The sequence below is a fragment of the Carcharodon carcharias genome, chromosome 2 (assembly GCF_017639515.1).
Source record: "Carcharodon carcharias isolate sCarCar2 chromosome 2, sCarCar2.pri, whole genome shotgun sequence".
NCBI lineage: Eukaryota > Metazoa > Chordata > Chondrichthyes > Lamniformes > Lamnidae > Carcharodon > Carcharodon carcharias.
In genome coordinates, this window is record NC_054468.1 from 58,402,831 (window position 1) to 58,474,919 (window position 72,089).

Here is a 72,089-nt window from a genome sequence, read left to right on the forward strand (position 1 = left end):
TGTTCCCATGGAGTTGGCCATCACTTTAACACTGGAGAGGATGGACACTGACCTCTACACAAAGCCCTGTGCCAAGTTGGTGCTAGACTCCTCCATGCTACTTGACAATGACCACAGCCTTCTTAGCAGGTCTAATAATGCACCAAGCATTTCTGTGCTATTTCCTGATCAGCCTTCTCCTGTAGACTGTCCCATTGAACTTCTTATCTGAGCCCTCTGCAGAACTCATATGATTCTTTCCCTCCAACAAAATGGCACCTGTGTTACCTTTGTCCCTTGCTCTACATTTAAGCCATTTGTGCCCAGTGCCTCACCACATGCATATCCTTTTTCTAAGCTACTCTCTAAAGTTGCCTCAGTGTCAGTATCTGAGTTGGTGGCTGAGAACACAAGGTCGAGTGATGGTATTTCTTCTTCTTCATTGTTTTTCTGTTCTTCCATCTCTTGCTTTTACAACATAGCTTGATCAGATGGCAATCTTGGCTATCGGAAAGGGGAAAGACACAAGGATATGGATGTGGTGATAGGGGGAGGAGACATTAAGAGGTGCATGCTTACCATCTGCAGCTTGTAGATCAGAAAAGATTGTGGGGCGTGAGAAGGAAGATTAGGTAGGATGATACCATCATTGTTGATGGCTTCGCTCATGACGCTGGCCATGGCATCAGTTTTGGCCCCTCCAGTGATGGAAAATATTGTCTCTTGATAGGCTTGAGTACATGAAGTGGTGCCTGCCCCCTGTGGTTAGTTCTTGCAGCCTCTGGCTGTACACCACCTTGTCCTGCAAATGAGAGGGAAGTGTGTCATTAAGGATGTTACAATTTTCTTGACTAATGTGACTGTTATCTTTGAATAGCTGGCAGTGAGTGCAAACTGTGAGATAGTGTGTAAGGCTTGCAGCAGTGCTAAGTGTGTGAAGGTGAGGTGAAGCTATGAATGTTAGGTATGAAGCTGATTGATAGGCATTGTTGATAGGTGTATAAAGTGGGATGGTGAATTGAACATATTCTGAGACTAATGATGCAGTTGGTTGAATGTGGCATTTGAAGATATAGTCAATGACCTTGATTGACCACTTGTATGGGATCATTAAATGTCTTGCACCACTGAATTCAGGTCCTCAGGCTTGTAGTGCTTTTATTGTCTGCAATGACTATCCGTTCTCCCATTGTCTTCTCAGAATTTGTCTGGAGGTTGTCCTGGCTCCCTGTGGATAGAAGGCATCCCTCTCCCTGTCCATTCCCTGTATCAAGCTCTTCAGTGCTGCATTTGTGAACCTTGGGTATGGTCTCTGCCTTGCTGTGCCATTAGTCTGTCTTCTTGAAGGTCAGTCTCTCTTTCCAGCCACATCCAACATCTGCTGCTGCCAGAAAGCAGTTCCCCTTTAAGTAGTGCAGAAGTGGTGTTAGCCTCCCAAACTTGGCACCTTGCTGAGGCATGACTTCAGGGATATATAGCATTAAATGTTATTGCTGCTAAATCATACGATTTAGTTTCAAATGCTTTTATTCATTTATTTTTGTCATTTGGTGCTAAAAATTAAAGTGATATGTATTTGCTTATTTTTAGCCATAGTTAAAGCCATAAGTCATTGCACTTAGCCATGAAATCAATGTCAATCAAATGCTGAAACAAAGAGATTGGCTTAGATCTTCAGGTCAGCAGCAAAGCATAGTGATTATTGCTAACCAAGATTATAAGCCTGGCCATACCATGTTTTGTCCTTCAAGCTGAGCCTTCCTGTCCCAACATGAGGAGTGAGGCATTGCCACAGAGATTCACCAAGTGGAGGAGGAGGGGTCAGGAGGCTACAGTCAGAAGAGAGGATAGCTTAGTCAGCTATCAACATGAGTTACAGGACAGTTTGACCATCTAATCTTGTCTGTCTCTCAAGAAACCAAGCAACCGCATTTTGAAAATATATTAGCAGATATTTATATCAGTATTTTTACATTGATATCGATTTATATGCTAAAGGATTTAGGTTAATAAAAGTTTTGCTTGTAACACAAGTAAAGCATACATTAAGTCATTGATATCCAGAGTAGATCTCCGAACCACAAGGGTTAAGTAATTGATCCAGGGAAGGGGATAGCCTACATTAACAATGGCGAATGTCTCAACATTCACTGCTGCTGCCATCAGAAGGTCCGGGCCATCATTTTGGAACTGATTGAATTACTGAATGTCTTTTTTAACACGTTGCTTTTTTTTTTCTTGTCTGACCTAACATTCTCAGTCCTAATTGCAGCATGGGATATTTGATTTCCAGATTTAGAAAAAGGAATCTGTGCTCTAATGTTACCTTTGTACTCAGATGATTTTATTTGTTGTGGACTATGAAATTGATCTTTTAAGATATAGCCTGATGATGCTTGTGTATTATTAGTTGCAAACAACAGTAAAAGGATTAATTTTCAAAGCTTCTATTGATTCCCTTCACTGTGTGAGGTTTAAGTGCAAAGAGAACTGAAGATGCAATACAAAAAAAGTGCATATACACTAATAATCTTTACCAGTTGTGTTAAAAAAAGGATATTAAACTGAGCTTGATGATCATTCCCTTTAATAATATAATACAACAAAGATGTCAAAAATATCTGATTGGTAATTCATCTGTTCCTGCAAATGGGAAAATTGATAGATCAACTCCGATGCATGTTTGAATATAATGGGGTAGATTTTCAACTTGTTGTCCAGATGTCAAACTAGCACTGAGGTTCGGCTGCCCTTTATAGAAAGCTGTTGATTTTGCTTTCTATTGATTTCAGCAGAATTGAAAATGAATTGGATTACATTAGATGGCCAGTCTGCAACACTGGGTTCTTTGGAAAGGAAATGAAGATCGTTGATGGGTCTAGTAGTTTGCAAGGAATGGTGGTGTTAAGGGTCCTTTTTTTTTAGGAGAGTTGCACTGACGGCAGATGTGAAGGAGAGGAAAGCAGCAGCTGGGGAAAGAAAACTGTTAAAAATATTGGCTAACATGGGAATTAAAAAGCCAAGTAGGGTGACAGTCTGTTATTAGGATTCAACCTTCTCGAGAAGAGATGTTGCTGGAGGCAATGGTCTTCTGTTCTAAACCATTTATTAAAATGCTAACTACTTACTAAGGTTAGAGGAGAGCAAGACATAGCTGGAGCTACTGGCTGAAATGCTTCATACAACACCTCTCAGTGGGTGACATCACTGTGACATAGCTGCCTATGCATATGCTCAGTATCTATCATTAGAGTTAACCTTTTACTTTACATCTGCCTCCAAATATTTATTCCCATACTATTATTTACACATCCCCTTCCACCTCCCCCCAAATTCTCTTGCACCAGTGGTGTCAATCTCCGACTGTGTTCTCAGCTCTCTTTCACGATGTGTAGAAGGTACTGCATATTCCTCTTCTTGGAAGACACTAGCCTCCTCAGACAGAGAGTTCTGCTTCTGGTCCACAGTATAAAGGTGATGAACAGAGATTTCCCTTTTATTCTCTTTTTTTCTTTCCCTTCTTGGCACTTTGCGGAGAGGTTGGACTGCTGGCTGCTTTTGCTTGAAAGGATGAAGCTTGTCAGCTTCTGTGAACATTTGTACATTGCAGAGTCTACAAACTTCTATTCCTGCAACAAACAAGGTATTACGTAATGCTTCATCCAAGAATGAATCAGATGGACAAATAGAAGGATAAAGAATATTCTGAAGAAAAAATGACAATTGTCCTGCTAATACTATAGGTTTTTTTTATGTGTAGGCAGTGGTTCAGCTTGCACACTCTCTTTGGTGTGAGCTTACTCCTCAGTGGGCCTGAATATCTCTGGAACTTCATCAGGATGTATGCTGTCATCAAAAAGTAAAGCAAAGTTTGACAAATCATCAACAACAATGACATCTTGGTTATCATCCTCTTCCACTCTTTTCCAAAAGAGCAAATTAAGGTCTATCTCCTGCTTTATTTAGCCTCACCTCGAAGAGACATGAAAGATTTACCATGTCCTCCTGTGCTCGCAGGGGTGGAGTTTTGTCTATGAAGACTGGTTCTTGAATGGGGGTTCCTTTAACAGATTTCGACTTTGAAATAATCTAACTCGCCACACCCATGGCACTGTGCAATTCTGGTGAGGCATTCTTCCCGCCTGTGGAAGTTCTTCCTGCTGCAGTGGGGATGTTGGAAAGTGGCCGTTGGCACCCTTTCAGGGTGTTTCCCTGGTTGCTGCCTTGCTATGCTTTTGTTTTTACAACCCACAAGTTGAACAACTTCATCAGGCTGTTCTTGGGAAATTTCTTTCGTAATTGCTGAGAAAAGAATTATTCTGTCTCCGCTCCTCGGCCTATCTGGTCAGTTGTACAGCTTTGCTTAAATTTAAATCTTCCCGAGATTGTAAGAAGTCAGAGAGATTCTCATCTAAAATGCCAAAGACCATTTTATCTCTGGCCTTTTAATATCCCATACTCGCAATTTTCAGCTAGACGGTACAATTTGTTAATGATGGAGTCAATCTCTTCAACTTGTTTTTGACTGGGCTGATTAAATGTCACCTCTATGATGATATTTTTACAAATACTGAAGTATGGTCAGGTTCTGATGAGATTCTTGTAGGAGGCTGTCTCTTTGTTCACTCCCTGTCTGGCCAGTACACCATCTGCTATGTACCCAAAAAAGTACTAATTTGAACTTTGGCCTGTTTACTTGCAAGACTTGAGGTGTTGCGTTATCTGGTAAAACACCTCCGCCAATTTAACCATTGCTCAGCCTTTTGCAAATCCGTGCTGCCTCTCCTTGATTAATTCAAACCTTTCCAAATGCTCAAATGCTTGTTGATTTCTTTCCCCTGATTATCGCTTCTAAAGCTTTACCCACCACTGATGTTAAATTGACTGGCCTGTACTAGCAAGGTCCTTTCTTGAACAATGGTGCCACATTTGCCACCGTCCAGTCCTCTGGCACTTCCTACATATCTGGGGAAGAACCAGGTGCGTTAATCCACTCCATGCATAGCCGGCCTTTCCAGTACACTCTGCCTATCAGTTTTCACTACATTCATTATGTCTACCATCTCTGTTTCTAAGAATATTTTGTCAGCATGCTCTTCCTTAGTAAACACACTTACAAATAATTCATTCTGTGTTACAGTCTTGCCATGTACTTTGAAGCATATATCATCTCCTTTGTCCCAACTAATATTCGCCCCATCTCTTACTACCTGTTTACTATTTACATGCCAGAAAATTATTAGGTTCCCTTTTATGTTTACTGCCATTCTATTCTCATATTATCTTATTTCCAGTTTTATTTTCCTCTTCACTTCCCTTCTCAACTTATTGTATTTGGCCTGGTTCTCGCTTGAAGAATTCACTTGACATGCATCATACATTTTTTTTGTTTCATCATGTTCTCTATCTCCCTTGTCATCTAAGGAGCTCTGGATTGTTTCACCTACATTCACGCTTGTTGGAATATACATAGCCTGAACTTGAAACATTTCCTCCTTAAAGATTAGCCACCGCTCCATCACAGTTTCTCCTGTCAGTCTTTGATTCCATTTTACTAGATCCTTTCTCATCCAATTGAAGTTAGCCATCTTCCAATTTAGAAGTTCTATTTTAGATTGTTACTCGCTTTTCTCTCTTTCTAATCTGAAGCTTATGATACAATGATCACTCTTACCCAAGTGGTTCAACTATAGACATTTGGTCCACTTGGCCCGGATCATTCCCACAGCACAAGATTCAGCAATGCTTCCTTCCAAGCTGGACCAAGAACATACTGGTCAAGTAAGTTTCCCTGAACACGTTTCAGAAACTCCTCCCCCTTCTTCCACTTTAATATTATTTTGATCGATATTTGGTGAATTAAGGTCCCCCAATAATACCATTCTATAGTTCTTACACATCTCTCTGATTTCCCTGAAGATTTGCACCTCTACCCTTCTCTCCCAACATGGAGACTTATAAAATACCTCCAGTAGCATTAACATAACAAACTTTAAATTCACTCTTGGAATGTCATCATCACAATGATTGAAATACCTTTGGCTTGCAAATGTAGTTGAATTTGTATTTACCAAAGTCCATCAGCTTGAAACCATAATTCAATGTAAAAATACTACCTATTGCTATAGTGATAGCAACAGAAAACATTTCTATAGTGCTCATTATATACAAAAAAGTGTGTCAAAGGCCTTTATGGGACAACAGATAATGGGAGGTCACCTAGTAGATGGAAAAAAGAGAGTCAGGAGAAATGAAGATTAATCAAATTTGGAAGGAGAATTTTCGAGACAGTGCTGGTGGCATTGAAGGAAGGAATTCTATAATGCTGGCAATAATGATTGATGGAAGCTGATGTTGAAGGAGTGGAAAAGCCACAAATCCTAAAAATGAACTTATCCATCCAGGAGTTCATTAAATTTTGAATCCACCTTTAAATTTAGTATTGTAAGGCTAAAATCTTTGATTTGACATGAGCTGTTCAGCTTGTTGTAGGCTGGCTGTATGTTGATGCCTATCCACTATCACCATAATGAATGTTCAATCAAAAATGGGTACTGCTGTACCCCTTGAATAATGATGCTGTTTCATGAATCATCTATTAGAATCATTATGTAGAAGTAGACCATTCGGCCCATCATGCCAGCTCTTTGAAAGAGGTATGCAAATGGACCCAATTCCCATCTTCTTTCTCAATAACCCTGTTAGATGTACTCTGTTTAGTTTCAGTCATAACTCTCCTGATTGGGGGACAGGGTAGAGTTGGGCAAAGAACTAGATGGGTGTTGTCACTGAGCCAGCAGCTGAATGCATCATAACAACTCGCTCAAGAATTATTGAAGCATGTGCATAAATTGATACAAACCTTTTAAAGTAAGAGCAGAATAACTCATCATGAAGCAGATAATTTACAATGGTAGACTTTTCCAGAAAAAAAGAAAATCTATGAATATAGAATACTGCAAAGTCTGTTGGTATGCAACATCAATTTGCCAAAAACAAAATTATAAGCAAGCAGTCTTACTATCAAAGAATTATTTTTAAAAAATTCTACTGGTGATTGTTTATGTTCTTTATAAATTTACACAGTAATGTCACATACGTTTTAACTTGTTTTTTATTTTCAGTGTCTACTTTCACACAATTTTCTGCCTACTATAAAGAATATGGATAATCATTGCTGTCATTTTGACTAGTGTATGTTACTGATGCCAGAAAGACAAAACCGAAGATAAGAAATGAAGACCAAAACTCCCTGCTAAGCAAGTTTAAAGATACATTGCTTGTGAATAACTTGAGTTACACACAAATGATCATTTTATGCTTAGAGTTATGTAATGAGCAAGTGCAAGAAAAAAAATACTTAAATGAAACAAAAATTTACATACACTCATTAAGCATGCTGTCAGATAGTGATGCCATCCTCAAGCTCATCCAATCCCTATCAGTCCCTAAAATCTATGTTGCAAAGAATAGGAATCCATGCCATTATTGCTATTAAATTCTATCTATTCCATGTTTGTTGTCTTGCGTGTTTATAAAAAAAATGCTGGAACATGGTTTGGCTTGCTAAATGATAATTATGCAGTCATAATTGTGGGGCTGTTTGCTGATGATTACACAGTGTACAGCTCCATTCGCAATTCCTCAGAAAATGAAGCAGTCTATGCCTGCATGCAGCAAGACCTGGGCGGCATCCAGGTTTGTGTTGATAAGAGCCAAGTAACATTTGGGCTATACAAGACCATCTCACTAACAAAAGAGAACATAACTGCTTCTACTTAACATTCAATAGCATTACCATCACCGAATCTTCCACCAACAACACTTGAGAGTTCACCGGAAACCAAACAGGATCAGCCACATATATCATGACTACTAGAACAAGTCAGAGACAGATTAATCTACAGCAATTGCTCGCCTCCTGACTCCCAAAGACTTTCTGCCATCTTCAAGGCACAAGTCAAGATCTTGTTGGAATACTCTCTAAGAGGCTGGATGAGAGTGTAACTGCATTTACACTCAAGAGGCTCAATGTCATCCACCAGATTAAACACCCTCTTACACTACCATTGGCGTAATGTGGCTGCAGTGTCTAATATCTCCAGGGTGCATGCAGCAATTCACAAAGGTTTCTTGGCAATGCATTCCAAACCTGCAATATCCAGCACCCTAGGAGGGGGAAAACAGCAGGCGCGTAGGGACATGACCGTCTTTAAATTCTCCTCCAAGTCACACACTGTCCCAACATGAACACATTGCCATGTCTTCATTGTCACTGCATAAAAATGCTAGAACTCCCTATATAACAGCATAGTGGAAGTACCTTCATCATATGGGCTACAGCAAATCAAGAAACAAAATCCAACACAGCTAAGGATGGATAATAAATGTTGATCTTTCCCACATGATGAGAACATAATAATCATATGGTCACAAGAATAATATCTGCATTCAGAATGTTATAGATGCTATTCAGCTCTCAAACTAATTCAGTTCCTGTTTTGGCAAGGTAGATTATTTCTGACCTTTGTTAATAGATAGTTATTATTACTAGAGGCCGGGTTTTCAAGGGGCCATGGAGTGAGAACTCATTACGGCCAGGATTTGAAAATCATAGTCCCAGAGGTCATCTTGGGATCTTGATGTCTCCGGAATAGTTTACAATTTTCAAAGGGCTGGCAGTGGGGAGGGAATGGGAAATCTACTCGGATCACCAATTAATGATCCCGTGAGTTCCTTAAGATTGTTAAGGGGTCAGGTGTTTGGAAAAACAATTTTGGAGTCTGATTTCAGTGATTCCAAACAGTTTGGTGCATGTTAGTGCAAAGCTGTTAGGGAGCAAAAGAATATTCATTTCCATTTGTATTTAAATGAGATTGAGAGTCAACTAGCATCCGATTGAATGCTGTACCTCAATATGGCCGTCTTAATCTTCCTAGTTCTTTCAAGGGCCAACTACTCAAGGGCAATTAGGGATGGGCAATAAATGCTGGCCAAGCCAGCGACACCCACATCCCATAACTGAAGAAGTGAGCTGCCTGATGTCCCCCGACATGGCTTCTGCATTCCTTTGCTGCTGGCTTAAGGCAGGCAGACAGCTCCCATCTTCTGGAGGCCCTCGGCACCTCCAATTGGACGTTGAGCTCGCCTCATGCTGAATTAGGGCATTAGCATTTATAGTGTCATGAGAGCAACACAGTTCAGACATTGGGGCAGGTCCTGAAATTCATTCGGTTGTCATGTTCCCAACACTGCATTGAAAATCTGGCCTCAGATCTCTAAGAATAGTAAAAATAGGCCGTAACTTCCGACGTCCATCAGTAAGTGCTTGCCTGCTGGAATTAGAAGAAATAATTACCTAATTACCTGGTCTTGAAAAGTACGTTGCCACTTCCACTCGCTAGATCTGCTTGGGGCCTGCATTGAAAAACTCCTCGCAGACACCAGAGACATGTAGCTCCAATGGATTCAAGGCAGCCATGCTCCCTTTTCCCCTTTTTTTAACGGCACTTGATGGGATTGGGGGGGATTGTGGGATGTCTGGGGGTGGTCCAGGGAGTGGGCCGGATGTCTTGGGGGGGGGGGGGGGGTTGGGGGGGGGGGGGGGGCGACGGGTATCAGTCAGAGGTATGGGGGGCATCCAAGCTATGACAGGGGCTGGTCAGGGGCGGAGGTCAGTTGGAGGTTTGGGGGGTTGTTGGGGAAGATGCAGGTCAGAAGTCTGGAGGGGTCGTTGGGTGGGGAGGTGTCCAAGGTATGGAGAGGTTGATGTTGGGAGGTGGGGGGGTAGGGGCAATCCAAGGCCCAGGGATGTGGGTGGGAGTTGGACCTCCAGAGGGGGTTCGTGAGGGGGTCTGATGTTGGGATTGGAGGTAAGTTCAAGGTCCAGGGGAGGGGGTTGTGGTGTGGGGGATCCGAGGTCTGCAGGAGTCATGGGGCGGGGGTCCGAGGTCTGGGCGTAGGGGTGGGTGGGAGTCTGAGGTCCATGGGGGAGTTTGGGGAGAGTCCGAGGTTGGGGGAGGAGGTCAGTCCAAAATCAGGGGTGGGAGGAGGGGTGACAAGGGGCTAAAGATCTGTGGGAAGGGGGCTCTGAGATCCGGGGGCAGTGGGGGGTGTCAGAGGTCGAGGGGTGTTGGGGGTGTCCGAGGTCGGGGGTTGTGGATTTGAGGGGTGGAGTGTGTCAAATGTTGTGGGTGTGGGGGTGTCAGGGAGGGGGGATGGGGGGAGTTACATGTGGGGGGGTTGGGAGCGTGGAGTAAGTCCTGTGGGGTCAGTCTGGGTCTTTATAATAGTTACTCAGAAGTTAGAAGAGGTTTTAATACTTCAAACTTTTCCTGAGTAGCTGTTGGTGTAACCCCAGTGGAACCATCCCGAAGTTTGCGATCTAAGCCATATTTCTGGATGGTTCCCAGTGCAGCACAATTATGCAGAGGAAGTTTGCACTTCTGGGCAATTGCCATGCAAACCCTTAACCGGGAACTTCCCAGAGGAATTCCCCCGCGCATTTTTGGGTTACCCCCCCCCAAATCCGATGATGGGGAGTTCGGAAATAATGGGCCAATATCTGCTATTGTTCAAATTATCGTCTCTTATATGTATTCTGCTAGTGGTAAATTTGTGTACATTTTAACAGTGGCAAGATATGTTATGCATTAGCATGTGATTTGTACTGGTGATTAATTGAAACTAGGTATATTCTGCAGGCCCATTCATACAAGTCATAACAGTGAAGTGTGGCTGAATGATCTGACAATGGTCTGGTTCTCCAGAGCCCTTAACTGATCATTCATTTTTAACAAATTGCTAAATGACAGCAAATATAGCACTTCCCTAACTCACTTTAAATTCAGATATGACTTCCTAGGAACCAATCTTTACTCCACAACAATTGAGATTCTGCTTTTGCAGCATCTTTGAAGCTCTTTCATTGACCGTCAGAGTGGAATTTTTCTTCTTTCAGCTCTGAGTACAGAGCAGTCTTAAAGAGTCTATCATCTGACGTGATTTTTATGCTCAACTATCCTCATTGTGTATTCACCATCAAAGCCTCAAATCTAATTATTCCTGCTTTGAGGGTTTTGCCCAGCCATTTGATGTTAGGAACTCCGTGAAGGCCTCTCAAATGAAACTTCTCTAACTCCTTGATACACCACAATAAAATATGAATATCATCACCGTAGCACACTGGACTTTAATTTGAGTTTCCAATCTGATGTCATGTTATTTTAGGAGCACATCTGACCTTCTAGCAAATAGCAATTAATTGTTTTTTCTTTTGAAAGTAAGAAGAGAAATCCATTCCTGCCTGACGCATTCTGACACTTCTTCCATTTTAACTCTAAATAAAGGACAGCACCCAAAACCATAACTAAGGAGGATGAAAAGGATTTGCCAGGCTTCAGGCCATGCAGGAAAGCCAATATCCATGTGGTCATTCACCCTCCCTACCAAGCACTAGTTCATGTGGCTCATAACCTCATACACTCTGCTTTCATAAGAAGGATGCCTATAGAGCATGTTGTTAAGGTTGCAGCTGATGTTACTACTAGACAAGTCAGATTCCAGGATGGAACCCAACTTGATAGATCCTAACTTTTATTTTTTGTTTAGAGCATGGAGGGTGTCTACTGAACAGAGTCACAGAAGTCAGCTGACGAACTTTTAACAAAAGAAAAAACTATTTATTAAACAAAAAAAATGAACTATATTTCAATACTCCTTCATTCACAACTATACTGTTACAGATTTATACAGATTTGTAAGGATAACAAGTTACACATACTGCCTGTTCACAGTAAGTACACAGTCCCTATAAACCAATAGGTGACCTCTGGTCAGACACACCTCACTCTGAAACCAAGTGACAGATGCCACCCCAAACAGATGCTATGGATCCCTCATCAACTTCCCCCAGATGCTTATCACACTGTGAGCCAGTCAGTCTTACTAAACTCCATCTTTCTACTCTTGAAGAACTCATTTTGGAATCTTCTCCCAAATGACGTTTTCTCTTGGATACCTTCCACAAGGGTCCACCTCCAGGGTTTCGATCTCTCCTTCTGATGTTCCTCTCCCCTGGATCACCATGTGAATTCGAACTTTGCTTTCCACATACTCGCTCTCAGATACTCAGCTGTACCCATAGAACACCACTGCTTCACATGCCCATAACAAAGAGTCACCAACCTTTGGATGTCTCCTCGGAACTTCTGGCTTCACACAAGCCCATTTTGCCTTGATTCTGCTCCCCAAAGGTTTCTCTCTTTAATTCACAGCCTTTTCCTCTGCTACTTACTTTAACTTCACTGAATAGGGTCTGTTCCAGATTCTCTGACCCTGTTCCTTGATTTAGCTAACATCTTGGGACCTTTTTCTGTCCCTACTTCCTGGTTTTGGGACTTTCTGCTTTTCTTTTGGGACCAGCTCCATGCGGCTTGCTTCCTGCCTGCTCTGATAATTTCTGTGAACTGGTCCTACCAACTGAGCTCAAACTGCTTTTCTGTTTCTCTCTGTCTGTGGGCCCCTGTTGCTAGGCAACAGCACAGTGTTCCCTACTTTGTCTTAACTTCCCTGAACCACATCAAGGGTCGTAAAACCTCACTAAAATGTAGGTATTCAAACAAACCCATAGATTTGCATTCTCAACAATTCTCAAAAATAAAACTAGATCCCAGGCTTTTAAACTCACAAATAGAACATATCAATTAAATTAAAACTTAAAGCTAAAATATAAATTTAAAGCTATAGCTTATTCCTAACACCCACCAATATAAATATAACTTACTTAAACTATCTCTAGTTGCTAACAATTGTCGGAATTATCTGTGCCCCCGGCATCAGATGTGTTTGGTGGTGTGAGAAGGCCAAAAATTGATTTCACGACATCTGCTTAGCCCATCAATGGCAGGCTGCGTTTCCGCCATCACACCTCAGGAATCTCATTGTAATACATCAGCATATCATCATAAGCCTAGCCCACTACACTCAACCCCCAAGCTTGATCATCCGCCCACATCAGCGTGATTGCTCACCAATGAGTTTTACTGCAGCATATTAGAGGCATGCATTTGACGGACTGCAATTTGAGGGGAACTCGGAGGTGAGTGTACAGTAATGTTGCGGACCACTCATGAGGATGCAAGTTGGACTTTAAGGTGCATTTGGGGGGTGGGGGCAAAAGCTACCCTGCAGTTCAGGTGACTTTTGGGGGTGGGGGGAGGCAAAGGCTGCCCTGTAGTTGAAGGTAGCCAGCAAGTAAACACATGGCAGTGGGGGGTGCGTGTGGTGGGCAAGGGAAGTGGCCATGCATTAGGGACACCTTGTATAAAGTGACCGTTCATTTGCAGCTGAGACAGTTCATATGCAGTCACATTGGTATGATTGGAGTTGGGCATCTAGCATATCTGCCCACTCAAGCAATGAAGAGACATCAAAGTGCCACCAAGTACATCTTGGGCACAGACTGCAAAGTAATGAGCATTTTAGTGGACTGCAGATCAGTTGGACGATAGGGCAAGTTGTACAATCTCCTTGCTAAAGCTGGCCAGGAAGCAGTCACTGGTGAATGTGCTCACAGCCACTTGAAATGTCATCATCATGGTTGGACCAGTCTCCCCCATAGTTCAAGTGAACAGTGCAGCCATGCAGTGTGGGTTAGGAGAGTGCCTGCACCTGAGCTGAGGGCATAGCATGCAGTCCAGTGGGCAAATCTGCCACCAATTGGCCGGGTGGAGTCAGGCGGAGGTGGATGGGGTCTTGGGCAGCCATGCAGCGCACTAATCTCTGACCATCCAAATGGTGGCCAGCATTCTTCGGGAATTGTTAAGTGGCCTTCAGACTTAACCAAGAAAGGTTCTTAGTATACCCAAGCTAGCCCACATGTCTCTGTCTTTCATCCTGCAGGAGGAGTACATCAGGATCATGGAGCCTGGTGAACTAGCTGTATGCCTTATGGCGTACAGAGAGCGAAGACGACTGAGAAGAGGGTGACTGAGATGCCTGGCTGCACAGGGAGAGGAGCAGCATCCTCTGGAAGAAGGGATGGCTGGGGCTCCCCCACACACTGCCGAAGACAGCGAGCCATCACTGGTTGGTGTCTGGGTAGACACAGGGTCTATAGATGCTACCTTTGATTCCTGCAAATGACCGAGAACTAGAGTCGCTGAAGACTGTGCATGCCTAGGGAACTGTTCAGTCACATCTGCCAGCTACTGCAGGATTTGGCACTATGAAGACATGGAGGGCATCCACTGCCAGTGGAAGTGACAGTGACAGCGGCGTTCAATTTCAATGACAGTGGCTCCTTTCAGGGAACCACAGGTGGCCTCTGTGGGATATCACAAGCCTCCAACCTCAAATGCATCCATGAGGTCATGGATGCCATCTTCACGAGGGCACACAGCTTTGTGCATTTTGCCCAGGGCCAGGATGCAAGAGTGATTGTACTTACTGAGATCTTGGGTTTCCCACAGCTGCAGGGTGTGATCAGCTACACTTACATGCTCTCAGATCTCCATCGCAACATGCGGTCTATGAAGTCAACTGCAAGGGCTTCCATTTGCTGAATGTGCAGTTGGTGTGCAACCATTACAAACACATCCTGCAAGTCTGCACATGGTTTCCAGGGAGTGTGCATGACTCGTGCATTTTCAGTTAGTCCCATATCTATGACACTTTCTAGGGTCCACAGAGGCTGCACGGGTGGTTCCTCGGGGGCAAGGGCTACCTGCAGGAGACGTGGCTGATGACACTCATGCGGTGACCTCAGACTGCAGCAGAGTGAAGGTATAACAATGCTCATGCTGCAACTTGGTACTTGGTGGAACAGACCATCGGAATGTTGGAATTGAGGTTCTGGTGCCTGGACCAGTCTAATGGAGCCCTGCAATACAGTCCACATAGGGTGTCACGCATCATTGTTGCCTGCTGCGCCCTTTACAACCTAGCACTGCAATGGGGAGAGGAGATGGCTAAGGAGGAGATGCAGGAGCTTGAGATCTTCTCTGATGAGGAGAACGTCAACTGTGATGAGAGTGAGGAGGTCCTTGAAGGCGCTGATGATGACGGTGAGGCCCTCATACTGGCCATGAGTGCCTGGGAGGCCCTCATGGCTTCTAGACTTGTGGAGGATGGTGATGACATACAGTGAGGAGACACCATAAGATCCTCACATTGCATCTATGAATGTTTGACTCCAAAACAAAAACAGAATTACCTGGAAAAACTCAGCAGGTCTGGCAGCATTGGCGGAGAAGAAAAGAGTTGACGTTTTGAGTCCTCATGACCCTTCAACAGAACAGAAGTTCTGTTGAAGGGTCATGAGGACTCGAAACATCAACTCTTTTCTTCTGCTCCGATGCTGCCAGACCTGCTGAGTTTTTCCAAGTAATTCTGTTTTTGTTTTGGATTTCCAGCATCCGCAGTTTTTTGTTTTTATCTCAATGTTTGACTCCAGTCTGGCTTGTGGCAGCATGCATATCCTCTGTAATGCTCCTGTCGTGGAGACGCAGTGCAGGTCCTAACAGTCGCTCAATTGTAAGAAGGTGACTACAATATGCAGTGAGGAAACTCCATAGATCTTCACATAGCCTCTGGGAATGTTTGACTCATGTCTGGCTGAGGGCAGCTCACTTGTGCTCTGTGAGTAGGGTCATATCATAGAGACATGGCCATGAAAGTTTAGAAACATCTGATCTTTTGTCAGCCTTTAGCACCTGACCCTTTCAGGGGCACAGCATCCCTGGTCACAGAAGCTGAAGAGATGGGGGCCAATCTCACCTTCAAGGTGCTGAGAGCACACAAAGAGAATGAAAGAAGTCTGTGACACCTTCCCACTACATTCTGGCAGCAGTGACAAGCACCATCGAGGTGCAGGCATCAGTAATGTGTCCATGGAATGTGAGGCTGGACAATCACTTTAGTCTGAAGGCTGCACAGAGCACAGGGAAGAGGCCCTGGGCTGAGACATCTGCCTATATCTTGTGCAGAAAGGTTTCACATCTTAGTGACATGAACACTGCTCATCAGAACAGGGAGCCATAGGCAAGGAGACATTCTTGGGAGATTATAGACAACAGCGAATAATGTGTACAAGTGATTAACACCCGTGACCAGGCTGTGCAACTACATCTTCTAAACATTCCTAAAGCTGCTGCTATGTCTTGATGCTCCCCGGATACTCACAGTGGAGGTGGAGGTAGCCTGCTGACTGTGACGCCCTGTCTGTGATGACCTTGGCGGGCGTGCTCTGGAGGGCCAAAACTTGGAGAGCCTCAGCCTGCTTTCAGGGTCCTGCTGTGTGGCAATGGCATCCTCCACAGCCTGTGGAGCTGGAGCTGCTGAGGTTACAGGATGAGGGGATTGATTTGGGCTGGACACTCCCGGAGTCACCTGGATGGATGGCCCTGGGGCGGGTACACCTGTTGGTCCTCCTCCCTGTGGGTGCCCAAGGGCCCCTGGCTGACTTCATGAGGGAAGAGGTAACTGGAGAGAGATCGGGCAGCTCCACACCCCTCTCCTGTACACACTGTTGAAGGCTAACTATGGCACCAGTGATGGAGTTCAACCCACACAGCAGTGCAGGAGCGAGGTCCTGGACTGAGGTCTCCATGGCGGCCGCCAGTCTACCAGTGCTGACCTCGGTATGTTGGCACGCCGGTGCTATCACCTCAGATTGAAGCCAGATGGGCTCTTCCATTGTGCCTTGTAATCTGAGGAGTGCAGCAGACATCCCTTCCTGATGTTCCAGTAATTGCGACAGGTCTGAGTACAGAAGCTTGTCATCTGACATGGATTCAGCAAATTTCTGGACTCCAGCAGTCCTCTGAGTGCTGGACACCTGAAAAGTCTCTTCCACTGTATGGTGTAGATCAGAAAGTGCAATGTGCTTACCAGATTGTGATCCCGAGGCTGGGTCATAAGCTCCATCGGTTGTTTCGCAGATGTGCCTGTGAAAGCAAGGGGAGATAATTAGTGCATGGCAGTAGCCTGTGAAACAGGACACATCAGTCACAGCATGGTTGTCTGATGGATGTTGCACTGCTGGGTCCTCACTTGGTAGAGCAGCACTGACCTCACCATCAGCACATGGCCGCCCTGGCACTCACCAGTCTGCTGGATGGCTCTGTTTGCAAAGTCCGTGTGGACATTGACTTCAGGCATTCCTCCACCAGCCTGTGACCGCTCCCTGTTGTCGTGTGCCAGCTTGTCCTGCATGAATAGAGATACAGAGAGTGTAAGCAGGACGCCTGTCAGGCCAGATGATATGTATGCCTGGCATATGTGGGTGGTGAGTGTTCCCATGGTTGGATTGAGGACAATGAAGGTGTATGTGAGAGAATGAATGATGATGTCTCTTGAACAGGCAGTGAGTGAGGGCCCTGTGGATATGTGATGGATTTGTGGGTGTGTGAGTTGAGATTGATGAGAAGAGTAACTTACCCTTGTGGAATGGAGGAGATCATTCATCTCTTTTCTGCATTGGGTGCCTGTCCTCTTTTGCAGGGATTTGGCACTGACCACTGCTGCCACCGCCTCCCAAGTCAGATTGGTGATGTTGCTGCCCAACCAGCAGCTTAGAGGACATCGAGGTGAGCCTTCACTCTGTTCAAAGGGCGCTTGAGGGATGTGTCATTAAACTGGGGGGGCTGCAGTCTTCTTGCCTTTTGGGGCCATGCCTTCTTTGCAGTAGTCGTGGGCTGGAAGCACTGAGAGATGTGCGTGCGGCTGCACTTTAAATATGGTGCCCCATGTGATGAAGCAGCGAGATGATGGCGAGGCGGGCAAATGAGAGCCTGCCGGCCATAGAAACAGCATATTTCCTGGGAATGCATAATTGATGCAGCGGGTTTGGGACGATACGGCACAAAAAGCTGCCATTGCAGCCAGCGGGTAAAATGTCACTTTACTCGCCCGCTACCACACAGTGCAAATCTGGGGTGATTCCTTCCCCTGTGTGCAGGCATTGGGAACAGTCCACTAGCATACGCAGCACCTACGTAACCAGCTGGATGAGGCCATAAGCTGCAGGTGCAGTGCCATGAGCTTTACAGCATGATAGCCCACCCAGGGGCATGTGGTAATCCTATCACTATGCATGGAGTTGTGTGCAGCCCAGCTGACCAACTGAGGCATTTGATATATATCTTCAACATTCTAGTGACATGGTCTAGTGATACATTACTGTTCTGCTTTGTAATTCTGGTAATGTGCATAGATGCCATCAGCCAAGGTTCCTTAATATAGCCTTTATCTACTAGGACACTTGTCTTTTGGCTTAAAAGAAGGGTAGCACTATGCTTTTCCTCACTATAAAAGAATTACAGCAGCTGCCAGGAAAATAAGTATTCACATACTTGATGCGATGTTGGCAGACACAGAATTTACACAGGGAATTTATACAGCATTTTCAGAAGAAGAAAATGGTCCCAAGGCCACTTCTCAATAGCATGTGGAAAACATGGCACTGCACTAAAGAAGGAAAGATTGGGAGGGATGACTAAAGATTTACACAAACAGGTGGATTTTAAGCTCAGCATCAATGAGGGCTGCAGCAGATGAACAGTCTCCACCATTTTAGCCATCATACATTGTGGGGTTCATTGCACAAAGGACCATGAGTGCTCAGAAAGCAATCTTTTTATTCTAAGCAAGTTCTGGATGATACCAATCCCTGATTTCAACACCTGAGAGCTAGTCTGCTGCTACTCCTCAAGCTAACTTCTTCCTGATTTTCTGCTAACACTTGTTTTTGCTTAATTGTATATGTTTCACCTCGTGACCATTGCTCGAACACTGAGTCTTCTCCCTGCTGGCTATTTCTGGAACCCAGTGCAGTGAGTTTTCTTTTCTTCTTTGAATGTGGGAAATAGCAGAAAGGCAGTGTTTTATTGTCCATCCCTAGCTGAGCTGGAGGCAGTGAGACCCCTATTTTAAAAATGGGTACAGATACAGTTTAAATGAACCCTGAAGGCGGCAGTGCACCAAGAGAGTCCAGGATGTGGAATTTCAATCAACCTTAACATCAAGTCTCATTTGATTACATTTTCTCTGACATGCTATGAACCCAGCCCAGAATTGGAAAGAGAGATTTCCAGGAAATGTAAAGGGTTTAATATGCATGAATGTAGTTCTACCTGCGCTAATTTTAAGAGAGGAAAAAAGATCTGTGAAGAGGAAGATTCATACTTATGGGGCAGAATCTTGCTGAGGCCTCAGGGGTCTGGCCTGCCATCTGGAAGGCTGGCGAGAGGCCATGACGCCTGTTTTTGGGAAGGTCGTCCAACCACAAGTCAATCAGGCAGTGGTGAGGCCAGCAGCAGGCCTTCCCTGGAATCAAGTCACAATATTGACCCACTCTCCCACCTCTTTCCACAAAATTTCTGACAAATCTCTTTGAAGAAAAGTGCTCCTTGCTGCAAAAAAAATGGCACCTCTCCTTTCATCACCTATTTAATAATAACATTTGGTTCTCTGCCCAGAGAGAGTCCCCATGTTCGCTCCTTGGGTATCTGCAAACTCCTCTCTCATCCTTCAACATATGCATTACAAACATAGTGACCAAACAAATGCTCTGACAGGAATTTAAAAATATTCATTCACAGGATATAGGCTTCGCTCGCCAGGCCAGCATTTGTTGCCCAGCCCTAGTTGCCTTTGAGAAGGAGGTGGTGAGCTGCCTTCTTGGATCGCTGCAGTCTATGTGGTATAGGTACACCCACAGTGCTGTTAGGGAGCCAGTTCCAGGATCTTGACCCAGTGACAGTGAAGGAATGGTGATATATTTCCAAGTCAGGATGGTGAATGACTTGGAGAGGAAATTCCAGGTGGCGGTGTTCCTATCTATCTGCTGCCCTTGTCTTTCCAGATGATAGTGGTTTTGGGTTTAGAAGGTACTATCTAAGAAACCTTGGTGAATTCCTGAAGTGCATATTGTAGATGGTACACACTGCCGCTACTGTGCGTCGATGGTGGAGGGGGTGAATGTTTGTTGATGTGGTGCCAATCAAGCGGGCTGCTTTGTCCTGGATGATGTCAAGCTTCTTGAGTGTTGTGGGAACTGCACTCATCCAGACAAGTGGGGAATATTCCATTACACTCCTGACATGTGCCTTGTAGATGGCGGACAGGCTTTGGGGAGTCAGGAGGTGAGTTACTTGTAGCACAATTCCTAGCCTCTGACCTGCATTTGTAGCCACAGTATTTATATGGCTAACCCAGTTCAGTTTTTGGTCAATAGTAACCCCCAGGATGTTGATAATGGGGGATTCAGTGATGGTAATGCCATTGAACATCAAGGGGCCAATGATTAGTTTCTCTCTTGTTGGGGATGGTCAAAGCCTGGCACTTGTGTGGTGTGAATGTCACTTGCCACTTGTCAGCTCAAGCTTGGATATTGTCCAGGTCTTGTTGCATTTGGACAGGGACTGCTTCAGTACCTGAGGAGTCGCAAATGGTGTTGAACATTGTGCAATCATCAGTGAACATCCCCACTTCTGATCTTATGATGGAAGGAAGGCCATTGAAGAAGTAGCTGAAGATTGTTGGGCTAAGGACACTACCTGATGAACTCCTGGATTTTCCTGGAGCTGAGATGCCTGACCCCAAACAACCACAATCATCTTCCTTTGTGCTAGGTATGAGCAACTAGTGGAGAGCTTTCCCTCCTGATTCCCATTGGCTCCAGTTTTGCAAGGGCTCCTTGATGCCACACTCAATCAATTGCAGCCTTGATGTTAAGGGCAGTCACTCTCACCTCACCTCAGGATTCAGCACCTTTGTGCATGTTTGAACCAAGGCTGTGATAAGTTTAGGAGCTGAGTGGTCCTAGCGGAACCCAAAGTGGGCATCAGTGAGCAGGTTATTGCTAAGCAAGTGCTGCTTGGTAGCACTGTTGATGACCCCTTCCATTACTTTATTCATGATCGAGAGTAGATTGATGGGGTGGTAATTGCCTGGGTTGAATTTACACTGCTTTTTGTGTACAAAACATACCTGGGCAATTGAATTCCCCCAACCAGAGTACATTCTGCGCCTTTGCCACCCTCAGTGCTTCCTCCAAGTGATGGTCAACATGGAGGAGCACTGATTCATTAGCTGAGGGAGGGCGGTACGTGTTAATCAGCAGGAGGTTTTCTGGCCCATGTTTGACCTGCTCCATGAGATTTTAAGGGGTCCAGAGTTGATGTTGAGGACTCCCAGGGCTACATCCTCCCCTATATACCACCATGCCGCCACCGTTGCTGGGTCTGTCCTGCCAATGGGACAGGACATACCCAGGGATGGTGATGGTGGTGTTGGGGACGTTATCTGTAAGGTATGATTCCATGCGATGGCTATGTCAGAGTGTTGCTTGACTAGCCTGTGAGACAGCTCTCCCAATTTTGTCACTAGCCCCCAGATGTTAATAAGGTTATTAAGGAGGACTTTGCAGGTTCGACGGGGCTGAGTTTACCATTGTTGTTTCCGATGCCTAGGCCGATGCCAGGTGGTCCGTCTGGTTTAATTCGTTTTTTGAGGCCTTGTAGCAGTTTGATACAACTGAGTGGTTTGCTAGGCCATTTCAGGGGACATTTAAGAGTCAACCGCATTACCAAGTGGCTGGAGTCTCTTGTAGGTCAGAGTAGGTATGAACAATAGATTTCCTTCCCTAAAGGGCATTCGTGAACCAGATGGGTTTTTACAACAATCGACATTGGTTTCATGATCATCATTAGAGTTTTAATTGTAGATTTTTATTGAATTCAAGTTCTGCCATCTGCCATGGCCGCATTACTCTGGGTCTCTAGATTACTAGTCCAGTGAGAATACCAGTATGCCATTGCCTCCCTAAATGCAAGTATCTCTTTAAAGATCAGCAGCCGTGCAAGTTTTAGTTCCAGCCGTCGAATTCTTGGCCACTTCCCTTCATGCTTCAACCACTTGATCCAATCCCTGATGGGTCCATAAATGGGGAAACCACACGGAAGTTAGTCCTTCCTCTGTGCCCTTAAAAATGGGTGCACCTGCTTGATCTTAGTTGTGCATTAATGCTGTACTGAGTAGAATTCCAGCCCAAGTAATTTTACTGAAATCCAAACATTCAGGTGGAACAGAACAAAATGAAGTTTGAACAGATTGAAATGCATTTCAATTTGCTCAGATTTCCTGCTCATTGATTTGTAAATGCCTAAGATTACCCACTTATTTTATCATTTATAATTTAGAAGGTCTGTACCTTATTGTAAATTAGAACATCTTATTAATTATATATGTGAGCTAGAAGCATAATAATTTCAAGGGACTATAAATGTACAAAGTATCCACACAGTATAATGACCATTCAAGATAAGAAAAATATTCTTATTTAAATAGAGAACCTATTTATTGCACATATTTCTCTACTTCTTCTCCACATCTACTTTATATCAAGAAACCAACCATTAAAGCCAAACATATTACAAGTTGAAAAAGGGAAGCTGTCAAATGTTTAATAATTAATTGGCCACATTTTTTTAAAGATTTCGTTTATGCTTCATGCCTAAGGCAGACATGGGCAGGGGTAGCACAAGTACTCTTCCACCTCTTCCAAAGATGTTGCTGGGTTTAGTCGTGCTTCTATACATCTAGGACCAATGGTTATCTGTGTTGTCATTGGCATCAAAATGGCCTCCCGATTGCACTCAAAATGGTTGGATTCAGCAGTGGGGTCATAGGCGTGACCCTTTATGCCCACAACCTCTCCAGCAATCATCTGTCAGATTGGGGCAGCATCTCTGAAGTTTCTGTGAGGTGTGATGCATTTGGTATATAAAGTTGAATTGACGCTCATGTAATCTATTGTCGTGGTGATTGTGAGATAACATTACTTTCTGCAGTGACATAGTAGAAGTTAGACTGAAGTTGGTCATCAAAAGAATGGAGAGAGAACAATTTAAAAAGTATGCTACTATATATCCGTGAAGAAACAGGAGAATTAAGAACGGTGCAAAGTGATGTATTAGAGAAGGTCAATAAAAATAAATACTTCATACAATTTTGCACACTAAACACTGCAGCAGAGCCAACTTTAACTCATACACCAAATGTACTCCCCTCAACATCAAAGCCCTTATTGGTCAACTATTGTAGGAACTCTGATGATGACAGTCATCCGAGCCACATATTTATGTAAATGTGTGAGGTTGGGCGGGGGGGGGGGTCCTCAGAAAGCCAGTCCTTTCTCTGTGGTCATTAAAATAACTGACAAGGATTTAGGGCTGGATTTTCCCTCAGAGGCAAGGTTCGAGACTGATTCTGGATCCTGAATCTATCCCTGGGGAAAACAATCACTCTCGTGCAATTTTCCCAGGTGTGGCCAATTAATGGCCAGAGGGTAGGATTATCATCCTATTAACAACGCTGGGCAGAGCTCTCAAAGCTGGAGAGCCAAGCAGAGGCCTTTCAGCTTGAAAGGAGCAGTAGACTGCATTGTAATGTAAGTAAGGGAAAGGGTACTTTAAGATGGGTGTGCCCTCTTGCCAGTTTTTTAAAATCTTTAATTAAAACATACCTTCAGCAGTCAGGTCACCATATGAGACTCCCCTGGATGCCCACAAGCAAACTCAACAGGGTTTGCTTTTCAGACTGAGGTGGGTGGGGGGGACCCTTCGCCAGGTCAACCTGTAGCTGCTGCTGCACTCAGAAAGGAAGGGTGGGCCTCTAGGCCTGCCTGCAGCATAGGCCCCTTGGCCTACCACAGGTTACCTACCACCAGGCACCTAAACTGTACCCTATTGCCTTTGGAGATCTGGAGGCTGACTGGAATTTTCCAGCCAGCCTCCTTTAATTTACTCAGTTAGACTCTTACTGAGGCTGATCAATTACCTCCCTTGCATGGGCAGGCATCCCTGCTGGCCCCCAATCCTGCTGTCACAAAAATCACCCAGAGGCACAATGGAGTTGGGGAACTGACATGCCAGCTGATAGAATTATTGTTATCTCCTGCTTGCCTCTTATCCCAGTCCTGGTGGGGGCCAAAAATCCAGCCGATTAATTCCAAAATAAGAGAGACTTTGTTAGCTTACAACGCAATGAATAGAGTCTAGAAGTGAAAAATGCTGGGCAGGAAAGATAAGATCAAGATACTCAGAAGCACTGTGGAGCCAGTGTTGATGTATGGTGCTGACTCTTTGACATTTATTGAGATACTGCAAGAAAAAATTTGGTGGCACCTGCACAAAGCTATTGAGAAAGCCTTAGATGTCAGCTGGAAAGTTCATATGCCCAATGAATTACTGTGCAGGGACTTTGAAAAACAACAGTAATAAAGCACAGAAGGATGAAATTTGTTGGCTATTCCTTCAGAGCAAAAGAGGGACTAGTTTAAAAACTATTATTCTGGAAATAAATTCAACTAGTATAGGATGCCAAAATTGCCACAGAAGAATTATCATCATGCATGACGAATAAAGGTTTCAATAATAGTCAGCCAATGATGATAATGTGGTAGATTTACTATATGAATTTCAATTGACCCTAATTTGTTCCTGAATGTATATTCTTACTGACTTAACTCTATCATGAGACCAATTGTTGGATAAGATTTACTAGCTTCAACAATCATCTTATTACTAAGTCTACAAGATGTCAACAGCTAGATCTTCAAGGATAATGGTCTTGAAGGCTTATCGTTAATAATATATCAACGTTCTGTGAAGACAGTGTCATGAATCACATTGGTTTTCATGACAAACTGCCTTGGAATTCATTCACAAACTGCTTTAACTGTTAGTGATATTATTCATGTGCAGTGTGTTTCCAATTGGTGAGTTATGAAAAATACTTGCATTTATATAGTGCCTTTCACGTTGACCAGGCTTTACAGCCAACAAAGAATTTTTTGAAGTGTAATCATTGTTGTAATGTAGGAAATGCAGCAGCTAGTTTACACACAGAATACTTCCATAAGCAGCAACATAATAATGACCAACTAATCAGTTTTTCTGATGTTGACTAAGCGATAAATATTGGCAAGGACACTGGGGAAAACTCATCTGCTCTCCTTCATAATAGTGCCATATGTCCACCTGAGAAGGTAGGTGAGGTTTCAGTTTTGATGTCTCATCCTGAAGATAACACTTGCAACAGTGCAGCACTCCCTCAGTATGTCAACCTATATTTTTGTGCTTAGGTAGGCTATTAACTGAGCCAGAGCTAACACTGATTAAGAGCTCACACTGCTGCAGCTCACTTTAGTTGCTGACTATTGCAATGCACTAATAGTAATTTCAAATTAGCCCTTAAAAAGAACATTTTTTTACAATTAAATTCCTCCCAAATGCATTTTTTTACATTCAAGACTTATTACAGCCGCAATGGGTGCAAGAACAAAAAAATCCATCAATGTGACAGACTTTATTGTCCTTGTAAATCACATGCAATGTATTTATTATGAGTACAGCCAGAGAAGATTCTAAGAAATGCATATCATTTGTTAAATCATTTCTGCATTAATATTGAAGACAAGATGCTTTTAATTTGATTTTCTAAGTAGACAATGATAGCAAAAAGCCTTCCTTTTGATGAGTCTGTTATTATTCATTCCTGCTTTGTGAGTTTTCCTAAAAATGTGACCAATATCTTCTCTTTAAAAGGTTGATGAGGTTGCTGCAGTTGTTTTTATGTGTATGGATTTTCAACAGGCAGTTAAGAAAGTACCATATAATAGATTAGTTAGCCAAATTGAAGCCACTGGGATCCACAGAGTTAACATTTCAAGTCTGCATGACTCTTCTTCAGAGCCAAAGAACTCTGAAGAAAACTCATACAGACTCAAAATGTTAACTCTCTTTCTCACTCCACAGATGCTGTCAAATTTGCTGAGCTTTTCCAGCATTTTCTATGCTTTCTATCATGTCAAGTCTGACTTTACTGAAGCAATAATTACAACCCATACTAATGGTAACCTAAAAGATGAAGATGCGCAAGACAATCTACTTGGCAGTGATATTTATTAGATAAATGGTTAGGACCAGACAATATGTGAGCAAAACAAATGATGATGATGAAATCCAACTTACAGAAAAACTGTTTTCAATGGGAATCCTATGTTTAGAATTATATTTTATAGTCTCTGTTTTTAAATTTTGAATTTTGAAAGGTCACTTAAGCATTGGGCCCTAACTTCCAAGCTCCCCAGTGTCATATTGGGGGCGTACCCTTCAGAGATTCCCAGTAAGGTTTGCACGGCAATCGCCTGGGAGTGCAAACTTCCCCTGGGCAATTGCCCTGCACTGGGAACCATTTGAAAATGTGAATTAAATCGCAAACTTCGGATGGTTCTGACTAGGTTACACTGATATTTAAACAGAATAAGTTAGAAGAATTAAAATCACTTCTAGCTTCTGGGTAACTATTGCACTGATCCACACCGACCACCCACAAGACTTTCCCACACCCACAAACCCCCAGGGGCCTCCCTCACCCCCTTATGGTACTCTTCCGCCCCTCCATGCCCCCCCGATTAAACTCGACATCGCCCCCCAACCCCCCCTCAACCAAGGTGCAACACACTTCCCCTGAGGTCCGACCCCACCCACCCCCTGAGGCCCTGATCCCTGCTAGCTGCATCCCCTGGAGGCCTCAGAGAGGCTCAACATCCCCTTCAAGGCCCAACACCACCACCCCCCCCGAGGCCCCACCCCTCCCTGCCCCCTCCCTTAGGCCCAATTCCCCCATGCCCCCGAAGCCCGATCAGCCACACCCGAGGCCCGTTCCCCATCAGTGCCTAGGCCCCATGCCATCCCCAACTGAGGTCCAATCACCCACCCCACTAGGCAGCAGGCCCGATTCCCCACACCGTCCCCGAGGTCCAACTACCCCTTCCAACTCCCTGAGGCCCAACCCACTGAGGCCCGAAACCCCCCTCCCCCAACCCCCGAGGCCCAGCAGCCTCCCCGGAGCCCTGAGCCCCTACCCCCCGAAAACCCAACCTCGCCCCCCCCGTCTTCTCCCCCACCCGGAGGCCTGACCCCTCCCACCCCCCTTAGGCACAATTCCCCCAGCCCCCCACTAAGGCCTGATCAGCTACTCCCTGAGGCCAGCCCCCAACACTGCCAAGGCCCAATAACACATCCCACCAGGCTCAATCCCCCACACACCCTGAGGCCCATCTACCCCACCCCAAACCCCTGAGACCCAACCTGCTGAGGCCTCCCGGAGTCCGGAGTCCCCCACCGCCCTAAGGCTCAACTGCCTTGAACCCCCAAAGGCCCCCCACACCCCTAATTCTACACCTTTATCTTGTACACGATTAGCTTCTCCTTGGCCTGTCATGGACCTTTAAGCTTCACTGGACCTTCAAACTAATCTGCTTTACAGCAGTTAGTGTCATAAAAAGGGGATGTAGTTTCCTTCAGTTCGACAGAGCTGCACTTGATGCTGGGCCCTGGGCATGCGCTGCACTACCCGGATCTTGCCTGGCCTGAGTCAGAAGGTCAGGTGAGACAGGACTTCAGGTTAGTTACTGGGATCGGAGTGGCAATCTGACATTGATTGCCACTTCGAGCAAGTTCAGGCCCATTATATAGTGGTAAGGGTGCAGAGGTTGCAAGTCCAGTAGGGGCAGTGATTTTCAGTGACTGGGCTGGGATTTTCTAGTCCTGCCTCCCACGGGCATTGTTGTGGGTGGGATGGCAAAATTTGAAGAGCCCTTGACTTTTAATGGCTCTCCAAATTTTACTGTCCTGCCTGTAATGATACCTGCCAGTGTCAGGGCTGGAAAATCCTGCCCATGGTTGTGGAGGAACAGTTCAGCACCATGGAGAGGACTCAGCTTTACAGATAGGCAGCAACAGTGATGACAGAATATTATGGCTTGGTTTTTATGGCCTAGTCATGGGAGGACTGACAGTGCTTGCCATTGATATCAAAGAAAACTGCCCACAAAGATCTAGTGATTTCTGGAGCAATAATATCCCCCTTTCTTCATCATTCTTTAACTCTGGAACCAAATCAAGAGGATGTCGAGGCATCCAGCAGCAATGATTTCATCAATGTAAGTAACCAATCATGCTGAGGTATTCTCACAGACCACAAACCTAGAAGTAAAATGCACTGATTATCCTTCACTTTTTAAATATCATTTTATAGACAGCAAAATAACTTATTTGGAATAGACATGGTAGAAGCTGAAATATCATAACTTAAAAAATTAAAAATGGCAGCTTTTTATTATAATGGAGAAATTTGACATTCTGCAGATAGAAAATCATGTTTTCAGGGCCAGAAGAGATTTTTCCAAGCAGAAATTATCAACTTAGTATGCCATTAAAAACCCAGTTTCATTTCATTCAACAAGATGCGACTTTTTCAAGGATTTTTAAAGTAAGACTAATTGCATAACAGTGCAAGTTTTCATCAGTTCAGTGATTTCTATTTGATCACAGTCTGGGAAGACTTCAACAACACACACTATGGAGAAGTGTAGCATCACTGACAGCAACTTCAGAATGTTAATTGCACCTGTATGGACTCCAGAAGTTGCTGTCAGTTTCAGAGGAGTCATGGCGTGAATATGAACAGTTTTGCAGTCATTGGCACTCCTTAATCTCAGCCATTATTAAGGAGCAAAAGTTGCCGCTATTGTTGCTGTTGAGCATAGAGCTCATTTTGCATAGGAAAAGAAGATGTTACTGGCTGAAAATAATCAGCTTAGGGATGTTTCTGCAGTGATGGACTTGACAAGAAACACTTGTGCATGTAAGCGTCAGGAGATGAATGATGGAGAAGGGAAGAAGAAGGAGGAAGAAGAAGAAGGCCTAGGACCTGATGGAAAAATGCAATGGTGAGAGACTTAAATGCAGCTGGATTGGATGAGGAATGGGTGACCCCAAGTTATTGGCATTGTGGCGACCCCAAGTAAAATGATAGAAGTTGAAAGAGGAAGAAGAGTGACCTATGTCTTGAGAGAACATTTTTTGAATTTTTAATTATTTAATTCTGTTTTAAGCCTGTTTTGTATTTCTGCTTTATATCTTGAATAGTTGTAGAAGAAGCTTCAGTTTTTTCAGAATTACCAAAAAGCCTGTGCTCTTGGGTAACTGAAGTATCACCTATTAGTCATATTTATCATATAGTCGATGATTCCAATATTTCAAAGTTGAATGTTATCTTCACACCAGCAGAGTTGCCAAGAGTAGAATGGAGGTATTAAATGTATACTTTGCATCAGCAGTTGCCAGGGAAGAAGACTTTGCCGAATGAGGAGGTTGATGGGATACTGTCTAAGGTAAAAATAGATAGAGGAGATACAAGAAAAGTTGTTAGTAGTTAACATGGATATATCACCTGATCTGAATGGGATGTACCTTAGTTGCTGAGGGAAGTAAGGGTAGAAATTATGTAGATGCTGGCCAAAATCTTTAAATCTTCTTTAAGTATAGGGGTGGTACCAAAGGTTTGGATGATTGCAAATGTCACAGCCTTGTTCAGAAAAGGAGAGAATGATAAACTAAAAGAGGAGACAAGGACAGAGTATAAATCAAAAAATATTTTGGGCTTGTAAGACAGGTACTGTAATAACTATGGGTGAATTTAATGTTCTTATTGATTGGACATACCAAATTGACAAAGGGAACTTTGAGGGTAAGTTCACAGAATTCATGAAACTGGTAGAACAATACATTGTGGAGCTCTAAAGGGAACAGAATATTTTAGACCTGCTAATGTGTAATGAGACAAGGTTGATTAATAATCTCATAGCGAATGATCCTCTGGAGAAGAGTGATCATAAATGATAGAATTTCACATTCAGTTTGAAGGCAAGAAACTTGCGTCTCAAACTAGAGTCTCTAATTTAGATCAAGAAAATTACAATGGTATGAAGACAGAGTTAGCTAAAGTAGAGGGGGAAATAGGTTAGAATATATGACAGTAGATAAGCAGTGGCAGACATTTAAGGAGAAATTTCATAACTCTCAACAAAGATGTATTCTATTGATGAAAATAACCTCCAAGAAGAATGAACTATTCAAGGCTAATTAAGGAAGTTAAGGATCATAACAATTTGAAAGGAAAGGTGTATAATGCTGTGAAGATTGGGGAAATTTTAGAAAGGCATGACTTAAAAAATTGATGGAAAAATTAGCGTATGAGGGTAAATTATAAGAAATATTAAAACAGATGCTAAGAGCTTCTACAAATAAATGAAAAGGAAAAGAATAGCTAAAGTAAACATTGGTCCTTTGGAGGATTAAACGGGGAATTAATATTGGGAAACAAGGAAATGGCAGAGATTTTGAACAAGAATTTTGTATTGGCCTTCATGGTAGAAGACACTAAAAGAATCTCAATAACAGTAATGAATTAAGAGACAAAGGGAGGGAGGAACTTAAAACAATCACTATTACTAGAGAAAATGTACTAGCAAAATTAATCGGACTATTGGTTGACAAGTTCCCTGGAACTGCATCCTAGGGTCTTAAACTGCAGAGATGGTGAATGCTTTGTTTGTAATCTTCCAACATTTTCTAGATTTCAGAAATGTCCCACCTTTCCTTTCAAATTGTTACGATTCTTAACTTCCTTAATGTAATGCCCCTATTCAACAAATAAGGGAGACTGAAAATGGAAAACTCTTGGTCGATTAACTTAACATCTTTCATTGGGAAAATGTTGGAATCTATTATTAAGGAAGTAGTAGCAAGATATTTAGAAACTCATAATACAATCGAGCAGACTCAACATGAAAATAGCATGGGTGGGCCCTGCTGATCTGGAGGTGGGATTGTAAGGTTGGGAAATCTCAGGACTTGTGGTGCCTGCCTCAAAGAAGAAAAGGCAACCAAGAGTCTCCCATTTAAGACAAGATGAGGAGGAATTTCTTCTCTAAGAGGTTCATTAGTCTTTGGAATTCTCCACCACAAAGAACAGTGGAGGCTGGGTCATTAAATAAATTCAAGGCTGACAGAACTTTTGATCTATAAAGAAGTCAAGGATTATGGAGGGCAGGTGGCAAAGTGAAATTGAACCAAGATCAGATTAGCCATGATCTTATTGAATGTTGGAGGAGGCTTGAGGGGCCGAATGGCCTATGTCTGCTCGTATTTTTCATATAAGATGTCAACTATAAGCTAGTCAGTTTAACATTGGTGATGGTGAATCTTTTAGAGTTGATTAACTGGAAGTAAATTAACAGTAACTTGAACAAACATGGGCTAGTAAATGAGAGGCAGCAAGAATTTGTTAGGGGAAAATCATGTTTGAGTCACTTGATTGAGTTTTTAGATGAGGTGACAGAAAAAGTAGATGATGGCAGGGCAGTTGATGTTATTTACATGGACCACCAAAAATGTATTTGATAAATGTCAGGATATATTAATGTCTATAATGTTATTGGAAATTATTTTGAAATAGAGTTTAGTGGTGTCTGTGTCTATGTGTGTTTATGTCTTACTTGGATTAAAGACAGCTGGTCTAGAGGCTTAAGGTTTGACATGTTAATTAGTTAAACATGGGGAAGTTTAGAAACATAGGTGTCAAGGGGGCAATTTGCATTTTTAAATAAACTATTCAAAAGAATGGGTGAAATATCATACCAAGCCAGAAGAAACCAAACAATGTGTTTACTTTTTTCAAAGCTTACTAATAAAATTGGTATTACGAAAGGGTTTTATTATTTGAAAAGGTGAAATTCAAAAGGTATAGTGATACAATGCAAATTTGAATTCAAAGAGGAAAATATATATAAAGGAAGAGAAGGCTATTGGTAAAGAGGAAGAGGAATTCTAAAATCTAAAGCCTCCAGCCTGTAAGCCTCAAGCCACTGTCTGCAAAGACCCAGAGCTGAAAGAAACTCATTTTGAAATTGACTGTCCAGGGTGTGCTTTGCCAGGGGTCTGTTTAAATCCATGTGTTTTACTTTTGCCTTAATGGGGGTGTAAGTAAGAGTCAGATTAATTAGGGGATTTTTGTAGTTATTATAGTAGAAATTTTGTAGACATATGTATGTGCTTACAATCTTTCTTGTATTAATAAATGTTTAATTTAGCTTTATAAAAATCTCTTGAGACTCGGTGGTCTTACTACTCCTGAATTCAAAGCCTGCATCTCAAAATATACAAATTGCAAAATAGGTAATGACAGTTGCTTCAAGTTTCCCTCTGGGTCTTGGACAACTCAGCATTTATCATTGGCTGTGTCACAACATAAAGTACCATCTGTTAACTTGTTAGCAAAATTGAAGCAAATGGATTAAAAGGGCAGTAGCAGCATATATACTAAATTGGGGGTTACATCAAGGGATAGAAAACAGAGAGTTAAAGTGAATGGCTGTTCCTTAGCCTAGAGAACGGTATACAGTGGTGATCCTCGGAGTTCAGTACTATGGTCACTGTTGTTTTGAAATACATTAATGACTTGGGCTTGAGGGCACAGGGCATGATTTCAGACCTAAAACTTAAGAATAGTAAAATGTGAGGAAGGTAGACTTCAATTTACATACATATGTTTTTGGAATGGGCAGATACATGGTAGATGGAATACAAAGCAAAAAAGTGTGAAGTGATGCATTTTGATCAGAAGAAGGAGAACAGGCAGTACAATTGGAACGGTACAGTGTTAGAAGGGCTGCAAGAACAGAGAAATCTAGGTGTATTTGTGCCCAAAACCTTGAAGGTGGCAGGAGAGTTTAACAAAACAATTAATAAAGTATATGGATCCTGGACATTATAAATAGAGGCACAGAGTTCAAAAGCTGGGAAGTTATGCTAAGCCAATAGAAAACATTATTTGGCCCAGCTGGAGTATTTTGTCTAATTCTAGGCATTGCATTGTTGAAAGGACATGAAAGCATTGGAGAGAGTACTGAGGAGATTCACTAGAATAGTTGTAGGGATGAGGGATTGCAGTGATGTGGGTAAGAGTGGTGAAGTTGAGGTTGTTATTAGAACAGAGAAGGTTAAAGGGAGGTTTGATAGAGCTGATTAAAATCATGAAGCTATGATAGAATAAATAGATAAATAAAAATGGTCTCCAGTGGCTAAAGTGTCAATAACCAGAAGGCACAGGCTTAAGGTAATTAGCACAAGAAGCAGAGATAATTTGAAGAAAAACATTTTTATGTAATGAGTGGTTAGGATTCAGAATGCCTTGCCTGCTATGTTACTGGAAACAGATTCAAAGTGGCTTTTTAAAGAGAATTGGAAAAATACTTGAAGGAAAGAAATAATTGCAGGGTGAGGAGGAAAAAGTGGGAGTGGGACTAACTGGATTGTGCTTTGAGGGGGCCAGCACAGGCTCGATGGGTTCACTGGACTCCTGTGTTGCACAATTCTATAAATCTATGATTTTAATTGGAGTTCAATTTGAGCTTTGGGGAGAATTTTCCTCCTGTCAGGGGGGGTTGTGTGGGGGTGGGTGCGGACCCGATCAGTGCCCTCGTTTGGGTCTGCGCCGCCTTTTTACGTGGGCAGGCCAATTAAGGCCCACCCAGCGTGATGTGCACCCAGAAACACTGAGCGCTCCCTGTGTGGGCAGCGGTGGGATTCCCTGAGTTGGGAAAGAGCAGAGGTGCCTCAGGGAGATTAATTTAAGTTTTAAAAAGTAAAATAAAGAAAAGAAAAAACTGTCACATGAGGGGACATGTCAATGAATTTTTATAAAAATTTTTATTCAATTTATAAACACTTCATGAAACCTCATCCTGCTCGTGGATGAGGTTCCATGAAAAATGCGAAGGCCACCTGGGCTCTTTGTCTGCCGACCAACCTTAAGGTTGGATGGGCAGCTCAGTTTATTAGTTTAATTGATACTTAAATGGCCTTAATAGGCCTTTGACAGTTGCCTGCCCGCCGAACTGAAAATCTGAACAACGCGCGGTGACGTTGGGACGCCTGCCTGCTCGACATTATTGCATATCATTTTATGCCTCGGCGAGCAGGCCCCGTCCTCCGCTCGCCAAGTCAAAGATTCAGGCCTTTGTCTCAAGAAAGCTTTGAGTATGAAAGTTAAGCAAGCGCAGGCAATCAGCACATTGTATCAGACCAGTAGATGGTAGTATTGCAACATAGTCCTTATTTTTATTGACAGCATTTTGCCTTCAACTGCACTGAAATGGTTTTACCTACAATAAAATATATTAGCTTTGAAGTTGGTGCAATATTTTTGATGATTAGCTTTCAGTTGCCACTCCAAAATGTTTAGAATGCAAATATTTACAGATGTGCAAATACTGCTAATGATGGTAATGGGTAAATGAACAAACAGGTGGAAAATATTGTTGGACGTAATGTATGTTGACAGAAATGTATTTTTGATGATTCTTAAGTACAGTGGAGAAAAATATTCATCATGCACAAAACAGCTCAAAGTTGGTGGAGCGCTACTTCACGCATCAGATCATGGCAGCCTGAGCCAAATTCAGCTTCACTTCTCAGTAAAATGCCGCTAGCCATCTGTGGGTGCCAAGTGGATGTCCTAATGTGGCCTGCCTATTGGACATAATGGATAGTTAACCAACTCTTATGTTGACCCAGCTAGCAGGTGAGGTCTAAGTGCTGCAGAGTTGAAGCACACTCAAAGGGACAATCAGTGGACCGGAGTTATTTTGTGGGCACAGGAGGGCCACTCCAGCTTTTTCTGGGTCCATGTAGATGCTGGAATTTTCTCAGGCTTTTTCTTGAGCTCCTTTGTGCAGAATCGTCCCAGGTTTTCACAAAGTGCGGTAGTGGGCAGGAAAAAGAACATTTTACCCGCTGGCCGCAATGGCAGCTTTTCACACTGTATCATTGCAATCCCACCTCATTAATCATGCGTCCCTAGGAAACACGTTTCAATGGCAGGTGGGCACTCACTTGTCTGCCATGCCATCACATTGCCACCTCCTCACTCCGGGCGCCATATTTAAAGTGCAGCCTCTGAGTGTATCCAGCCCAGGACTGCTGCACAGAAGACATGACCCTGAAAGGCGAGAAGACTGCTGATTTAGCTGTCCCTGATTTAGTGATGCTTCCCTGGAACGCTTTTTGGATGCTGTGGAGGCCCATTGTGATGTCCTCTATCCCCACACTGGATGAAAGTCAGCAAGCAAGGTCACCAATCCAGCATGGGAGGTGGTGGCATTGGGAGTCAGCGCCAAGGCCCTGCAAAAGTGGACACCCACCCAGTGCCAAAAGGGGATGAATGGCCTTATCTGTTCCACTAGGGTAACTCACTCTTTTCATCATTCTCAACTCACACACTCACAAACCCATCACACATGCACAGTGATCTCACACCTCAATTTTCACTTTCACTAAATACTGTGTAATGGTGTCTTTCAGGTTCATTTACAGGCTTCACCAATCCTCCCACTGCATCCCACCACTCCCACCCCTCACAACTCACTCCTTCCCCCCTCCAAATGCCTTCCCCCCTTGGAACTCCTCCCCCACCCAGAATTCTTCACCCCCTTTGGAACTCCTTCCCCGCCCCAGAATCCTTCCCCCCTGGACTCCTTCACCGCACCCCCCCACCTCCCCCAACCCGCCCCCACAGCCCAGGACTCCTTCTTCCCCCTTCCTTACTCTTTCCTCCTCCCTTACTTATTTCTCCACCATTACTCCTTTGCTCCTCCGGACTCCTTCCTTGCCCCAGACTTCTTCCTCCCTCCAGACTCCTGCCCCTCCTCCAGACGGCTTCCTTCGTCCGGACTCCTTCCTCTGCCTGGAATCCTTGCCCCCTCTGCACTTCTTCCCCCTTCCAAATACTTCCCTTACATCTTCCTCCCCTCTTACACCTACCTCCCCAGTTGCTGTACTCACCCCCATTACCCCTCCTCCGCCCATACTCCCTCCCGCCTCCCAACATCACGCCCCCAACACCTTCCCCCCTCTCAACCTTACCTTCCTGACACCTACGTTCTGCCCTCACAACCTCACCTGCCCAACACCTTTGCCCCACCCTGCCAACCTCACCCCCAAGCTGACACCTTAGTTTCCCCTGTCCCAACCTCACCACAACACCCGGCACACTCTCTCCCAGTCAAGCCGAGACATTCCTCTCCCAAACCCCCACCCAGTACATCTTGCTCTCCCTCTTACAGCTGGACCTTCCTCTCTACCCCCTCAATGATCATCTGTAGCGGACACTGAAGTCCAGAAGCAGACCTTCAATTGTGATTTTTCCACCTTCTGTGAGATGCTTTGCAGCAGAGCCATGTCCGCGAAAATCCACCCAGCATCCTCCAGTGTGCCGTTGCTGTCAGGTTCCAGCTTCTACTGCTCCTTAGATGTCCCTGATGTAAGCAAGGCCATGATGATAAGTCCCCGCTTATGCACAACACACTTGTCAAGGTTAGGCGAATGGATGGCCTTGGTGCTCCAAGAAGACACTTTGTCAAAGGTATCAAAAAAGGATTAATACATAAAGAAAGACCTCACCCCTCATACTCCCTTGCCCCCACACACTCTTCAAGTCCCATCTATGCCAATATATGCCACCACATAGTGAAATAACAAGCACTGATTTTTTTTAACACTGCGGACAGTTATTTCCTAATATTTAAACGGAAATACATGTAAATGCCTTGACAGCTTGGCAATTATTTTCACAATTTTTTTGACAGTTCTCTGGAAAGTTCCAATGAACTTAAAAGTTCCAATGAGTTTATGTGCTTTTTATGCACATGCAGGCATAATTTTAACAATCCTAAAGGATACCTTACCTCTCCAAAAGATGCCCCAAGGCCATATCCAAGAGGGTCCCTTACCTCTCAAAATGAGTATCTTACCTTCTCAAAGACTTCAGCAGCTTTAGACCTTCTCCTAACAGGTCTAAAGGGCACAAGTTATGTTTTGGACGTCCACCAGCCAAAGTCAGATCTAACTGAGGCAGGTGTACTTTAACGGTTGCCGTTGTGAATCAAGATGTGCACCTTAGCCCCCATTCCCCCCACCACTGCAAAAATGGAGGAGGCTGATCTGGAAGTGGGACTTCCAGATCTGGGCATTCACCATCATTTTCGTTAAGACTGGAGAGCGTCACTATCTGTGCAAACTTGCTTATTTTCTAAAATATTAGGATGAGTAGTTTTGCCAAAAGATTAGCTCCTTTGATAACAATACTTAAAAATGTTAGAAGATTCCCTAGGAGATTCCATAAGTTAATCACCATACCTTCATTAATACTCTTAAATACCTTGCAATAAACATTTGTTATTTAAAATGTTTTCCTAGTTAATGAAGAATGACACAGTCATCAAGCTATCAGAATCTTGTGGCATTATGTGAAACTGTTATTATCATGTTTGTTAGAGTATGTTCTTAATGACGACATTATTATCACTCAGCTGCTATGTTAATAACATTGTAATAACATTTTAACAGTTAATCTTCAGTAAGCCTTCTGGATGATTGCTCTGTGCTTCTGTTGATTGCAACTATCACTGGGAGCAATCAAATATGAAAGTAGTTCTTATGAATTATTATTTCCATGTTGCCAGTACAGCATACTCCTGATATTTCATACCATTATCTGATCTCTAGAATTGCTCCCTCAGCCAATGAGAAGGGATTTAAAAAAATAATATTTGTTAGACCTCTGTAAATGGCCACAGATTTATAAAAAGATGGCTACTCAAATTTTTAAAAGAACAGAATGAAAGGACAATTCATCTTGACCCAAGTTGGAGCCCAGAGGTTAGGTGACTTCTTGTGTATTTTGCAAAGAAGTCACTACCTACTCAGATGTTGATAACTGGCCTTCTCCATTTCAGTTGAAGAAACTTAGGGCAGAATTTTATGGCTGACGTGTGGGTGGCGGACTCCACATGTCAGTGCTTAAAATGTCGTGCGCTGATGTCGGGCGAGCGCCCTGACATCAGCGCGTGGCATCGCGATATTTAGGTGGGCAGGCGCACTATGCAGCGCAACGCACGCCTGCCATTAACTCAAGGCCTTGTTAAGGCCCTTAACTTGGCAATTGACGCCGATTTTGAGGTGTTCATGCAATCTTCGGCTCAGTGCACGGGCCCAACGGGCAGGTGGGTAAGTGACTTTTTAATAAACCTCATCCACGGGCGGGAGATGTGGGCTCAGAAGGGTTGTTAATGTTTTATGTGAAGTATTTATTGTAGAAAGTGTTTTAAATTTGCCTCTGTGATTGTTAGCAGTTCAGATCGATTTCCAACAGCTTTCTCTGTACTTTGAAGCTTCAGCTCAGCAGTCTGCAGACAGTAATCTTTATCGGGCCTGCAGCTTTCTGGAGGCCTCCATTTAGGCTGGGTATGGGTTCTGACCTCTCCACTGGAGGCAGCTCCTCTGAGGAGGAAGGGAGGGCTAGAATAAGGAGGAGGCCAGGAGTGGACAATCAGCTTCCAGGGGAGCCACCATTGGGAGGCCAGGCGCAGGCACAAGGGGTGCAGGGCCAAGAGGTTGTCCAAGGTAGAAGGGGCTGCAGAAGACGCCACCATCCTGCTGCCAGAGTATACAGGCGGCGAAGCAGCTACTTCAATATGACTGAGGTGCAGTGCCGAAGGAGGCCCTGACTGTTAAGGGAGACAGTCAACTACATCTGACAGATGACTGGAGGTGAGATCTCTCCTAACTGTGTGGGCGGACAGCCCATGCCAGCGACTCTGACGGTCACAGTTGCCCTCCACTTCTATGCCTCTGGCTCCTTCCAGGACTTGGTGGGTGATCTTTGCGGTGTCTCCCAATCAGCTGTCCACACTTGTGTCAAGCAGGTTACAGACGCTCCGTTCAGACGGGCATTGACCTTCATCCACTTCCGCTGCGACCATACAAGTCAGACACAGTGAGCCAGAGGCTTTGCAGCCATTGCTGGATTCCCCCACATCCAGGGTGCAATAGGCTGCACACATGTGGCCATTAAAGCGCCAGCAGGTGAGCCCGGTGTCTTCATCAACAGGAAGGGCTTCCACTCCATGAACGTGCAGATAGCGTGTGATCACAGGATGCAGATTCTGCAAGTCTGTACAGGGTACCCTGGCAGCTCCCACAACACCTACATCCTCAGACACTCCCAGGGGCTGGCGGTCTTCAGTGCTCTGGCTCGGCTGGATGGTTGGCTGCTGGGTGACAAGGGCTATCCCCTCAGAAGGTGGTTCATGACACCTCTCCGCCATCCAAGAACAGACGCTGAGGAGCGGTACAATAGGAGCCACAGCACCACAAGGGCTGTGGTGGAGAGAGCCATCAGTCTTCTCAAGATGCGCTTCCAATGCCTGGACCGCTCAGGGGGCGCACTCCAGTACCCCCCAGATCACATCTCTGTGATAATGGTAGCATGCTTCACTCTCCACAATCTTGCACTGGAAAGGGGGGATGCAGTTGACGATGAAGACCTTGACGCAGTGGATGAGGCTGCACATGATGAATCCAGCAGTGGCTCAGAGGATGAGAAAGCACAGGGCGATGATGAGGGGCAGCACGCTGACCTGCTACTACACCAAAGGGGCAGGGACATCCGGTACACTTTAATCCAATAAACCTTCAGCTAGCTCCACACACATGGATCTGCAGGACCAGCATTGCCTGGCACTTCCTCACGTGGCACCTTTCACCTCATCAGCTGCAACTAAGGGCTTAGTACAGAAACATCAATGTCCACTCAAACACTCATGATATGTCTGTGAAACAGACAAATGCAGCACTAAGGAAATACCCTCATCCATGGTCACAAATATAGACTTTATTGCCACCAAAAACATGAACAAACATTGCTCTGATGTTGAGAATCAAACATTCCCTAATCTAAGGCCAACACAAAATCACCAGTGACAAACCCATTGAGTGCCTAACGTGCCTTATGCTTTCGTTTCCGGGTGCTATGTCTAGGTACTGCCCCATCGCTCAGAGTGGCTTTTGAGACAGCCTGCTGACTCTGCTGTACTGTTGGCCTCGATGACCTTGGCGGGTGTCCTCTGGCCCATGGAGCCTGTGATGGCCCCACCTGGGAGGGAGTGGTCAGTTCCAGGACTGGCACCTCCCCAGTTGTCGCAGCTTCAACTGATGCAACAGTCACTGGCAGAGGGGCAGAGGGGCAGAGGAGCTGCTGCCCTCAACCAGAGCACCCTCAGAGGAGCTCGCAGCAACAACAGGCAGCTGCTGCATGGATGTGAGGTCACATTGGACCTCCCTGCTCACCACAGATGGATTGGCACTGACTGGCGACACTTGGTGCCCAGAACATCTCCCAAATTGCCAATGACCACTTGTGGCCATTAGCGCTGTGAGGGCTTGCAGATCAGAGTGTAGCCCAATCAGAAGATTCTCAATCTGTTGGAAGCCTCTCTCCATGAGAGTCGCCAATCTCTCCATGGAGGAAGCTTGAAGCTCTGTCCTGAGGTTCATGCTATCACTGACATTCTGCCTGGATTCCTCCACCACAGAGACCAAGTGAAGCACACCCTCATGCAACCCTGCCAGATGCTCCCGCACACCTGGCCGCTTGTCCTGCAGCTGCTGCATGGCTGACACCTCCAGAGGCACATCATCACTGCCGGACTCAGCATGTGCCTGGTCCCCTGCAGTCCTCCGGCTGCTGGCGCCATCGGCACTCTCTGTCCGTGCCATCTCCTCCAGCGATTGTGAAGTGCCCTCTCCACTGTGCCCCAGGACACTATTTGATGTTATAATCCCCACCGATGTGGTAGTCGCTGCTCTGGTGCCTGGCTTGCTGAAAGGATATGACGCAAGTCGCAAGTGTTGGCCCTCAGGTGTGGAGCGGGGGCTCTGGTGGTGATGCTGAAATTAACAACAAGGACACTGTGTCAGTTAGTGTTCAGTCTGTAACATCTTTCGTCCCTTTCCCCCACCCCCCCACTGCCTCATAATGCGCTCAAACCTCAAGAACCTAAGGGGACGATCATTGGTGGGATGGTAAATAGTCAAAAGGAGGCCCAAGCATTACACATGCACACAGGCAGGCTGGGCAGATGGCGTAAGGAATGCCACATGGAATGTTATGTGGATAAGTGTGCAGTTAAGCAGTTGGGCAAGACAAACAAGGTATGGGAATACAGGAGAAATGGTAGGACAGTGGGAAGTCAGGACAATCACAGGGACCTTGCTGGGCAGACCCGTTAAGGCAGCAGAACAGGAACAGAAGGCGTTTAACAAGGTCGAAGCCAGACTTGCCCTTATTAGCCGAGGAATAGAATGTAGGAAAAGGGAGGTCATGTTGCAAGTGCAGAAAACGCTGTCGAGGCCACATCTACACTTCTGCATTCAGTTGTGACTTGCACTTCAGGGGATGGATGGCATTGGAGTGGGGAGAGTGCAGAGGTTCCTGACCTGGATACATGCTGGCCTGGAGAGTTGGAGTTATGAGGAAACATCACAAACACTTGCGACATTTGCCATGGAGCACAGGAGATTGACAGGTCACATTATTGACCTTCAAACCGTTATGAGGGGCATAGAACGGGTGGACAGAAGGCAACATTTCCCCCCAGTGCAGGGATGACTAAGGTGGTGGCATTTATTTAAGTTGAGTGCCATGAGGTTGACAGGTGAAGTGCTGAGAACCTTTTGGACAGAATAATGTGGGACGCACTGGCTGAAAGGGTACTGGAGGTACAAACCCTCCTAAGATGCAATAAGTATTTGGATGTGCAGTGGCGATGTCGTGGCATGTTAGGCCATGGGGATAGTGGTCACAAATGGGATAAAGCAACTTTGGAAGGTGCTAGATTACGTATCCTCAAGGGGCCAAGGGACCTTTGTGCATGACCCACACGTCTGACTGTATCAGTCTGTGAATGAGCAGTGTTGCTGCATTAATGATTACAGCAATCATCTGTGCTTTGAATGGTGGGGAGACAGAGTGGATGGGACTGTGGGCCTCAAATACCTGGCTGCTGCACCCCAGCCTCACCGACACCTGCTGACCTGGCCGCCTGCCTCCTCCCCAGCTCCATGGGTTGCCCCTCAAAGTGGGTGAGGTGCTGCAGCATGGCATGCTCACCACCAGTCTGCAAATGCTCCTGGTTATTGTTCTCAGTTTTTGCTTGTAGAATATAGAAGAGCATTTACTGGGGCTACTCGCTCATGTACTCTGCATGCGCAAGCCGCACCCCAACCGCAGTGGCCCATCTGAGGCCTCCAGCGGCTCCTGTCCACACTACTGGTGATCAGGCCCCAGAAGATAGTAAGGCTGGTCCCAACCCCCTCCCCCAATGGGCACCTTGGGCACATTCGGCATCCATAACTTTCAATAACACACGGCTCTTAGCGCCCATGGCAAGGAGGCATAACTAGGTGCGGCGCCGAGGCCAGCAGATGGCTCTTGGCCATGACACCATGAGGCACCCCTTCCACCATCTTATCACCATCAATATGACATGTGTTGGAGTTCTGAGTATGTGTCTAGCTGCCTCCCCTGCAGGTTGCCCCCAGACTATTCAAATGTGACAAACACCAACATATGCTGCACGGAGAACCCATCTTCTCCTCAACCACTAAGGCTGATGTAAGCATGGTCACTATCTGTTTGTCGACCCAGCATGCGCCAAATGCCCAATGCAGTAATGACACTAAGAAGGGGGGCCTCAAAGGCTAAGGCTACCTCCTGGGTAAAATGGCCAAGGCCAACATGGTACTCACCCTTCCAGAACGCAACAAATCATTGAAGCATTTGCAGCCCTGTATTCCTGTGCGCCACACAGCATCTTGAGAGCTGACAGCTCTGTCACCTCCTGCCAAGCCTGCTTGGTTACATGGGGGGCCCCTCCTCCTCCCATCCTCGGGAAACAAGACCTCCCGACGTTCTGCACCCTCTTCGAGGAGGGCAGCAAGGCAGGCATCAGAGAACTGAGGGCACTTTAGCCCCCCATTGGCCTAATTTGCAGCCTGCCCTCCTCCTCCTCTGCACTGTGCAGATCCCCTGCACCAGTCGCTGGCCATGGTGAACAGCCTAAAGGAGGCTGCCTGGCCTTTCTTTATACAGACTGCTGGTTCTGCACTTTTGAAATTCCTGCTATATACAGAAGTTTGCAACATGTTGGGCGGGCCTTAATTGGCCCACCCGTGCAAAATGGCGGCGCTGCCCAATTCGCTGGCGGAGATTGGCTACGTGCCCGCCGCCGTTGGAATCGGGCCCAACTGCCCGACAAACATAAAATTCTGCCCTTAAAATGACAATGGCTGCTAGCCTTGCAGGCCTCACGGGGTTAGAAACACAAATAAGAGACTATTCCTAACACAAGTGTTCATGAGATACCAAATCTCCTCCATTGTGCAATAAATTACTTAGCCATCAACACATTTGTGGGGCAATGAATGCCCTGATACAATGGTCACAGGATAGAACCTGCTTATGGTGAAAAAAACCTTATTAGCTCACATTTTTTGAACAGCAGAAAGCAATCTGGGACAAACAACAGAGGGAAGAGATCTCTCATCCAGAAGAACCCTGCCTAAAAATTTATTACGCACAGAGTAAAGAGGCTATTTCTTTTTTTAACCTGCAAGATATACCTTCACTACAGGTTCCGACTTATAACTTTAACTGGAGCAAAGCTGGGAACGTGCTGTTGCAAGCAATAAGCGTGTGAGTTCATCAGCAGAAACTTCCAACTGCCACCTTTTCTTCAGTGGATGAAAGGGGAATCCTAAGGCCTGCAACATTTCCAACTATCATCTTGAAGAATCAGCATAAGAGTGACTTTTGAACTCTTTTAAAGATATCAGTGCATTCTACCTTTTTCTTAGTTGTCATCTTTTCTTGAGCGTGCCTATCTTGTGAAAAGGACAGAGTGAGCGCTGTTGTGATTACATGTTTGAATAATGGGAAATAAATGTTTATTCTTTCTTTTAATAAAAAAAACTTAAAAGAAAGCCTGTCTTGTGTCTGAAAAGCCACAGTATTCAAGAGGTTATAAAAATAATTCCATGATTAAACTATAGATCATCCATATAATATATGATTACATCAAACAATCACAATGGCAGCTGATTTGTTCTGTCTAGATGATTATCCAGGTATAGTAACAGCAAAGATATAAACTATTTAAAAAGTCTAATTTGATACTAAACTACACAAATTCCAGGAACCAGGGGCAGAATTTTTCCTTCTTCAGGTGGGCGTGGGCCCGGCTGAATGCAAGTAAAATAGTGCGCGATGATTTCGGATGAACATCCCGACATCATTACGTCCTCGCGCGATATTTCACTCCGAGGGCCTGCGTGGATGCCAGACCAGTGCCCGCCATTAATCAACAGGCCACTTAAGGCCCTCAACAGTCAAATTGACTGTGATTTTACCTTGGCCATGTGATTTTCTGCTTGTCGCATGGGCAAAACAGGCAGGCGGCCTGCCAACATTTTCACAAACCTCATCCAAGCGTGGGGTAAAAAGGGTCAGCAGCATTGCCAGTGTGAATAGTGAGCAGTTTTGGAAATAGTTTGCAGCTGGTTGCTTAATGGTACTTGGCACTTCATCTTTGTTCGGAGCTTCATTTTTAGCATCTTGAGGCCTAATTTCAGGACTCATTGTTGTCTGCCAGGTCCCCGGAGGATGCAGACCTGTGGGCCCTTCCAAGTGTCAGACAGCCTTCTGTATCCGTGGTAATGTGGATTGTGGTCTCCGCTGGAGTCACCTTCTCTGAGGAGGAAGAGAGGGGCAGAAGGGAAAGGAGGCCAGGTGTCCCAGTGCAGCTTCCAGGGGAGGGACCTGTGGGACGAGAGGCACAGGCACAAGAGGCACAGGGCCAGCAGGTGGTCCAAGGAGGAAGGGGCCACATAAGACATCAATATCCTGCTGCCAGGGTTTACAGGCGGAATGCAGCTACCTCAAAGTGTCCGAGGTGCAATTATGAAGGAGGATCCACCTCTCAAGGGAGACAGTGACCTCCATCTGTCAATGATTGGGCCTAAGATCACCTCCGACTTTGTGGGTGGACATCCCATGCCAGTGGCTCTGAAGGTCACAGTGGCCCCCAACTTCAATGCCTCTGGCTCTTTCCAGGGCTCAGTGGGGTATTTTTGTGGAGTCTCCCAATCAGCTGTCCACAGCTGCGTCAAGTTGGTGACAGAAGATCTGTTCAAGCAGGTATTGAACTTTATTCTGTACTGTATGGATGAGGCCAGGCAGGCTGAGTGAGCCAGAGGCTCTGTAGCAATTGCTAGGTTCTCCTGCATTCAGGGTGCAATCGACTGCACACATGTGGCCATCAAGGCGCCAGCAGGTCGGCCGGGTGCGTTCGTCAGCAGGAAGGAATTCCACTCCATGAACGTGCAGATAGTGTGTGATCACGGGATGCAGATTCTACAAGTCTGTGCAAGGTATCCTGGCAGCTCCCATGATGCTTACATCCTGAGACACTCCCAGGTGCCGAGACTCTTCAGTGCTCCAGCCCAGCTGGATGGGTGGGTGACGAGGTGGCTCATGATGCCTCTCTGCCAGCCAAGAACAGAGGCAGAGAAGTATTACAATATGAATCATGCCCCCACAAGAGCAGTGGTAGAGAGGACAACAGGTCTTCTCAAGGTGCGCTTCCAATGCCTGGACCGTTCAGCGAGTGTCACTGATCGTGGTTGCATGCTGCACTCTCCACAATCTGGCACTGGTAAGGGGGGACCCCATTGGAGGAAGAGGATCTTGACGCAGCTGCACAGGCCACAGAGGATAGTCCAGTAGTCAGTCCGAAGACAAGCACGGTGAGGAGAACACTGAGGGTGTGGAGCCTGAGCTCGGTAACCTCCAGGGAGACAGGAGCACCAGGGATGCCTTGATTCAACGCTCCTTCAGCTAGGCTACCAAAGACCAGCTACAAACACATGCCAGGGCTGCCTCCTCCATCCCGGATGTGTGAAAGGACCCTTTCATTTGAACGCAAAGATCACTCAGTGCCTCTGCAATAAAGTTCAGAGGCATTTATGTCCAGCATTACATACTGGGGTACTCTGCCCCAATAAAATAAAAAAGTGAAGAATACATAGACCATGATGACAAGAACAAAAATAATCTCATGTGAATAATTCTAAACAATTTACATAGACTTATCTGCTCTTCATTCCCAGATGAGGAAAAAATTCTGCCCCAGGAAACCTAGAAATTCATTTGTATCACCTCCACCATTTAATGTGTTTAAGAGTCTAATATGGCACTAAAGCCAATGTACCCATTCTCTGTTCGAAATGCACCAGTGTTATTGGTTTGGCCTGCTCAATAGGCATCCAGAGCAATTCAGAAAATTTTTTATTATATTTACATAAAATTAATCTGCCAACACCTTCTCAAAAGTACATCTTGTTGCGATCAGTCGACAGGTGGGAAAAGGGGGAAGTTATCACTCCTCGGCCCCCTGCCTTAACATACTAAATTTAATAAGATAATGTGTCATGGCATTTAATAATATAAGACTCCAATCCTATTGATTTAGATATGTGATGCTGTGCACCTTTATGTTATTTGCACAATCAACTGTAACACCAACTGTGATCTATCATGATACCTCAAATTTGCAAATATGATCAACACAACAATGAAGAAAAGGATCTTTTAAACCAAAATATTTCAGAAGCATGTTAAGATCTAAAATGATGAATAACTGTCAATGTGCCATTGTGTCATGTGTTTCTGTGTGTGTGAGAGAGAAAGAAAGACACTAAATTAAAAACCATCATTCAACCACAGGACTCTATTGACTTTCATGAACAGTTCAAGCTTAACACTTGTAGTTTATAATGTTATTAAACTCCCCCAACTGGGGCCCTGATCAGAGGCTCAGCTGGCTAAGATAGTGTTTCCGAGCCAAACAGTCCAGGAAGAAACCCGATTCAATCTCTGAGTTGTGGCTGAGTTAACTAATCTTCGTTTTATTGTAATAGAAATAGGACAATTCCATGATTAAACTACAGATCATCCATATAATATGTGATTATATCAAACAATCACAATGGCAGCTGATTTGTTCTGGCTAGATGATTATACAGGTACAATAACAGCAAAGATATAAACTATTGAGTCAAATTATAACTAAGTTGGACAAATTCCAGGAATCAGGAAACCTAGAAATTAATTTGCATCACACCTACTGTTTAGGGTGCTTAAGTGTGCAATGTGGCACTAATGCCAATCCACCCATTCTTTGTGAGAAGTGCACCACCTCACACGGTGTTATTGGTTTGGTCTGTTCCATAAGCACCCAGTTTATATGCCAATACAGGAAATTTATGATAATATTTGCATAAAATTAGTCTGCCCAACACCTGACTAGGCATATGATAAATTTGCCCAGCAACTTACGACGCTGTGTAGAATCCCACATTAAGGCATGGAATGTCCAGAAAAGCAAAACACTGCAGATGCTGGAAATCCGAAATAAAAATAGAAAGACACTCATCAGGTCTGGAAGCATCTGCGGAGAGGGAACCAGAGTTAATGTGTTGAGTTGAACATGATGTTAATGTCTACTGTTACTAAAAATAGTCAGTTGGTCATCACATTCTTGATTTTGTCAAGAAAGCATTTGGTTAAAAGTCAAAAACTGTCTTTCAAATCTTGTTCAACTTACTAGCAAGGTCATTTTTGTCACATTGCGTACAACTTGTAACCTCATGGCCTGGCATATTCCCCACTCTGCCATTATCACCAAGCCAGGGGATCAACCCTGATTCAATGAAGAGTGCAGGGGGGCATGCCAGCAGCAGCAGCAGGCATACCTAAAAATAGATGAAGCTCGAACACAGGACTACCTGTATGCCAAACAGCATAAGCAGCAAGTGATAGACAGCTAAGCAATTCCACAACTAGCAAATCAGATCTAAGCCCTGCAGTCCTGCCACGTTCAGTTGTGAATGGTGGTGGACAATTAAACAACTCACTGGAGGAGTTGACTCCATAAATATCCCCATCCTCAATGATGGGGGAGTCCAGCTTGTCAGTGCAAAAGATAAGGCTGAAGAATTTGCAACAATCTTCAGCCAGAAGTGCTGAGTACATGATCCATCTTAGCCTCCTCTAGAGGTCCCCAACATCACAGGTGCCAGTCATCGACCAATTTGGTTCACTTAACATGACATCAAGCAATGGCTGAAGACACTGGGTACTGCAAAGGCTATGGGCCCTGACAATATTCCAGCAGTAGCGCTAAAGACATGTGCTCCAGGACTTGCCCAGTTCCTAGCCAAGCTGTTCCAGTACAGATAAAACACTGGCATCTACCCAGCTCTGTGGAACATTGCCCAGATATGTTCTGTACACAAAAAGCAGCACAAATCCAATGCAGCCAATTACTGTCCCATCAGCCTACTTTCGACCATCATCAAAGAGATGGAAGGAATCAACAGTGCTATCAAGTGTCACTTACTTAACAATAACCTGCTCACTGATGCTCAGTTTGGGCTCTGTCAGGGCCACTCAGCTCCTGACCTCATTACAGCCTTGTTCAAACATGGACAAAAGAGCTGAACTCCAGAGATGTGGTGAGAGTGACTGCCCTTGACATCAAGGCAACATTTGACTGGGTGTGGCATCAAGGAGCCCGAGCAAAACTGGAGTCACTAGGAATCAGGGGGAAAGCTCTCCACTGGTTGGATTCATACCTAGCATTAAGTAAGATGGTTGTGGTTGTTGGAGGTCAATCATCTCAGTTCCAGGACATCACTGCAGGAGTTCCTCAGGGTAGTGTTCAGTACCATTCACGACTCCTCAGATACTGAATCAGTCTATGTCCAAATGCAGCAAGACCTGGACAATATCCAGGCCTGGGCTGACAAGTGGCAAGTAACATTCATGCCACACAAGTGCCAGGCAATGACCATCTCCAACAAGAGAAAATCTAACCATCACCCCCTTGACATTTAATGGTGTTACCATCTCTCAATGCCCCACTATCAACATCCTGGGGGTTACCATTGACCAGAAACTGAACTGGACTAGCCATATAAATACTGTGGCTACAAGAGCAGGTCAGAGGCTAGGAATCCTGTGGCGAATAACTCCCCTCCTAACTCCCCAAAACCTGTTCACCATCAGGACACAAGTCAGGAGTGTGATGGAATACTCTCCATTTTCCTGGAATAGTGCAGCTCCAACAACACTCAAGAAGCTGAACAATATCCAGGAAAAGGCAGCCCACTTGATCGGCACCCATCCACAAACATTCACTCCCTCTACCACTGACGCACATTGGTAGCAGTGTGTACCATCTACAAGATACATTGCAGGTGCTCACCAAGGCTCCTTAGACAGCACCTTCCAAACCCATGACCGCTACCATCTAGAAGGACAAGGGCGCAGACGCATGGGAATGCCACCACCTGCTAATTCCCCTCCAAGCCATTCACCATCCTGACTTGGAAATATATCGCCGTTCCTTCACTGTCACTGGGTCAAAATTCTGGAACTCCCTTCTTAATAGGACTGTGGGTGTACCTACAAGACATGGACTGCAACTGTTTAAGAAGGCAGCTCACCACCACCTTCTCAAGGGCAATTAGAGATGTGCAATAAATGCTGATCTAGTTATTGACACCAATGTCCCATGAATGAATAAAAAGAAATTTAATGTGCCTTTACAGCAAACATATGTGTCAATAAATTGGAATTAATTGACACCATGGCAGCCTCAATACCAGCAAGGATGGCCGGTGCAGGAAATTAGAATTTACATTCATATGGTAGTGAACCTCTGAAGTTGGGAGTAAACATGCAATTCTGCGGCACAATAGTCGGAGATTTGTGCATCGGGACGTAGTCTGGTTGATATGATATTTAGTTACAAGAATAATTTCCTCCACCACCACACCATACCCTCCCACCTGCTCCCAGAAGGTACATCCTCAACGCAATGGCCACAAAAATTCTCCCACCCTAAATTCTGATGCCAATTAATCATTCACATTGTTTTAAGAGGATCTACAAACAGTGTGCTGTATACTGGTGCTAATCACAGTGTGATCATTTCTGATCATCTAGAGGAAACTGGAGAGATATTTGTATGGAAGAGTCAGAGGGTCACATTAATCTGGAAGACAGTACTTGACCCTGGAAGGGAGACAAGAATCTGTGTGATTAATAAATATACAGCACAGCATTCTTCTTTCTATTGCATGACACCTAATAAATCTTATAGAGAGATTTCAAACCTAGTTAATCCTTGATTTGAAAAGCAGGTACAACAATTGTTGTTTATGTGTATCATATCCAGAAACGTATGAAAGTTTATTTTTATGGTATCCTACATGCTAATGGCCCTTGTATATGTCACAACAGGGTGGACAACTACATACTTGGCAAAAATGGTCCTCCATTTTCAGAAGGAAGGAAAGGTTGTGAAATGTGAAAAGTTACTGTGTGCCACTTACCTTACCATTAACAGACTGGTCAAAGCTTGGGAAACACAATTAAAATGGCATTTATATATTCCTTAACTATTCATTTTTAGAAAACAAGTGTAATTTTAATTTCTATCTGCAAATGCTTTATTTAATCCCTGCTGAAGATATTTGGTATCTTCCAGTACAAGAGGATCACAAGAAAACTAGATCGGACAGAAACACCTGGGCCAGAATTTTCCTGGTGGCATGAGGGGTAGGACCCACAGTCCTGTGTGTAAAATAACGCGCAGTGACGTTTGGCGAGCGTCCCAACGTCACTATGCATCATCACGATGTTTTGGAAGGCGAGCGGGCTATAATTTCGAATGTGTGCCTGCTATCAATTAATGGGCCAGTTAAGGCCCTTGAGGCATCACTTAATCTCGACTTTTCACAGCCCGTGCGATCTTAAGGATGTTGCATGGGCGCAAGGGGCAGGAGGGTAGGGGACATTTGTATAAGCCTCATCCACAGGCGGGATAAGAGGGGTGAGTGGGGTTGCGAATCTGATGTTGAAGTATTTAAGTGTGAAAGTAACTTTTACTTGCCTTGAGTGAGCAGGAAGACTTCAAAACTCATACCAGCTGCTAGGATAGGAGTAACAGCCTTGGACAGGACTCTACAGTCGAAATGCAACTTTTAGGAAGCCTTCCCTTAGCCTGGGAATGGGTGTTGTGCTCTCCACTGGAGGCACCTCCTTTGAGGAGGAAGGGAAGGCCAGAAGTGGGAGGAGGCCAGGTGTCCACAATCCGCCTCCAGAGGAGCTACCTGTGGCTGCAGAGGAGAGGTACAAGCACAAGGAGCGCGGGGCCAATAGGAAGTGCAAGGCAAAGGGGCCACAGAAGATGCCACTATCCTGCTGCGAGGGAAGACAGACGGTGAAGCAGCTACTTCAATATGTCTGAGGTCCAGTACTGAAGGAGGCTCCATCTCTCAAGGGAGACAGTCACCACCTGTCAGATGATAGGCCTTGAAATTTCCACAAACAGTGTGGCTGGACACCCCATGCCAGTGGCTCTAAAGGTCACAGCTGTCCCGTCTTCTATGCCCCCGGCTCTTTCCAGGGGTTGGTGGGTGATTACTGCGGAGTCTCCCAATCAGCTGTCCACATTTGTATCAAGCAGGTGACAGGTGCTCTGTTCAGGCGTGCTTTGACTTTCGTCCACTACTGCTGAGATGATGCCAGTCAGACAGAGTGAGGCAGAGGCTTCACAGTAATTGCTGGATTCCACCGCATCCAGGGTGCAATAGACTGCACACATGTGGCCATCAAGGCGCCAGCAGATGAGCCCAGTGCCTTCGTCAACAGGAAGGGCTTCCACTCCATGAATATGCAGATAGTGAGTGATCACAGGTCTGTGCAAGGTCCCCTGGCAGCTCCCACGATGCCCACATCCTCAGACACTCCCAGATGCCAAGGCTCTTCAGTGCTCCAGCCCGGCTGGATGGATGGCTGTGGGGTGACAAGGGCTATCCCCTCAGAAGGTGGCTCATGACGCCTCTCTGCCATCCAAGAACAGAAGCTGAGCAGCGGTACAATAGGAGTCACGGCACCACAAGGGTGGTGGTGGAGAGAGCAATCAGTCTTCTCAAGATGTGCTTCCGATGCTAGGACCACCCAGCGGGTCCAGTACAATACCTCCTGGATCTTGTGTCACTGATAGTGGTTGCATGATGCGCTCTCCACAATCTGGCACCGGAAAGGGTTGACGCAGTGGACAAGGAAGATGTAGACACAGTTGCTTCAGATGCACATGATGAGTCCAGCAGTGAGTCTGAGGATGAGCACACACAGGAGAACACTGAGGGGGTAGACGCTGACCCGGGCATAATCCAGGGAGGCAGGGGCACCTGGGAGGCTTTAATCCAAAGAACCTTCAGCCAGCCCACCACAGGTAGACCTTCAACACACGCCAGGACTGCAGGCGCCACATTCGATACCAGAGTGCTCAATTAGCCTGGATAGTAACATTAACTAAGGCCCTTGTCAATAAAGCTCAATGTCAAACAACTCACTCCTAACATCATGGCTTCCCATACACATGCAAGGAAACATGTCAAAAAGTATCGAGTAAACAAAAGTAAATTCATAAAGCAAAACAAAAACGGTGTTGGACATCACACTAAGTCTTCGACTAAGTACTATGGACCAACATAAAAGCACCTGTGAGAAACTCGTGGTGTGCCTATGGTGCCTTAAATTTACGTTTACAGGTGCTACGTCTAGCTTCTGGCCCTCACTGGCGCTAGCATCTGAGACAGCTTGCTCACTGTACTGTCCTGTTGGCCACGATAACCTTGGCGGACATCCTCTGGCCCGCGGAGCATTTGATGGCCCCGCCTGGGAGGAAGCGGCCGGTTCCACAGCTGGCTTCTACCCAGTCACCATAGCCTCATTGGATCCCACAGTCACTGGCAGAGGGGTGGAGGAGCTGCTGCCCTTATCCGGAGTGCCATGGAAGGAGCCCGCAGAGATGACAGGCAGCTGTTGCAAGACGTGAGGATGCTTGGGACCTCTCTGCTCACTGTAGATGGATGGGGACCGAGCTGGGATACTTGGTGCCGAGGCCATCTCCCACACTGGCACTGACCAGCTGTGGCCAATGCCGCTGTGAGGACTTGCAGATCCGAGCACATCCCCAGGAGGGCCTGAATGTTCTCCTGGAGGTGCCGCTCCACGAGAGTCGCCACTCTCTCCATGGGGGAGCATGGCATTCAGCCATGAGGTTCATTGCGTTGGTGATGCTCCACGTGGACTTCTCCAGCAAGGGCACCATGCCACGTATAGCCTCATGTATCTCCGCCAGATCGTCCCGCATACCCTGCTGCACTTCCAGCGTTCACTGCCTCACGGATGACTCCAGAGGTACATAATCAGTCACCAACCGAGCAAGTTCCTGGTTCCCAGCTGTCGTCCGACTGCCTGTCTCTGCCCACATCTCAAGCGAATGTGAAGTGCCCTCACCGCCGTGTCCCGGGACGTTAGCCAAAAGATCTAATTCCCACTGAGGTGCCAGTATCTGCAATGGTGCCTGCCTGGGTGAGGTGGTGTAACACTGGTGAGTGAATTTGCTCTGGGGCTTCAGGGGTGAAGCCCCTGCCTCCTCCTCCTGGCCCTGTTTCGGTGATGCTGAAAGGAAGAAAAAAGGATATTTGATTAGTCACAGTGCAAACAATTTCAATGTGCGTGCCCCTCCCCCAGATCATTATGAGCTCATCCTTCTATAATCAATGGTAAACCCATGTTGCTAAATTCAATCATGGAGCATTCAGCAGTGCCATGGCTTCTGTGACACACATGGTGACCTGACAGTTTGCCAAACATATCTCCCTGTGGCACCCCAGCCTCACCGCCAGGGGTGGACCTGGGGGCATGGCGCCTCTCAAGGTCCATGGCCTGCTGCTTGAAAGCCGTTAGAATTGCCAACTGGGCCGGCCCTCCACCAGTCCGCATTCGTTCCGATGCATTGTGCATAGTCTTTTCCTGAAAAGGAGAGAGGAGCATTGATTATCCCAGCCTGCACCTGAGTTCCCATTGTATCTCTGCCAACCCAGCCAGAGTGGGACATTGTAGGACTCCAGTTCTTCGTCACCCCACAGCTGCCATACATTCATCCAAACAAGCCAGGGCTGACCCCCCACAACCACCCACCCCCCCAACCCCCATTGCCCACAAGGTGTCGCTTTGCTAAGCAAGGAGGCACAAGCACTTGGAGCGCAAACACTAGATGGATTGGTTCCCCACCACCTGGAAGCTCCCCTCCCAGTATGCTAGCACCCTGACTTCGACATGCTTCCCAGTTCCAGCAATATGCCTAGGTGCAGACCCTCGACTTTTGACCCCACTCTATACTCAGTGTCAGTATTACACATGCTGCATGTGCAGAACACATCCTAGCTCAACCCGCTCAGGGTGAACTGGGCATGGGCAATCTCTGCTGTCACACTCTGTAAGGGATCCATGCCATGAGGGATTCAATGACGTTACTGTACTCAGAGTTGGCAGGAGTGTGGGGGGGGGGAGGTGGTGGAGTCTGGGGAACAGGATGACGGCTGCATTAAGTGACTTGGTATTCACCATCTCCAAGCGCAGGAGATCATTGAAAATTTTGTGGCCGCTAGGTGGAGCTATGTGCGCCGCACCACATCATGGGAGCTAACACTCTCGGCCATCTCCTCCCTCGCACGTTTGGTCAGGTGGGGGAGCCTCCGCCTCTCATCCCTCGGAAGAAGGACCTCCCGCCGCGCTGACACCTCCTCCAGGAGGGCAGCTGGGCACTCGTCTGAAAAACGAGGGGCACACTGCCCTAATGACCTAACCTCTGGCCTGCCTCAATGGCCTATCCTCTGGACTTGCATCACCAACGTTGCCCCTCTGCAGAGCCCTTCGCACAGCCATTGCAAACAGCCTTTCCAAGGCTGCCAGGCCTTCCTTCATACAGGTCCCCAGGTCGCCGTTGGACCCGGTGGCCTGAGCACGCCCGCTGCCGCCTGCCCACTCCCGCTATGCACGGGAGTCGTGAAGTACACCGGGCAGGCCTTAATTGGGTGCCGATCGGGTCTGCGCCCGCCCACACCCGCTCCCGACCAGCCTGTCCGACATGGGGAAAATTCTCCCTATGGATCTTTTGCTGAAAGATCCTATTTAGCCCTCAGTTATAAACACAGGAAATGTTGGAAATACTCAGCCGGTAAAACAGCATTTGTAGAGATTTAATGCCTCAAGTCGATGATCTTTTATCAGAACCACGTTAATAAAAAACCTGATTTTGGTGTTGCAGTCAACATGTGGAAATGGAAGACTTACCTTTAATTTAAGAAGCCTTGAGCTGCCACAAAGTAAGTACAAAATTCGCTCTCGAAAATCAACGAATGTTGACTTCTTGGTGGAGCCTAGTGTTTTCTGTTTTTATTTCAGATTTCCATCATCCGCAGTATTTTACTTTTGTATTAGCCCTCAGTTATGTTGCTCAAAGGCATAAATCATGTCACGTGCATTGAATTTGGTTGTACTCATCCTTATAAATTGTTGAAGAGTGCAACCGTGTACTGAAGAACCGGCTCGCTGGACTGACCAAAGAACCGTCTCCACTGTAATTCCTGATGGACAGCCTAGCCAGTCAACCACAACAAAAGTAGATTTTAAGATGCCACTGCAGCTTAACCCTACATGGTCTATTAATTACATAAAAGGGAGAACATATCAACTGCAACACTGACAGCATGAGAGAAAATCCCATATTAATAGCAAATCTGTTTGTTGTGTTTCAGCCAACACTCAGCATAAATGGAAGATTTACCTGTTCCTTTAAGAAGCCTTGAGCTGTCACAGAAAAAGTACAAAATTAGTTCTAGTAAATCAGTGGGCAGGTTTGATGTCAGTGATGCAGGTCCCGCCAGCAGACTTGGAAGTGGATGGCATTACTTTTCGGAGCGAAAGTGGCTAGCTAAATGCAACCACATAGTGGTCGACTAATTAACAAGGAAGAGACACAGAACCCGGTGAATCAAATGTCGGAGACAAGCAGGAAGGAATCAATCTCGGTATCAGGTGATGAGAGCACTGGAGCTGGCACCATTTTAAACAGCAGCCAGGCAAGACTGAAGTAGTGCTTCTAGCTTCTTGCAGCACCCTATCAGCCACTGGGAAGACCCACCTTCATACAAGCAGCAAGAGCCATCAGCTCCCAGAGCAAAAGCCATCAGTTCCCATATCTTCAGTGCATAGCCGACAAAGCGGAAAAGGAGACTGGCGATAATGGGTGGCGATGTGCCAGACATCCAAACACTAGTGGCCCCTGAGGACGAGGTTCTCAACTTATTGCGCTTTGGCACATGCTGAGATAGGAGTACAGTGCAAAGAGAATGAAGAGGCCTTGAGTTTGGTGTCCACTGTTGGGCAGAAAGGGAATGTGCACCAGGCATGGGTGGGATGAGGGAATGGGAAGGCCTTTGCCCAAATTGTTTGTTTTCTCTAATACAGATTATCAGAGGGGTGAGCTGTTGCCTGAACAGGGGCCCCTGGGGTAAGGCTGTCAAATTCTCACAAGTTGTAGTTTCACTTCATACCCCCCCCAACCCTCCGCCAACCCAGATATCTTCGCCTCAGTGGGTATGTGTACGCAGCTTAGTTTGGGGTCACAGTCCAGTGAGCACCTCACAGATGGGCAGGAGCAGTAGATGGAGGCTGTTACAATAGGAGAGCTGTGGGAGGCCAGGCTCATGCTAAGCCCAAAATTGATGACGGGCTTCTGATGCCAACCACATGGAACCTACTGAAGTTGTAGCAATAAACAAGGGAACATCTGGCATAGCTGTCAGAGATTATACTCAGCCATGAATGGATGATGGAGGAGTCTACACAGGGCATGAGTACTGTCATGACTCAGGTGTGTGAGTGTATGGTTTTTTCCATTGAAAGGTTGGTGAACTTCATGAAGAGCCAGATTCTGCTGACTATTCGGTGGCTGCTGGATATGCACGTACACTTGTATGCCATCACTTTGACAATGAATTTTATGCAGCAGTGGCCAGGCAAGGGGGAACAAGGCCCCTCCATCTCTGTTAGGTAGCGAGGTACCATTGCACACCAAAAGGAAGGAGGAGCAGAATCCTGCTGTGTTTTGGAGTGCACCATTGCTCCTCAGCCCCTCTGCCTGTGACACAACAGCCTCCAGTAGGCGTGGCCCAAGGGGAGACAGTTATATCTGGGCAGTAGTCCCACAGCATTCTGGGGCCCCCCAGGCCTCTGACATCCAAAGGACGGCCACCAAGGTTATCTCAGGTCACGGCAAATTGTGGTCAGCTAGCTATCTACATCTCAGCTGCAGATGTTTGGGCTTCACCTTTTTGGAGCACTCAGGCGCACCAGGGTGGCACTTGTGGTTGTACTTCACAAGTTATTGATATTTGTATCTCATTATGTTGTGTTGGTGGATTTATTCTTGCATCCTTTATTCAGTGTCTGTTGTCTTCTCACTTGCTATGTGAACCCTTGGACCATCACCTGCCTACCTGTAGGGTAAAAGATGGAATCTGACCTTCTTGCACATGGAGAGGCTGGGTGATAGGCACTGGTACGTACTGAGTGTGATGACATGTCGGGGCAAAATGGGTTGTTGGTCTTAAGCAGGAGAAAAGGTATTGTGCCTGCTAGAAGCAGGTGTGAATAAGGTTACCATGAGCCTCCCTTGCATGTCTCTCCATGGCTCTTAGATCTGATGATTTTTAAAAAATTCATCCATGGGATGTAGGCCAGCATTTATTGCCCACCCCTTGTTCAGAGGCATTTAAGAGTCAACCACATTGCTGTGAGTCCAGAATCGCATGTAGGCCAGACCAGGTAAGGAGAGCAAACTCCCTTCCCTAAAGGACATCAGTGAATCAGATGGATTTTTACAACAATCGACAATGGTTCGATAAAAGCAAAAAGTAAGAGCCCTGAAGAGTCTTACAGACTCAAGATGTTAACTCTGTCTTTCCCCTGACAATGGATTGATGGTCATCATTAGACTTTTAATTCCAGAACTTTATTGAATTCAAATTCCACCATGTGCCATGGTGGGATTCAAACTCTGGTTTACCAGGGCAATATTCTGGCTCATGAGTCCAGTGACAATACCACTATGCCATCGCCTCCCCTAATGGCCCTTGTGCCTCATCCTGCTGTCCTGCCTGCTTTGTCCCCTTGACAGAAGAGGAGTGAGGTTCATCCAAGCCCTCTAGGTGCAAGACCTCTCTTCGACCCACCCCCCTCCCCCACCCCAACCCCCTCACCCATCCCACTGCAACAAACCTATGCTGTGCTAGGATGTGTAGAGTGCTGCAGGCAACAATGATCCTGGAAACCCTCACTGGGGCATATTACAATGCCCCACCTGAACTGTCTAGGCAATGGGAATCTCATCTCCAGTAAACCAATTGTCAGCTCAATTGTGCGGTGGGCTGATCTGTGGCAGGCATTATAATGTTCCTCTGCTGCAGTTGGGGGTGGGGGTGGGTGGGTGTGGGGGGGTGGTTCTTCACCAGCATCAGTAACCATGTCTTGAATGTGTACCATTGTCTCCAAGGATCCATCCCTGTAGATATGCAGGATGCTGGAATAACTATGTCATCTGTGAGTGTTGAAGTGCATAGGCCCGGGAACCGGGCAAACCCCTGTAGGATGCTTCCATTGCCATTCCCAAAAGTGCCCAACTGCAAACTGTCCATCACTTGCTGTTGCTACTCTGACATTGATGTCTCTGGTGCCTGGTCCACTGTCTCTCTGCATTGCTTCTCCTGCTGTTGGGGCTCCAGAGAATGAGGATGGCGAGGACCATATCATTTTCAATCCACCCTTTACTGCCTGCTGTCTTTGTCGGAAATGTGTTCAGTGGATCCTGGCTTTGCTGATACACCTGGCACCGGAGGCTCTGTGCCTCTGCTTGCTTCGCTGAATGGCTGCAACCCCTAATAGATTCCCCTCAGCCCCTCTGTGCCGCCTGTCAGCTTGGTGAGTGCAATGGCATTCTCTCTCCTTTTGGCAGGAGCTTTCACTCCAATGGAAGGCAGCTCCACAATGGCTGACCTTCCCTTCAGGTTTTGAGACCTCGTCTGGATCCCACAACTCCAAAGGATTGGGGATCTGACGGTCCTCGATAGATGTCCATGTGCCGCACATTTAATTGGCAAGATACCTTTAAATTCCATTCAGATGCATGCAAAGGTGACATAAGTAACAAGTTCAATTGCATTTCTGCCTCTTGCTGCCTCATTGCCTCCCTGCCATTGGAATAATACAGCTCAGAGTTCCCCTGGTCCACTGGGCTTCATTAAATATTGCCTTCTAGATTGAACCCAGTGTTGAATCAGAGAATCTAAAAGGTGTAGATAAAAACAAAATGAAAAGGCTGACTCTAAAGATTAACTTAATTAACGTGTAGGTGCATAGCACAATAAATGTGCATACACTATGACACAAATGTCAAAATAAGTAGAAGCTTAGGTTTATGGTTGGGACATCTATCTCAGCAAAGTTAGAGGTGATGTTAGCCAACTGAAGCATTTGAAGAAGATTAGTATTATGTTTAAAGAAAATATTGAATGTATTGGGAATGATTTAGAACTGGCAGGACAAGTAACAAATGAGGAAATGAAAGAAACTATGTTTCAGTAATATGCTGACTAGATTGAATTTGAGCCCAAGGCAATGAAGTTTTGTGTGATCAGCAAAGGCACTGCACCTGAGGGAGAACTAACACACAACATTCCAGAAAATGTTAAAAAGACTCCAACTTAAATAATAACTATGTCTACTTAAGGGGATTCCTGTAGTTCTTCAGAAAAAGACATGATAAAGATAGCAGTAGGAGCTCAGGATTGTTGGCTAAAAGTTATTCTCTGGATCCTTAATAATGCGCCATATGATGGTAGTATTTTGAAGAAAGATATGTCTTCTTTGTTGAGCTATGCCATGCTGCTATATACAAAATGACTGCTGCTGTTACTTACATAATAGTGAAAGCATTTCATTGTGTGAAGTGCTTTGAGACTTTACTGAGAGACATGATAAGCCACTATCTAACTGTGTGCCTTTATTCTTTCTGTAAATCAATTAGAATGACTGAGGTTGTAATGACTTAATGTGCTGGACAGGTTTCAACTAGAAACAGTTAACTTTATTACAAAGAGCTTTTCAGATGCTACATACTTGAACCAGGTTCTCAACAAGAAGCCCCACCCCCTGGATTACCCATGCTGAGCACTTATTGGTCAGAGTCTCCAAGAACAATCATGTGTCCCCTGATATACAGTAGGAAAGGCTATACCTTCAATTACTACATCTCCTTGCCCTTTAGGTTTTTTTTTACGGTTCCTATTTACAGAAAACATTTGAATATCCCACAACACTCTACTCAGCTGATTAATGATTAAGTCCTTATCCAATTAGAGCTGCACTTGAGGTTCTTTCACTGGATTGATATGATCAGGAGCTGCAGCACCAGATACATCATTAGAAAGTGGCAGTTCAGGGTTTAGCAACTCTACAGAGATTTTGGGCATGTTTATTCCATGTCAATCTGTCACCTCAGGGATTAATGGTTGGACGTTAATCACAGGTAGAACAGCTGGTTGTTGGAATGTCTCCCTAATTCTAAGAGGATTTGCATGTTTTCAAACAATTCTGTCTTCCCTTCCACCTGAAGGACAAGGGACCAGTTTCGGAGACAATTATATCAGGAATCCAACAAGGTTCTCATCCAATATTCCATATGAAAACTGTATCTCCTACAGTGAATCTTCAAGCTTTGCTATGAATATCATGATTCAATTTTTGATTACTCTGATCCTTCTCCACCTTCCCCTCTAAATTCGGAAATATCAGACTTAACCGTGTACTTAGGTGACATTTCATCAATAATTCAGATGGTGTTGAACCCATAGTTGAATGAGGTATTGAATGATAATTGAGAAGAAAGTGGGGAAGTTGAGTCTCTAGAGTGCCTTCTTACTCCTCGTTCCAAATTTGAATGTTTGCACAGCTTTTTCAGCTAGCTCATTTGATGAGGGATGATATGGTGCTGGTTTAATATGTCTGATTCCATTTTAACTCATGAATCTCTGAAACTCTGTACTGGTAAAGACCGTATTGTTATCCAAAACAATGACTTACGGTAGGCTATGTATAGTAAAACAATATCGCAGTTTTTCATTAGTTGCGCTCGATGTCGGTGATCTGACGTCATACACATCCATCCACTTAGAATGCACATCTACAATCAATTAAAACATGGTACCTTAGAATGGTCCTACATAATCAATATGTAGTCTAACCCAGGGTCAACCAGACCACTTCCATGGATGGAGTGGAGCTGAAATGGGCAACTTCCGTTGTTGCTGACAAGGGAGACAATACTTGGCCGTGCTTTCAATGTCACTGTCAATGCCTGGCCATTTTCGTCTTCGATATGCCTGGAAGCACACTGTGAAGCTCTGTCAAAAGTGATTCTCTTCATTGCAAAAGGACAACAACTCTTGATCCCCACAACAAGCTTTCACCTTGACAACTTAACTCTGTCTTTCGAGCATGGAACAATCTCACCTCTTCAGATATTGGTGAATTTGAGCACCCTTGCAATACGAGGTCTCTGACTTTCAACAAAGTTGGATATCAGTTCGTCCACTTTCTAATTTGCTTCACACACACAGGTGAAGAATCCAAGAAATTCAGTACAAGCACAACTACTTGTGGCACTGCAGCATGTACGTTGCTATTGGGTAATGGAAGACGACCGAGTACATCTGCATTTGCAATATGCAAGCCGGGATTGTGCATAAAGGTATACTCATACGCAGCTAATATCAAAACCCAACGTCGAATTCTTGCTGAGGCTATTGGCGGAATGGTTTTATCCTCGCTGAATAAACCAATTAATGGTTTATGGTCCGGCACAATGGTGAAATGTTTTCCATGCAGATACTAGTGGAATTTCTTTACTCCAAATATCACTGATAAACCTTCCTTTTCTAGTTGTGAATAACACTTCTTGGCTGTGGAGAGAGTTCTGGAGACATAGTCAATTGGCCTTTCTAATCAATCTTCCATCCTATGTGATAGCACAGCTCCCACACCATAAGCAGAAGCATCACATGTTAATACCAATTCTTTTGATGGACCGTAGTGTGCCAATAGACATGAGAAATGTAATAGCTTCTAAACTTTCACAAAGGCGTCTTCCTGTTGTGAATTCTAAAACCAATGATGATTGTTTTTTAACAAGTGTAATGGTGCTGACACTGTTAATAAGTTTGGCAAGAAGTGGCTATAATAGTTGATCATGCCCAGAAAAGACGAGTTTGGTTACATTGGATGGAGAAGGTGCATCTTTGATTGCCCCAACTTTCTCTTCTACCGGATGCAAACCCGGGCATCCCCGCTGTGACCCAGGTAAGTAACTTCTGGTACTTGTAATGTACTTTCCTCTTTCTTAATCGTACACCGGCTTTCAAGAATCTTCTTAGCACCTCTTTCAGGTTGGTCAAGTGTTTGGTTTCAGTTGACCCTGTGATCAGAACATCTTCTAGGTATACTACTACTTGGGGAAATCCTAGCTAAAGACTCTCCATTGTCCTTTGGAAGATTGCACATGCGGATGATACTCCAAAGGGCAAGTGAGTATATTGCTACAGAGCCTTGCGTGTGTTGATGATTATATGCCCTCTAGACATACTATCCAGCTCTAACTGCTGATAAGCATGGCTCATGTCCAGTTTTGTATAGGATATGTCTCCAGCTATCTTTGCATATAAGTTGTCTATCCTCAGGATAGGATATTTATCTAGCTTGGCTGCCTTGTTCATGGCCAAATGCGTATAATTTGGTCAGGCTTCACCACTGGGACTATGGGTGCTGCCCATTCCGAGAAATGGACTGGTTGGATGATGCCTAGCTTTTCTAACTGGCACAGTTCTGCATCCACCTTCTCCTTTAAGGCATAAGGCACAGGTCTAGCCTTAAAGAAATGGCGTGGTGCCTGAGCATCCACACATATTTTTGCTTGCAAGCCTTTTAACTTTCCTAATTTGTCACAAAATACATTGTCATATTTCTTTAGCAGTTCAGGAACTCCTGTTCTCAAGTGAAATATTCCAGACCAGATGAGATTGATTTTTTGTAACCAGTCTTGATCCAGAAGACTAGGTCCTTCATCTATCAGTATGATCACTGGAAGCTGGGCTGTCTATTGCGGATAGGACACAGTTACTGTGGTGATGCCCTTTACCTGTATGGATTCTCCAGTGTATGTTTTCAACTGAGCCATTGTTCGCTCCAGATTCAGTGGCTGGATACCTTCATTTAGGTAATTAAATGTGTGTTCTTCCATCACTGTGGTTGAGGCTTCCATATCTATCTGCATTATTAGTGACTTCCCATTAACTTGGATTGTGACAGTGATAGGTTCGGTTTTTACCACTGCAATGTTGTACAGAGAATAGGTGTCGGAATCAGCAGCTTCAGGTTCTGTTGTATTATTCAATTCAATTATACTGATTTGCTGACTTATGGGCTGTTTCGTCTTTGCCCTGCATTGCTTTATTATGTGACCTCTCTTATGGCAGGAATGACATTCTGCCTCCTTCAATCTGCAGGTGTCTAGTATGTGGTCACCCCCACATCTATAACAGATTAACCTTGGAGTCATTGCTGAAATGTTTCTACTAGGCTTTTTCATTCTTCAAGCAGCAGATGTTGTATTTCACTTTGCTGCTGTATCTCTGGTTTTCACGCCACACTCAGCACTATGTTCTCACCCCACATGAAGAACAGCCCCCTGTTGTATGTGTTGTAAAGCCTGTGAGTCTCTTGCAGCACTTTCCATGGCTAGTATTATTTCCATGGTGTGTTTCAAATCGATGTTGACTTCTGCGAGTAAACGGTGCTGAATGGTGTCATTGTGAATTCCACAAACTAATTGGTAGCATATCATTGATGTCACGCCAAAGTCTCAGTGTTCAGTCAACTGCTTCAACTTTGCTATATAGGTTGCGATGGACTCTTCCAGGGCCCTTACTCTGGAATTAAACTTAAACTTTCGCATTATTACAGATGGCTTCCAATGGTAATGTGTTTTCACGAGGTCCACTAATTAATTAAAGGACTTAGAATTGAGTGCATTCAGGGCCATCAGACTGCAGATGAGATTGTATGTCTTGCTACCACATACACTCAAAAGGATTTCTTTCTGCTTCTCCTCCACGGTAATTTAATTTGCTATGAAATAAAAACCATGGCGCTCTACGTACTGGCTCCAGTCTTCCATAGTTGCTTCGTAAGCATTGATCCTGCCAAAGAATGGCCTGACTGCTGAGTATGCTTTTCTTTTTTCTTAAGCTTTGATGTACTCACATTAACAAGGTAAGGTGCAGCATTGGAGCTGCCCCATCCTTGTTACCAAATGTAATGAGTTGAAGTACGGGACAGGTTTCAGCTAGAAACAGATAACTTTATTACAGAGAGCTTTTCAGATGCTACATGCTTGAACCAGGTCCTTGACAAGGACCCCCACCCCCTGGATTACCTGCGCTTGGGGATCATTGGTTGGAGCCTCTAAGAACAATCATGTGACCCCTGATAGCCAGTAGGCGAGGCTATATCTTCAATTACCAAAGGGGTGAAATTTGCAAATTAGTCAAAACCATTGCCTGTAACCAGCTTCAAGACTAGAAAGTATCCAATAGAAACATTCTGCATAAGACATTGGACCAGAATTTGCTGCAGATGTGGATCAACTTAAGTCTGCCATTATTTAAAATTACATTTTTAAACTTTCATGTCAAGTTGCTGAAAGTGCGGGCTGATATCAGTGCAGTGAGGAATAAAACAGAACACATGGGATCTGACTGAACAGGGCAAATGATTGTTTACCTCCTCAATAAATCAGATTGAAAAATTATGAAACTGACAGCAGAAGAATTAGAAAGAAGGGTGAATTAGAGAGGGTGAATTCAATGTCAAATTAAGTACAGAAAGAAATAAAGAGAGGTTAAAAGATTGGATTAAAGAGAGGGTAAAAAGACTGGATTAAGAGGGGGTAAAAAGAGATAAAAATAAAAAAAAATTGAACAAATGTAAAATTTTATGTTTTTAAAATTTCCAACAACAATTGAAACTTGAAGGAATGAAACTCCACAGTTGTGCAAGTTAATTTTCGATGCCAGAGAGGTTGATTGTGTCATGAAAAGCCGGTTACTGTCACAAATTACCTATGGGCATACTAAACTTTTTAAGGAAGACTTGTGTGTTTTTAATGACATAGAAACAACGACACCAACCAGAAGATGGCTGTTAATGTAAAGTGACCACTTTCTGGAAAATTCCTTTGTGGATTTTACTGACAGACCTGTCCTGGAATATCACACCTGCAAAGGTGTCATGGCCTTCTTCAAGCAGAGGCACTTGAAAGGGAGATAGGAAAGATGAGAAAGACTGAACTTTAATCTCCTGCGGAGAAATAAGACTGATTTGCATGTCTCAGCAGTCACCCAAAAATCCATCTCCTGCTGATTTATATTTCAGAATATGTAAATAATTCTGACATGAATGCAAGATGACTATTTCCTCTCCTGGAATACACAGGAAAAAAAATGGTTAAAAAGCTAGCTGCAGAACTGTGCAGTGTGTGCTGGTGTGCTGTGAGAGCGACAGTACAAGAAGACCAACTATTCACCCCTGCATAAAAACACAAATAAAAACAAAAAACTGCGGATGCTGGAAATCCAAAACAAAAACAGAAATACCTGGAAAAACTCAGCAGGTCTGGCAGCATCAGCGGAGAAGAACAAAGTTGATGTTTCGAGTCTTCATGACCCTTCAACAAAACTAAGTAAAAAAAAAACAAAGAAAAAAAATTTTTTTTTTTTACTTAGTTCTGTTGAAGGGTCATGAGGACTCGAAACGTCAACTTAGTTCTTCTCCGCCAATGCTGCCAGACCTACTGAGTTTTTCCAGGTATTTTTCTTTTTATTCACCCCTGCAGTTGCAGGCAAAGTCTCTCCCTTTCTCTGTTGCTAGAGGCAAGGTGCAGCAGAAGCAACAATCAAAAAGGAAATAGGACAGTCTCCTCAGCTACCCTGCAGGACCAAGTGTCTCCAAACCAACTGTGAAACTACAAAACAAAAACAGAAACAGAAATACCTGGAAAAACTCAGCAGGTCTGGCAGCATCGGCGGAGAAGAGTACAGTTGACCTTTCAGTCAGTTCTACCAGAATCACCCAACTTAACGAACACAATGTACCACCATCCATGCCTCACAAAGAAGCCAAAGACTGATTCATATTTTTAAAACTTTTATTTGGACTCTTCTCATTTGTATATATGTGTGTTGTGTTTTTATTACTTTTTTCTCGGGTTTTAGTAACTAATAAACTTACTTTTCTTTGACTCAAGAAAGCCTGGTTAAATTGGCCCCTTTTAAAAATAAATACATTTGGGTTGAGAAAAAGTATCCATGGGGTGGTGGGGTGAAGGGATCCCTTTTAAATTAGCCTTGTTGCGATCAACTGAGAGGGTTGAATAAAGAAGGGGAGTCAACTCATTCCTCCTCACCTGGGAGTATAACAAAATTGGGGCCCCATTCGGGAAGTTAACAAATTGGGGGACCTCGCCTGGGGACCTGCCAGAACAAATGTCAGAAATTTATACTTAGCATAATACAACAGATACTTAGACTGCAGTGGATTTAAGGTCCCAATATTAGCTTGGAGGCAGGGAAGGTGCAAAGGATTGCTTTGTGGTTGGGAAACTCAGAAGAACAGGTATTCATCATACTCTGCTGAATGTAATGGCAGGACCTCATTGACTCTTTTTCTGCATTTCTTGTCTGCAGCCAGTCAGATTGAGAGGTTATCTTGTTGGGTTGGTAAAACCTTTGGCACCAGGCCACAGAGGAGCAGCAGAGAGGAGAAAGCAATTGGAAAGGATGGAGATGGTGGAGTGTGTGGTGGGGGGGGGGGGGTGGGGGGGGAGGGGAGGTGGTGTGGTGTGGTGTTGGTGGGGTGCTGGGCAGTTCAGAAATAGGGGCAAGTTGGTGGGGGATTGAAGATTGAAGGGCCAGTGGGGTGAGAGGGAAAGTTAAAATGGAAAGGTGGGAAATGAGGCTTCAGCTGGAGGAAGGGAAGGATTGTAAAGGCCTAATGGGAGATGGGTGTTTGTGGCCTGGAGGGACATCATATCTTGGGTGGGGAGTGGTGTGTCTGATTAGGTGGCCAGTGTGGGCAGAAGCAAGTAAGCTGGATCAGGTAGCTAAGTTGAACTCCAGTTAGCTGTTGGATCCAACAGTCTATGCTCCCCTTCAGCTGCCAGGTTTCCTGTGGCCCGAGAAACCAGGATGGCCAGGGTTAAACATAAAATGGATATTAAATGTGAGGCATGCCATCTCATTATAATATTTAAATGACCAACCTACCTCTTGCAGGTTGATTATATGATCTCAACAATTTTGGGGGTCAAAATTCCCCTCCAACATTCTGTTGCAGCTGTAGTCCATATCTACCACCAGAATGCAACTTCACACTGTTCAATGGTGAGGTTGACAGTAAGATATTAAGCTGGATTTTACGAACTCACCACTCCCCCCGCTGTCCCCCACAGTGGTCAGCTATGTTTTTGGCAGCAAGACACGTAAAATATGTTAGGTTTCCAGCCCACCTCCCTCCAACCCACCCCCAACCTGTTCCCCATAATACTGAGGGGTGGGGGTTGGGTAAGGCAGCCACTAGGTCACCCACGCTTAGGCCTAGTGAAGCCCTTAAATGCCCGGTTAAGTGGCAAATAAGCTTCTTAATCTGCCTTCACCGCCATAAAACTCTGGGCAGTGCAGGCAGAATGAGAAGGCAATTTTTGAAACAGCTTCTTTTAAAAGTTGGGAAAGAAAGAGGTTGCTTATCAATAAGGGGAAGTCCTGTGTGCATTGGACATACCCCCATCCCACCAAAAGCTGTCACCCCCCTTTCTTCCTCCCCACCTGCCCTCCAAAGCACAGCTTAGCACCCCTCTCTTCTCCTTCCTTAGGGCTCTCCAATCTCCCTCTTCCCTGAAAGTCCAGGATTTACATGTCACCATGATCTTCTTCCTGAGGGCTCATTGCAGTCCCAGCAGCACCACACTACTGAGCTCTGGCATTGCTGGGGCAGCTAGTGCTGCCAACCAGATTTGCTGGAAGCTCTTGGGGGGTGGGACTTCCTGTCCACTGAGGGCGCAAGTCTGACCCTCAGCCTGTTTAGCCTGCCCCAACATGTTATCACTACAGGACAGGAATTTTAAAACTACCCCACCAACCCAATCCCCACAATGAAATCCAGCTCATTGATTCTACAAAGCTAAAGGTTGAGTGATGTGTCTCAGACAGCAGCATTTGGATATTCCTGTTAACCTTGCATCTGCACCATGCCTATTTTTTTTTTTGTAGCTTTTGGGCATAAATAATACTGAGCCCTATTTGTCGCACCTTTATTTTGACAGAAAATAACAGGTAGTCCTCACTTAAAGTTGTGGCAGCATTCCTGAAAATTGCAACTTTAAGTGAAACAACTTTAAGTGAATTGTGGATTCCCATAGGAACCAAAGTTAAAGTCTGGGTTAAGCTCCTTTTGGACATTTCTCATCCGGAAAAAAAGCTGTGCAAGTTGAAATGCTGTATCATACATGTGCAGTGCTGTGCATTCCTGGCTGAAATAGCTTGCAAAATAAAATAAATCACTAAATATAAAAGAAATATAGTATAAATTCTAATTAGATAGCACTCAACAGTCTCTTTGTCTTCTTAAGCAGTCCTTCAGGTTGCTTCCACTCCAGTTTGATGGGTTCTGAGATGGCTGATAAGTTCAATGCACAATCCCCAGACTCTGTGGGCAGGTGTTGCTTGGAAGGTCAGTTAGATGAGTCATGTGGAGGTTCTTACCCTCTCTCCCCTGCCTTGATTTAGCCTCTGCATGTTCCTGATGAAGCTTGTCTACGTTCATTACCTTCCCAGATGAACCTCTTCCCATTTTGGTCGGTCACCATGAGCTAATGGAGATGGTTGACCTCTTAAAGCATGTTTTGAGGACATCCCTAAACTGTTTCAGTGGAGATGGCTTTGAGTAATTTAGAGCTTTGATAATGATGCTCACCTGCTGCAAATGGCTCTCTCACTGGTTTTAAAATAGCTTCTACCTCACTGCTGTAGGCGGCAAAATTAATCAGACAATCACAGAGTCAGTCTCCTGAAGGGTACACCTATATTATTCACAAACCTGCCCTGAGTCAGGAAAGCTATTTTACTGTACCTATGTGTACAGTAGCAAATACTTCTCTCCCACAGACTTCTATAGCTTCTACGCCTCATCTACAGCAGGCGCTCCTGAACTCCAAAATTGAAATCAACTTGCAGGGTCAAGAAATGGGCTTTTTTTTTACAGCAATGAGCAACCCAGGATTCAACTTTTTGCTTGCAAAAAAAAAAAATCTCTTGCTTTGGAAATTCTTTCTTCAGAACTTTGCTTTTTTTAAAAAAATGAAGTTCTCTCGAATACAAATACCTTTCTTTGCAATGGCGCCAATCGGATCAAGGGACGCAATGACGCAAAATGCGTGAAATGAGGATGCTGACGCTCGACGACCAGTAACACTAGTGATGGCAATGCTGATGTTGATGATGTGCAGCAACATAAAAATGGAAATCACAGCGTAATTCAGAGAAATACCCTGGGAAACAACTTTAACATGAAACGGCATTAAGTGCTGTATTGGCCAATATATTATATTTACTCATATTAGTTTCATATTAGTGCACAACAATCTTAGTTTTCCCCACCCATTTTCATAATTTAAAAAAAATATTTCATGGGATGTGAGCATTGCTGGCAAAGACAGCATTTGTTACCCATCCCTGTGAGCTGCATTCTGGAACAGCTGCAGTCCATGTGGTGTAGGTGTAACTCTTTTGAGTACAAACCTGTTTCCATCTGTTTCAGATGAAGTTACATTATTTCATAGTTTGCCATTGTGAGATTTGAACTCTTGATCTTGGGGTTACAAACCCAGTACCATAACCACTTGGCTATTTAGGTGCACCTAAAATGTGGGAGGGAGTTCCAGATTTTTGACCCAGCAACGTTTCCTCCCCCTTTCACAGGACCTGCCTGGTCCACTACTCTTTCCCAAAGAAAGAAGTTATGTTAAGTCCTTGATCCAAGACCTTTCCAATGCTACCCTTAAAAAAAATATCTTTTCAAGCGAGTTTGTAAATGTATAAATGATCTGTCACCTCACTGAAGCAGCGCACTTCTGCAAACCAGTCTCAAAATTGCTTGTGTTCAGCAGTATTGTGACAGAAGTGACAAGGTGCTTTTCCTTTAAAAACATCAATGATACTGTTTTAAGACAAGCACAAAAGAGCTGGACTCTGTTATTTTACCATTTACCAAAATATTCAAATATGCAATTGATATTCAGGTAGTGGTCTGGTAGCATTTGGGCTCAGTTTAAGCCAACCACATCAGCAAACTGTGGGAATTGACTAATGGGTTAAAATAGGAGAAGAAACATGCTTTAGTGAGTCCTCTTTCCCAAAACCTTTTGAACATATTCTGCAGTGCAGAAACCTCTGATAAGCGATTACTGTTAATGTTAACATCAGCATCACAAACACTACTAGACTGTGGGGCCACTAAGAATAACTCTGAAATCAACCCCTGTTATAAGGGTTCAGGGCCTTGGTCCTTTGGGTAGAAATCAGATGCCATTGCACTTGTATTCTGGGCCAAAATAGGGACAAAAATTACCAATTTTTGCTGTGCCTAAGGATCCTTGAGCTTTATTGACTATTAATGAATTTTGGGCATCTGAGGTAACCTCCTAAAACAAATATTCAATCTTTTTCAAATGCATGAGAGGCCTGGCTCCACAACGCACCAGACAGCTGATAGTTCCTCCCCCAATTTCTATTCTTGACTCCCCCAACCCCTCTGCCCTCCACCAGATCATAGTTCAAACCATTGCTGATTAGGCAAAATTTAAATCTGTAAAGCAAGCCACTCATGGGGCAGAAATTTGCCATCTGCGAGCACAGGGCGGGGAATCCCCGAAGTCATCCCGGCCTATTTAAATTTTCAGGAATGCGGGCCCGAAGCAAAATCAGCTGGGTGATCAGTTATGGTGTCTTGCAATATCGGCTAGCCAGAGATTATAAAATGTTCATGTCATGTTGCATTCTCTAGAAACATTACAGTACAGAGGAAAATTCATATCATCATCAATGAATAAAACATCTTTCTCAAGGAAATGTAAGGGAGGAACATCAAAAATTTGCACCAGGGTGATAACTTTCCATCACATGGGAGTTTTATTAACAACTTTCTTGACCATAGTTTTCTGATTGATTTATTTAATCTTAATGGTAACACATTAATTAAATCCTGGAAGCATCCTTAATTTGTTACCATGCATGCTTTGTATTTTTCTGTAGTTCTCTCCCCGAGGCAGATCTAACCCACAGCATCATGATGTCCTCCATTGGTAGAGCAAGGAGGCAGGTCCCAAATCCAACCCAGCCGGAATAGGGATTGAAGCCTGTGCCATTGGCACAGATCTGATGACCACTGGCCATCCAGCCAACTGAGCCAACTGGTGCCCAAAGGAGTCTGAGTTGCTGTGAAATATGCAGTCTGACATACATTTGTTGTCTGGAGCTATGATTAGTGATGGTCGAGGGTCCAATTTTCTTTCTATCATGTGGCTGACCAGAAATCTCTTATGGCCTGCGCCATTGCCATTTGTCGAAAGGATTTGCAGGTTGATACTCAACCTGTTTGGCTGCATTGTGAATGCACCTTCCTTGTTCATCAAGTTCTGGGCCAGAATTTTACACTCCCCTACCAGTGGAATTTTAGGTGGGGGAGGAGTGTGAAATTGAAGGGACAGGGTTCCCTGCGGGTTCCTGCCAGCCCCAACCAGACAGCAATTTTACACTGGAGTGGGCAAGGCCTCAGGCGGAAAGCCCACCCTTGCCCTAATTAAGGCTCAAAAGTGGCCAATTAATGGCCACTTAAGGGCCAATTCCTGCCCAGCCTCAAGGCTTAGGCTGGTGAAAAGATTGAACCTTCGTGGGGGAAGCCCAAAATAGAACAAGGTTACATCTCTGGCATGAATTCGGGGAGATAGGGGTGGGTGGGGGCGCCTCCATCATATGTCCCCTTCTGATGTCGGGTGCCCCACACCCTCATCATCCGCCGGACCTCCAGAGCCCCCGGCCTCTCCCATGAGACCCCAATCACCTTCACCCCCCACCCCCCCCACCCCCACCCTTGCA